The 72,089-nt window shown below is 38.2% G+C and overlaps 3 protein-coding genes and 2 non-coding genes across 5 annotated transcripts; 2 read left to right on the top strand and 3 right to left on the bottom strand.

The window, feature by feature from the left end:
- Positions 1-22,386: 22,386 nt before the first annotated feature.
- LOC104244061 (uncharacterized) lies at positions 22,387-22,940 on the bottom strand. Its single transcript, XM_070168939.1, has 2 exons — positions 22,784-22,940; positions 22,387-22,580 (listed from the first exon to the last, which is right to left on the bottom strand). The coding sequence occupies exons 1-2, from the start codon at positions 22,938-22,940 to the stop codon at positions 22,387-22,389; spliced, it is 351 nt and encodes a 116-aa protein (XP_070025040.1).
- A 21,286-nt stretch (positions 22,941-44,226) lies between these two features.
- LOC138888864 (small nucleolar RNA U19) lies at positions 44,227-44,366 on the top strand. Its single transcript, XR_011406435.1, has one exon. It is a non-coding gene; the product is annotated as a small nucleolar RNA U19 (small nucleolar RNA).
- A 692-nt stretch (positions 44,367-45,058) lies between these two features.
- On the top strand, positions 45,059-45,136 carry LOC138888888 (small nucleolar RNA SNORD36). Its single transcript, XR_011406455.1, has one exon. It is a non-coding gene; the product is annotated as a small nucleolar RNA SNORD36 (small nucleolar RNA).
- A 10,799-nt stretch (positions 45,137-55,935) lies between these two features.
- LOC104244060 (uncharacterized) lies at positions 55,936-57,536 on the bottom strand. Its single transcript, XM_009799362.2, has 2 exons — positions 56,531-57,536; positions 55,936-56,317 (listed from the first exon to the last, which is right to left on the bottom strand). Exons 1-2 carry the CDS (start codon positions 57,296-57,298, stop codon positions 56,201-56,203), a joined length of 885 nt encoding a protein of 294 aa, XP_009797664.1. The 5' UTR covers positions 57,299-57,536; the 3' UTR covers positions 55,936-56,200.
- Positions 57,537-60,601: 3,065 nt separating this feature from the next.
- On the bottom strand, positions 60,602-68,396 carry LOC104244059 (5'-adenylylsulfate reductase-like 5). Its single transcript, XM_009799361.2, has 4 exons — positions 68,029-68,396; positions 62,505-62,686; positions 62,048-62,172; positions 60,602-61,661 (listed from the first exon to the last, which is right to left on the bottom strand). Exons 1-4 carry the CDS (start codon positions 68,185-68,187, stop codon positions 61,249-61,251), a joined length of 879 nt encoding a protein of 292 aa, XP_009797663.1. The 5' UTR covers positions 68,188-68,396; the 3' UTR covers positions 60,602-61,248.
- Between the last annotated feature and the right edge of the window lie 3,693 nt (positions 68,397-72,089).

Here is a 72,089-nt window from a genome sequence, read left to right as displayed (position 1 = left end):
GAAAGAACATAGTGGAAAGACAATCAGTACTTGAGAAACAGAATCGCATGACAAGAATGAACAAAGTGAAGTTTTCCTAACTTAGTAGCCTCTGCGGGATAAATACAGACGTCTCCGTACCGATCCCTCAGACTCTACTGAGCTTGTCCGTGAGTTGTGAGACCTAAGTAACCTAGGACTCTGATACCAACTTGTCACGACCCGGATTTCCCACCATCGGGTGTCGTGATGGCGCCCACTATCGGAGCTAGGCAAGCCAAATGTTTAAAACACCTTTACTGCTTTCTTTCAACAATATAATAAGCTAGACAAAATCTAAGCGGAAGACTTTAAATTTAAAACAACTGAAAACCAAAAGTGCGGAAGTTTGAACCAAAATGCTACCCAGAGTTTGGTGTCACTAGCTCACGGACTACTACAGAATGCTACAAACAATGTCTGAAAGGAAAATACATCATGTTTGTCTGATACAAGATAAACAAACGAAAAATAGGGAAAGGGACTTCGGCCTGCGAACGCCAGCTAGGCTACCTCAAGAGTCCCTAGACTAAAGATAGCTCCCAAAAGTCCTACTACTGCGGTCCGAAAGCTGCTCCCTGATCTGTGCACAAAAATGCACAGAGTGCAGCATCATCACAACCGACCCCATGTGCTGGTAAGTGCCTGGCGTAACACCGGCGAAGTAGTGACGAGGCGTGCCACACGATCCCATAATATCATATATAAGTGGACGACGTGCCACACGATCCCATAATATCATATATAAGTGGACGGCGTGCCACACGATCCCATAATATCATATATAAGTGGACGGCGTGCCACACGATCCCATAATATCATATATAAGTGGACGGCATGCCACACGATCCCATAATATCATATATAAGTGGACGGCGTGCCACACGATCCCATAATATCATATATAAGTGGACGGCGTGCCACACGATCCCATAATATCATATATAAGTGGACGGCGTGCCACACGATCCCATAATATCATATATAAGTGGACGGCGTGCCACACGATCCCATAATATCATATATAAGTGGACGGCGTGCCACACGATCCCATAATATCATATATAAGTGGACGGCGTGCCACACGATCCCATAATATCATATATAAGTGGACGGCGTGCCACACGATCCCATAATATCATATATAAGTGGACGGCGTGCCACACGATCCCATAATATCATATATAAGTGGACGGCGTGCCACACGATCCCATAATATCATATATAAGTGGACGGCGTGCCACACGATCCCATAATATCATATATAAGTGGACGGCGTGCCACACGATCCCATAATATCATATATAAGTGGACGGCGTGCCACACGATCCCATAATATCATATATAAGTGGACGGCGTGCCACACGATCCCATAATATCATATATAAGTGGATCAAGTAAACAAGGGGATTGTGTCACATTATTCGAATTAAAAGCAATTAAGACTCACGGTCATTCTAGACTTCGGTGCATAGATAACCGTCACCATGCCTATGCACCGTACTCCACATTAGCAAGTAGCAATAACATCCTAATCCTATTCCTCAAGCCAAAGTTAGAACAAACACTTACCTCGAATGATCCAAACTCAACTCACGCTTCTAGTATAGCTTTACCTCTTGATTCCACCACCAATCCGCTCGAATCTAGTCATAAGTTACTCAATCACATTAATAATTACTAAATGGATCAATCCTAATGCATGAAAATATTTTTTACATGGTTTTTCCCCAAAAGGTCAAAAACACCCCCGAACCCACGTGGTCGAAACTCGAGGTTCGGACCAAAACCCGGTTACCCATTCTCCTACGAATCCAAATATATGCTTTGTTTTGAAATCGGACCCCAAATTGAGGTCCAACTCCTCAATTTGTAGAAAACCTAGGTTCTACCCAAAACACCCAATTTCCCCCATGAAAATCTTTGTTTTGAAGTTGAAATCATGTTAAAAGATGTCAAGGAATAAAGAAATTAAGTTAGAAATCACTTACCAATCGTTTTGGAGAAGAAAAGTTGTTTGGAAAATCGCCTCTTAGGTTTTGGGTTTTTGAAAAGTGGAAAAATGACTGAAAATCCTGAATTTATATATTTTTGCTGGGGGCTGGCGCGGACCGTGCAGAAATGCACCGCGGCCGCATGGCTGCCAGTGCGGACCGCGCGGAAATGTAACGCGGCCGCGCCGAGGGAGGGAAGAAGTGGGCTCTCTGAAACCCACCCAGCGCGGACCGCACTGATTTGGTGCGCGGCCGCGCTGGTCGACATGGCTACCGACCCTCTGAACCCCCACCACACCGACCGCACAGAAAAGCACCGCGGCCGCGTGACTTCCAGTGCGGACCGCGCGGAAAGGGTCGCGGCCGCGTTGGGCCTGCAACACCTAAACCTGCATTTTATTTAAGTCTATGACCTCCCGGGCCCTACTCAAAACTCACCCGAGCCCTCGGGGTTCCAAACCAAACATTCATATGATCTCGAAAACACCTTACGGATATACTCGTGCAATCAAATCGCCAAAATAACATCATATACATAAGATCAAGCCTCAAAATACATGATTTTCTTTCAACTTTCATAAAAACTCAAATTCCCCATTTTAAGTCTGAAACACGTCATATGACGTCCGTTTTTAGCCAAACCTTACAGATAGTGCTTAAAACATATTTAAGACTCGTACCGGGCGTCGGAACCAAAATATGAGCCCGATACCACCGTTTTCTGATCAATTTCCTTCTTCATTTTCCTTAATTAATTTCAGAAAAAAATTTCACACAAAAATTCATTTCTCGGGCTTGGGACCTCGGAATTTAATTCCGGGAACACGCCCAAGTCCCATATTTTTCTACGGATCCTCCGGGACCGTCGAATCACAGGTCCGTGTCCGTTTACCCAAAATGTTGACCGAAGTCAATATTATGCATACTAATATCAAAATTCATCAAATATTTCACAAAATTCGCATATTCTAACATAAAAACTTTTCCGGCTACGCGCCCGAACTGTGCACGCAAATCAAAGCAACTAAAAGCGAGGTTTTCAAGGCCTCGGAAGCGCAGAACAAGGAAGAACTATGGTGACGACCCTTTGGGTCGTCACACGGAGCTGCCGCTGCCACTGCCACTAACTGTCGCGCTCTCCTTCTCCACCTAAAAATTCTAGGTTTAAATTACATCCCATCTCTTTGTTATTTTTAGTTTTTGTTTCAATTATTTGAACATCGTATTTTATTGTTTCAATTAGTGTTTCAATTCTTTGAACATTATATCTTATTGAGGATTAGGGTTTAGGTCTTGTTTTAATTAGTTTTGTCAATTAATTTTATTAACTAATTAGTTTAATTAGTCTTGAGTAGTTGTAATGACCCGACCGGTCGTTTTGAGCTTTTGCACTTCGCTCGCCAGTTCTTGGGCATGACTAGCCCCGTGTGATATATTATGACTTATGTAAATCGTTGGTATTGATTTTCAAGGTAACCGAAATGAATTTGAAAGAACAATTCTCAGTCTGAAGCTTAAAATTTGAAAGGCTTGACTAAGTTTTGACTTATTAGCATATGATCTCGGATTGAAATTTTTATGATTTGGTTAGCTCCGTTAGGTGATTTGGGACTTAGGAGCACGGTCGGAATTATATATGGTGAAATCGGAGGGTCCATTTCCTCATCAATAAGGTGTTTCGGGAAGTCATCTCGAGATCTCGAGGCTGCGAGGTTGCGGTCGAGTTCTCTCCCTCGATGTCCATTTACGCTCGACCCAACGACGATGCCAAGGATGGGGAGTTACCAAGGCGAGTAGATAGCACTAGCAGAGCCTGGTGTCACATCTAGTCGTCCCATCTCCATATATTTACAACTAATGCATTTTGTACTACGCTGGATTCCCCTCCTATATAAAGGGGATCCTTGACATTTTGTAAGGCTGGTTGCTGTTGCTCCAACTATTCTACACAAAATGTACAAGAACTCTTTCTTTTCTCTCTAACATATTTTCTCGACATTATTGCTATTGCTTATTACTTTCATACTTGTTCTTCATTTATTGCTTGTTATTGTCCATAAAGAGCCTCCTTCAATTATATTCTAACTATTATCCCTCTCCAAATTATCCCTGATAGCTCGAGCCCGAGTCCAGGCATCGATCTCGAGGCCCCTCATCGGTCAGTCCGAGGCCAGAATAGCTAACCCTTCGGTTCGATTACAATTCCATTTTAGCTCACATTTCATCTTTTATCTTCACATATCTAGCATCAACTGCTTTAACAACTAGCATAAAAATAGATCACGTATTTTTAGAGTCCCATTAACAAATTTAATTGTTATTACCATTTTTACGATAAACAGTTTAGCGCCCACCGAAGGGCTAAAAATAATAGTGATTATTTTCTTGCTGGTTTCGTAACATAACACAAGTTATCTTTCACACTTTTTCTTGTCCAAGATCTTCTATTTCAGGTTAAAATGTCTGGCTCTGAATAGAGTTGAGAACGACAACCTTGAAAACCACAGAGAAAATGGTGTGGTTGTTCCAATATTGGCGTTCCACCGCGGAACCCCGACAACACGCCTGGACCGATTCCAGTGGACGCGGGTTCACAAGACGCACAGCAGGTCGACGAAACCTCACACACCGACAGGAGCATACAACATGGCAACCAACAGGAAGCCCAAAAACTCCAGCTCGAGAAGAACGGGAAGTTAGCCTTCATGTTATTTTTGAAATGTTGCAGGCACAACAGTTGGCTATCACTCAGCTACAAAGCCACCCGAAGATTCCTAGCATGATAGCACTGGAAGCTACTCCCCCGGCCAAAGAGGTACCGGAGAGGTCGAGCAACAACGGATTGGTAACCGATCCTGCCATCGTAAAAATGCTTGAGGACCTCACCAAAAGGATTGAGTCGGGCGAGAAAATGATAGCAGCCAATGACAAGAAGGTCGAAACCTATAACTTCAGGGTCGACCAAATCATGGGCGCACCCCCGGTCCTGAAAGATGTAGATTCGAAGAAGTTCGTGCAACGGCCGTTCCCAAAAGGAAGCAGCTCTGAAACCCATTCCAAAGAAGTTTAGAATGCTAGAACTCCTAAAATACAACGGGACCTCAGACCCCAAAGAACATGTCACTGCCTATACATGCGCAGTGAAAGGCAACGACATAAAAGACAACGAGAACGAGTCCGTCTTACTGAAGAAGTTCGGAGAAATGCTCTCGAAGGGGGCCATGATGTGGTATCACAACCTAGCTCCCAACTCCATAGACTCATTCGCCATGCTAGAAGACTACTTCATAAAGGCACACGACGGTGCCATCAAAGTAGCAACAAGGAAGTTCGACGTATTCAAGATTATGTAGAGGGAGAATAAAATTCTACGAGAATTCGTATCTCACTTCCAGATAGAACGACTGGAACTACCTCCGGTATTCGATGATTGGGCGGTGAAGGCCTTCACTCAAGGCCTGAATGAACAAAGTTCAGTGGCCTCAAGACAGCTGAAAGAGAATCTGATCGAGTACCCCACCGTAACCTGGTTGGACGTCCACAACCGGTACCAGCCAAAGATCAGAGTCGAGGATGACCAGCTGGGAGCCCCTCCCCCCCCGGCTCAGTATATCCAAGAAGACTCCTGGTGAAGGAGTCGAAACCGAACAAAGAGAGGTATCAGTTGTACCCCAAAGATAGGAGGAATGCCCCGAGACGCAACCCGCCTTGAAACGATCGATTGGTGAACCGAGGACAGAATTCTCGGGGACTCATCAATAGAGGCAGATTCGACGAGGACACGGGGCCAATAGGGGCACCTCGCCTATCAGAATACAACTTCAACATTGATGTATTGGACATGTGTTCGCCATCAGCAAAATCAAGGACGCCAAATGGCCCAGGCCTATGCAGTCGGATCCTTCACAAAGGAACTATAACTTGACATGTGAGTTTCACTACTCGTACGGACACAGAACCGAGGATTACCGGCAACTCCGGGAGGAAATGGCCCGGCTACTCGATAACGGACATCTTCGGGAATTCCTCAGCGACTGAGCTAAGAACCAGTCGCGAGAAAGAGAAACAACCAAAAAGAACAAAGCAAACGAGTCCCAAACGTTATCCACACGATCTTTTAAGACACACCATCGGCTGTGTTCAAATAAAGGACCACATGGCATCCACCAAACAAACGCCGAAACCCAAGAGCGTCATCGCCACTAAAGTATAATCGTCCTCCCCTTTTTCTATTTTTTACTTTACGATAACTTTTGCGCAGGTCATCGACCAAAGCAATCGAGATACTAATCCAGCTCGAAGACCTCGAGGTTTCGAAGCGTCCATTGCACTCTTTTCCTTCGACCGAGTTTTTATCCCAAAATGGGTTTTTACCAGCAAGGTTTTTAACGAGGCAATGTCCACGCGCTACCTAAGGAGGATCCAGCAAGCGTACGAGGTTTCTTTTGCAATCGACCCCGAACACTAGAGGACGCCCCTCGAGATGTCATCCACTCGGAGAAATCAAGGAACTACGAACAAGGTTCCTATAGGAAATGATGTACCGGGCCAAACGTTCAAATGAACCATGTCCGCATAAGTCGGACTCACGACAGCAAAACGACATGTACTTATGCAAGCAATCAATGAATATTTCCAAAGCATCTCGTACTCCAAAGGATACTCAGCATTTTTCATGGTAAAGATCCTTCCACCGAGAATGCCCCAAAATACTCGGAGACTAGCGTCAATAACTCGGCACCTGCATGGCCTCAGGGTCAGAACTCCACACCCATAAGCCCTCAACGAGGCAGCATGGAAATCACGAAACATCTCCAAATGGGAAAAATGTCCCGAACACTCGAAGAGTGGCATCGCAAACTCAGAAAGCGCATGACCCCAGGGTCAGTCCAAAATTATAAGCCCTAATAAGGTAATTTTGAGCTCACGAGCAACATCCCCCAGGCCCAAGCAAACTCGATGACTCGGAGACTGTCGCCAATCGCCATTCACTTAAAAACTCGAGGCCATAAGACCCTGAGTGGGCAGACTCGGTCTAGTAAGACCTATTTAAGGCAGCAACGAAAACTGTAAGACCTCAAGAAAGGAATGAATCATACTTGTACCAAGTATCGACAAAACTGTAAGACCTCAAGCAAGGCATGAATCATACTTGTACCAAGTATCAACAAAACTGTAAGACCTCAAGCAAGGCATGAATCTTACTTGTACCAAGTATCAACAAAACTGTAAGACCTCAAAAGGCATGAAAATTTTGTAAGGCCTTACTACAGGCATAAACTCAATCCCAAAGTTTAGGCTATATGTCGCATTTGTAAGACTCTTGAAAGGGCATACCCTTGATATAGACGCCTAAACTACTACACTCGGGATCAAAAATGGCTCCGGCCAAACACAAATAACCACGGTCATACGGTTGTACCTACCAAATTAACGCGACTCGAGAACGCCCGACCGTCGCTACAAAATCATAGGCCATTACTTCGAATCTACTTCAAAAAGAACCGGTTAAACAGGCTACCCTCGACAGGCAAAAGAGTTTCGACCATGTCAGCTCCAAATCACAAGGCTTTGAACTACTCAGCCTACGAGCTAAACCTTCCGAGGTGCTCGAACATCACCGCAAATGACTGGAAATCGAGGTTCTTCCCGAACCGATGACGGGTCAGGAAAAATCATTTCAAAAAGTCCTTAACGAGAGGAAAATAAAGCCTACATATGCCTAAGGGCAAAGCGTAAGAGCCATTATCACCAGCCTATTGAGCCTCAGGGCCACACACTAAAAGGTTGCAACGACCAAAACCGTAAAAGCCGCTGTCGCCAGCTTAAAATTTGAAAGCTTGAGGGTCAAAATGAGCACGAGTCATAATCTGATTCAGAGACCGGACCCAAAATAGCTAACTATACATGCCTAAGGGAAAGGCGTAAGAGCTGTTGTCGCCAGCCCATGCAAATACAGAACTTGAAGCTCAATTGTGCTCGAGTCAAAACCCGACTCCGAGACTGAACCCAAAATAGTTAAAATACAAATTCCCAAGGGCAAGGCGTAAGAGCCATTGTCGCCGCCCATGCAGACGCAAAAGCTTGAGGGTCAAACGAGCTTGAGGTGAAGCCTGACTCAGAGACTAAACCAAAAATAGTTGAGCAAAAGTGTAAGAGCTCTAATGCCAGCTTACACTAAAGGTCACATTGATCGAGCGTGTAAGAGCCTCCGTGCTTGCCTAATGAGCCCCAGGGCCATATCACGAATCTAAGGATTCTCACCAACTCTGAAACCAGTCCGCCTGGTCAGAAGAAAAGTAGAAAGGGGTACAAAAGAAATAAAACCTCAAGTTTTTCTTTTATTTACAAATGTGAAAAAATGCATTCTCCATCTACAAGCGCGCTCTGAAGATATCGCATACAAAATGGCAAATTCTATGCCCCACCCTTGAGGGCTATGAACTACCAGCCTTATCTTCACTCTCCTCGGTGTCAAACAGGAATGACCGAGCATCATGCTCGTTCGCCCTCGCTCGCTCCAGCTCTTTCGGGAGAACAAAACCTATCGCACCGATCTCCTCGAGAACCCTTCTTCGAGATCTGCAACGAGCATATTCTTTGATCCTTTCTTCACGATCGAGGATCCTCTTCAACTCGGCTTTAGCATTGGCATCATCCATCAAATAAATCGCCATCTCCTAATCGGCCTTAGTTTGGCTCAGTGCTGATTCGGTCTGAGCATCAATGATCTCAACCCTGACCTTCAAAAATTCAGATTCGAGCTTCATAATCATATCTGCTTGGACTAAAGCGTTATCATGAGCTAAGCGGAGTTGGACCTCGAAGGTAGGAACTTTATCCAAGTCACCTTCCTCCTCCAAAGCTTGAGTCTGCGCCTGAGCTCTTAGCTCGCCACAGTCATTCCCGATTCGGTCGGCTTCACCCCCTAAGGTATTCTAGAGCCTCCGTCTTTTTCTTCAGCTGGGATATATGAAGAGTTAAATTGAGAATTTAAAAAGCAAAATGCATAACCGTCTGGGACGGGAAATTACCTGCTCCATCAAATAGCTCTCGTAATTCAAGCTCTGGCACGACTCGTATTGCTAGTGTGTCAACTCAACTTTTTTCTCCTCACAAAGGAGCCCAGGGGACCTACCCTCATCCATAGCTTTTTGGAGTTTAGCCCCATGATGGAGCAGCTCATACCTAAGCCTGTCAAAGGCCTGCAAAAGAAAAACTCGATAAGGAAGGGAAGATGCAAGATTCGGAAGGCCTGCGCCAAAGCTCACTGCAAAGTGAAATCGGCGGACTTCCTCGAAGGTTGAGCACACCTCTATCAATCTATTGCCCTCAGCCCTGGAAGAATCAACTTCGGCCGAAGCACGATCACTCGGAGGAACCACCTCTTCAGAACCAGAAACTTCGGGCGCAGCAAGCTCGGATGATTTTTTCTCCGCAAAGACTCAGCCCCGTTTTGCCCTGATATGAGCGCCATCGCACTGCAAATGCATATCTCATTTATTATTGTCGTCGTTCAGCTCGGATGCTAGCAACCCCTCCCCCTCTCCGGAGGAGCATAGCCTCACCCTTGGAGACCCTCCGATACCTACGACGGCAAGGTTAATGCGTGAAAAAGGGGGAAATGTCCTCCCAATTGTACGAGGGACAAGTAAAAAGTAGTATAAACACATACCATGGTATTTTGCTTCCCATCTACCCCGGGCCACAGCTAGCCACCTACGCTCGTCACAGGTCGAATGGGTCGCCAGCTTCTGGACCCAACCAAGCAAATCAGGAACTTCGCCCGGTGCCCATGAAATTGCCATATAAAAGGAGGAAAACATGATTACTAAACTAGAATCCACCACGAGAAAATTTGAGAAAGCACGAGATGAAATCATTCATGTCGCCTATTTTCACAAAAGGCAACCCATGCTCCTAAAAAGCTCTAGGCCCTGACCTTTCAGGATCGATGGCAGTAGTCCCCCCAACGGAGACTGCGCCAAACCCGGTCATGCGATCTGAGGCCATATTAACACCCTCCTCAAGGGTCTCCGGTCTATGGGACCGACCTGTGTCGGCCATTCCAAACTCAACAGCCTCCGATCAAGGCACCTGCGAGGCTCCTACACTCGACCTCGTCTTCCGGGCCAACTGGTATGCATCGTCATCCTCATCCTTGGCACCGGGATTTTCCCCTGAAGTTGAAGTAGAGGTCCTAGTAGTGGCTTGATGCTCGAGTGGCCTGGATTTCTTTGCCGTAGGAAGGTCAACAGCCGCCTTGCCTTCTCTCTTCTCACCCTTGCCGGGCTCCGAAGCCTCCGTCCCGCCACCAGGGGGAGGCCTTATCTCCATATTCTCACCAAGGCCTGCACAAGCATGATAACCATCATTTGTCAGCACAAGGGACGTAGGGAGAAATGCAAATCTAAGACATAGACAGCAAAGAAGCTCTATCATGATTCTTGGCCACCCTTCGCTCCTTGTCCAGGTCGGTCCAAGACCGAACATGATACGGGAATGCAGCATCCAACCATCTGATCCACCCTGGCAAGTCTGAAACTGCCTCGGGGAACCAAGTAGTGGCTGCGTGAAACGACAAAGAGATCATCGTTCTGGGGTAAAGGGAAGAAAATTACAAAACATGGTTAAGAGAGAGGCGCTTACGTTGTGTGTTCCACCTCTCTAGGAAAGGCATCCTCCAGGCTGGAATGATGTCCGAGGTCCTTACCAGGACGAACTTGCTCATCCATCATCGATCCTTCCCCTCGTCGATGCCTGAGAAAAATTATTTTTTGGATCGATTATAGAGCCTGATCAAACCTCGATAAAATCAAGGGCTGAACAGCCTAATCAAATGGTTGAGGATAAGAACCTCGCCCACAACCCCTTCAGTGAAATGACGGAGCATCAATACTATCCTCCAAATAGAGGGATAGATCTGACCGAGCGTCACTTGATATTTGTCACAAAAATCAAGGATAACCGGATATATTTCTAGGGTAGAATATTTAGGGGGATTAGCGGGACCCAAGGTTAATGGGTAGGTATACACATGAAGGAAGCTGGCTTTGTAGTCTATTATATTTTCATTAGGGCCGGGAATTTCCACCTTCACTGCCTCGCCCCATCGGCAGTCTTTGATATTGGTCACGACACTAATGTATCAGGACACATGTTCACATTGGTCCGGCGTGGATGAAGTGGCATCGACGGTAAAATATTTTGACATGTCAAGCTTGGAGGGAGTCAATTGTTCCAAGGTGGGTACCGCTTTGTCTTTCTCCTTGGATGATTGAGATGAAGATGCAGTTTCATTCCGCCGAGGAACCGTTCTAGAAGTCCTAGCCATAGCAATGGTAAAGTTTCCTCTCAGAAAGCAAGATGGAAGAGTGTAAAAGAAGATGGGCATGGACTCGTGAATTTGAAGATGCTACGAAGATGATGATTATCAAACAGTCGATGTATTAATAGGAACCGCTTAGGCAGCAAAAAGGATGAGCCAATGGGAGTTCGTGGTTTCCTCGATAATCGCATTTGATTACGACCCTTGCATGGATTTCTGGGACATGGCATTTAATGCTCTTATAGGTTGATGACACGGCAATGATGCTCTCGGAACGATGGCTCAAAATCGTTTCCTATTACTTCATTCCAAGAAACGCGAAGACTATCTGTATACGGTGAAATCGGAGGGTCCAATTCCTCATCATTAAGGTGTTTCGGGAAGTCATCTCGAGATCTTAAGGCTGCGAGGTTGCAGTCGAGTTCTCTCTCTCTATGTCCATAACGCTCGACCCAATGACGATGCCAAGGATAGGGAGTTCCCAAGGCGAGCAGATAGCACTAACAGAGCCTGGTGTCATGTCTAGTCGTCCTATCTCCATACCTTTACAAGTAATGCATTTTGTACTATGTTAGGATTCCCCTCCTATATAAAGGGGATCCTTGCCATTTTGTAAGGCTGACTGTTGTTCCTCTAACTATTCTACATGAAATATACAAGAACTCTTTCTTTTCTCTCTAACATATTCTCTCGACATTATTGTTATTGCTTATTACTTTCATACTTGTTCTTCATTTATTTCTTGTTATGGGCCACAAAGAGCCTCCTTCAATTATATTCTAGCTGTTAGCCCTCTCCCAATTATCCCCGATAGCTCGAGCCTGAGTCCAGGCATCGATCTTGAGGCCCCTCATCGGTTAGTCTGAGGCCAGAATAGCTAACCCCTCGGTTCAATTATAATTCCATTTTAGCTCACATTTCATCTTTTATCTTCACATAACTAGCATCAACTGCCTTAACAACTAGCATAAAAATAGATCACGTATTTTTAAAGTTCCATCAATAAATTTAATTGTTATTACCATTTTCACGGTAAACATGAATGTATTTTGGAGGTTCTGAGTAGATTTAGGCTTGAATTGGCGAAATTAGAATTTTGGAATTTTTTGGTTGATAGGTAAGATTTTGATATAAGATTCGGAATGGAATTTCAAAAATTGTAGTAGGTCCATTGTGTCATTTTTGACGTGTGTGCAAAATTTAAGGTTATTCGGACGAGGTTTGATAGACTTTTTGATCAATAGCGAAATTTGGAAGTTTTAAAATTCTTAGGCTTGAATCCGCGGGTGATTTGAGGTTTTGATATTGTTTTGAGCGTTCCGAAGGTTGGAATAAGTTTGAATGATGATATAGATTATGTTGGCATGTTTGGTTGAGGTCCCAAGGGCCTAGGGTGTGTTTCGGGTGGTTAACAGATCAATTTTTGGACTTGGCAGATTTTCTGGTATTTTGTTGTAGAGAAATCCTTCTTTGCGTTCGCAAGAGGGCTCGAGCGTTCGCGAAGGGTTAATGAGAGGGGAAGTCAAGTTGTTCTTCGCATTCGCGATGTAGGTCCCGCGTTCGCGAAGGTGTATGAGTTTGAGGCTACGCATTCGCGACCTAGGCCTCACATTCACGTAAAGTCTACGGTCATGTGGAGTTCAGGCAATTAAGCCTACGTATTCGTGACTGGTATTCTGCGTTCGTGTAGGGTCGAGATGTGTGTGCATAGCGTTCACGGGTGGGCCCTCGCATTTGTGAATGAGAGAATTTTGGTCAGTGAAGCTTTGTGCTTCGCGAACGCGAGGGTGCTGCCGCGTTCGTAATAAAGAAAATGTCTAGGCAGTTAGATTTTATTTGAAAATCGAGGGTTTAAGTCCAATATCACAAAAACCATTAGAGAGCTCGGGAGAAGGTGAAATTTGAGCAGATTTTTAGTGGAGCAATTAGGATAAGTATTCTTCACTCATATTTGGTTTAATTTCATGATTTAGTCTTGAATTTCATCATTTAATTTGAGAAATTAGAGTAGAAACTGGGGGGAAATGGAAGAAAAGTTTGAGAATTCTTTTGAGGATTGAATGTGCATTTGATATCGAATTTTCATGATTTTGGTATGTATAGACTCGTGAGAGGATAAGGATTCTATTGATATGGTTTTTATCGGATTCCGATACGTGGGCCTGGGGTCATGTTTGGCCAATTTCGGAATTTTTTATGGTATAGCATATTTTGATGGTATAAATCAGTATTTGGTTAGATTTAGAGCATTTGGAGACCAAGCCGAGAGGCAAAGGCATCGCAGGCTAGAGTTTGGACCGGATTGAGATAAGTAATGATTGTAAATGTTTGTCCTGAGGGTATGAAACCCCGGATTTCACATCGTTGTGCTACCTTGAGGTGACGCACACGCTAGATGATGAGCGTGGGGTGGTGAACTGTTGGGGATTGTGACTTAGTCCGTCCCGTATGACTATTAAGTCGCGTATTTGATTGAAACTATTTGATATAATTTTGTTTTGGAAATTATTGCCATGTTTTGGGCTGAATGCCATATTTGGGCTTCGTGCTAACTATTTTGGACCCTTAGGAGATTTTTATTACTATTCCTCACTGTTTTGACTTCATATTTGTACTCAGTCATGCTGTATTCTACGGTTTTCATAACTCGGCTATATTTACTCTGTTTTTGATATTTTAAATGATATTTTGGCATCATGTTTTACTGTTGCCCGAGTGGCTTGATAGATTTCTGACTGAGTGAGGCTGAGGCCTGTGTTATGAGGATACTGTGGGATTGGGTTGCGCGTCGCAACAATGTTTTACTGATTCATGATTATGAGGCCGAGGGTCTGATTTGTTACGCTATGAGGTTACTTGATATGAGGCCGAGAGCCTGTTTGATTATGCCACGAGATAGCTTATTATTGCGCTTAGGCTGTAAGGAGCCCCTCCCGGAGTCTGTACACCCCCAGTGAGCGGGGGTACCCAGTGTGAGTGATATGATGTAGCCCGAGGGGCTAATTTGGATCCATGTTTTGCCCGAGGGGCGGTTCTTGATTTATGTTATGCCCGAGGGGCTTATTACAAGTGATTGTGAGGTAGCCCAAGGGGCTGTTCACGTTTCTACCATTTTTACTCACTGTTTTATCACTCGTTTGAAATTATTGAAAGTCGTTTTAAAAGATTTTACCGAAACTGAGCATGATTTTACAAAGTAAATGATTTATGTACTGTGTTGGAAATGTCCTGCATTTGTTGTAGCGTTTTGACGTGGTTTACGTGTTTTCTTACGGCTCAGCTTTCATTTATTTTTATTACTTACTGAGTTGGCGTACTCACATTACTCCCTGCACCTTGTGTGCAGATTCAGGTATTTCTGAACCCGGTTGATTGCTCAGTGGCAGAGTCATTGGAGTTAGCAAGGTAGCTGCCCGACGTCCGCAGCCCTGCTTTTCTCCCTCTTGTATCCCTTAGATTGTTTTTAGTATATTTTCGGACCTTAGTAGATGCTCGTGACTTGTGACACCCCGATGTCGGGCTTGTGTATTTATTCCGCACTGTTCATTTAGACTTACATTATGAGATATCTTATTAATTAAAGGCTTAGAAATGATTGTTATTGATTAAATAGTTAATTCGAGAGTTGTGTCGGTTGGCCTAGTTTCACGATAGGCGCCATCACGACCGGGTCGATTTTAGGGTCATGACAATAGTTTAGTTAGATTTGAATTATACTTTGTATAGTCTTGAATAGTTTAGTTAGAATCTAGGGTTTAGGATTTATAGTTGAACTTTTAGTTTATGAATTGGACCTTTTCGATATGAATTGAATTTTTTGTTTATGAATTGAACTTTTTGGATATGAATTGAACTTTTAGTTTATGAATTGAACTTTTATTTTATGAATTAAAACTTTAGGATATGAATTGAACTTTTAGGATATGAGTTGAACTTTTAGGATATGAATTGGACTTTTAGTTTTTAAATTGAACTTTTAGTTTATAAATTAAAATTTTAGGATATGAATTGAACTTTTAGGATATGAATTGGACTTTTAGTTTATAAATTGAACTTTTAGTTTATAAATTGAAATTTTAGGATATGAATTGAACTTTTAGGATTTGTAGTTGAACTTTTAGTTTATGAATTGGAACTTTTGGATATGAATTGGAACTTTTTGGATATGAATTGAATTTTTAGTTTATGAATTGAAATATTAGTTTATAATTGAACTTTTAGTTTATAAATTGAAATTTTAGGTTATGAATTGAACTTTTAGGATATGAATTGAACTTTTTGGATATGAATTGAACTTTTAGTTTATGAATTGAACTTTTAGTTTATAAATTGAAATTTTAGGATATGACTTGAACTTTTAGGATAAGAATTGGAACTTTTAGGATATGAATTAACTAAAAAAAGATTATGATATGAATTTACTAAGTTAATTTATTCTTGTTTTATTGGTATATATGGAACATCGTACTTGGATGTACAATAGGAATTATCCTAATCAGCGGGGATTGCGGGTGGATTTTGTAGAAGGGGTCGATGACATTATTATACATGCAATGTCACTTCCACCATACCAAAGTGAAGGAGTAATTAGGTGCCCTTGTGTTAGGTGCGACTGTATGAAGTTTGAAAAATCGACGGAAGTTAAGCTTCATCTTTATAGGAAGGGGTTTATAGAGAATTGCTTTGTATGGACTAATTATCGAGAGATCGATGGTAGCCGTGGGATATTTCATAACATGGTTGTTGGTGAAAGTAGTCGGTCGTTGGAGAATACAAATCGTGATTCCAGAATTCATGATATGGTTACGGATGCTTTTGGGATGTACCTCAGGGGTGAGCCCAATGAAAATGTTGAACAAACTCCTAATGATGACGCAAAATGTTTTTATGAATAGTTAGAGGAAGCTAGTCATCCACTACATGAAGGAAGTTCGCACTTTGAGCTATTTATTGCAGTTAGATTACTAAGTATAAAATCTGATTGGAATATTTCTCAAGCAGCCATGGACTCTTTCATTGACCTTATGAGTGAACTACTTGACCCTAATATCAACTTACCTGGTGATTTCTATAAGGCAAAGAGATTTGTTTCTAAGATAGGACTTTCGTAAATGAGAATTGATTGTTGTGAAGATGGTTGCATGTTATATTATAAAGATGATACAACTTTAGACAGTTGTAAATTTTGTGAAAAGCCTCGTTTCAAGAGGCTTTCCAGTGGGAATATGGTCGCTATCAAGGTGATGCATTATTTACCTCTAATACCTCAGTTAAAGAGGTTATATGTGTCGATGAGTTCTGCTCGTCATATGACATGGCACTTTGAAAATAGAAGACCACCTGGTGTTATGTGTCATCTTTCAGATGGAGAAGCTTGGAAACAATTTGATAGGACATATCCAGATTTTGTTAGTGAACCAAGATACATTCGGTTAGGTCTGTGGACGGATGGCTTCATGCCTTTTTTTGTATCTGCGACACCATATTCATGTTGGCTTGTCTTTCTTATACCTTATAATCTACCACCCGAGTTGTGCATGGCTAGTCCATATATATTCTTAAATTGTATTATCCCCGGTCCACGTAATCCGAAAATTTCGATTGGTGTATATTTGCAACCTTTGATTGTTGAGATAAAACAATTATGGTATGGTGGTGTTGAAACATATGACATATCAACCAAGCAGAATTTCAATTTGTGTGCTAATTTAATGTGGAGTATTAACGATTTTCCTGCATATGGAATGTTGTCTGGGTGGATGACTGCTGGGAAGCTAGCTTGTCCTTACTGCATGGAAAATAGTAAAGCGTTCACTTTGAAACATGGCCGAAAGCAATCACGGTTTGATTGTCATCGTCAATTCTTGCCTCGTGATCATGAGTTTAGAAGGATGAAAAGTGCATTCAAAAATAATAAAATGGAATATGATTCTCCACCTCCGATACTTTCAGGTGAGGAAATTTGGGAGAGGGTCTAGAACATCAGTAAAGTTACTGAAGCTCCACCTTATAGATTCCCCGAATACGGTGTTACTCATAATTGGACGAAATAGAGTATATTTTGGGAGCTACCTTATTAGAAGGATAATCTTTTCCATCACAACCTTGATGTCACGCATATTGAGAAGAATTATTTTGATAATTTGTTCAACATGGTGATGGATGTAAAGGTAAGACAAAGGATAACCCGAAAGCTGGAATGGACTTACAAGAATATTGCAGGCGGCCTGAATTATACTTGCAGACAACAAACAATGGTAATATATTCAAGCCCAAATCAATTTACGCACTCACTTTGGAGGAAAGACGGCAAATTTGTGATTGGGTTACGAAATTGAAGATGCCTGAGGGTTATGCGTCGAATCTTGGAAAAAAGTTGATATGGAGGTAGGGAAATTGAGCCATTTGAAAAGTCATGACTGTCATGTTTTCATGGAGACCTTAGTGCCTATTGCATTTTGTGGTTTGCCTAAAAGAATCTGGAAACCCATCACAGAGATTAGTTTTTCAAAGACTTGTGTTCTACCACATTAAGGGAAGAAAACCTACTCCAGATGGATCAGAACATTCATGTAACTTCTAGTAAGATGGAAAAGATATTTCCATGTGGTTTTTTTTATGTGATGGAACACCTTCCAATCCACCTTGTACAAGAGGCATGACTTGGAGGGTCTGTTCAATGCAGATGGATGTATCCCTTTGAGAGGTAATATTATAAGTTTGATGTAATTTTCTGTTTTATTTGAATGTTCTTGGCTAACATGACATTATGTAGGACAATTGACAAATGCAAACAATTTGTTAAGCAGAGGAATAAGAATGAAGGATATATATGCGAAGCTTATCTTGCAAAGGAAACTGCTCATTTTTGTTCATATTATTTTGAGAGTAACGTGCCATATTCTAGGAAGGCCCACTAGGAACATGTCGAATGTGTGAATGATCCATTATATCCGCCAATGTCCATATTCAATCATCCAGGCCGATGTTCTAAGGATGTTAGAAAGAGAAGTTTGAGTGATAGGAAGTACAAGTCAGCTACACTTCATGTGTTGCTAAATTGTCCTGAAGTTGTACCATTTCTCAAGTATTGATTTATTAGTTATCAAAATATAAAATTTACTGTGATTACATCTCGATGCAACTACTAAAAATATTTGATGTGTCACAGTCACTTCGTGGGTCAATTTGTCCATGATGTTGTATATACGAGATTTGATACGTGGTTCAAACAATTTGTAAGTTTATCCTGATAATGTTCTAACACTATGTAGGTAAATAATGTTTGTAAGTTATGCTAACTTATGAATTTTTTTAACACTATGTAGGTAAATGATCCAAATAATGATGTAAATCAATTTTTGATAGATATATCTTGGGGACCTGGGTTTCAGGTCATAACAATGTCTAAGTACGTAGTGAATGGTCATAAGTTCCATACAGAGGGTTGCTCTAAAAATAAAAATAGCAACAACTGCAGGGTGTGGGTTCAAGGTGGTGATGGCAACCAAGTTGGAGATGTTGATTATTATGGTGTGCTCAAAGAAATAATAGAACTAGAATATACAGGTTGGCCATATAAGAAATTGATACTCTTTAGATGCAAGTGGTTTGACTCAAATCCAATAAGAGGTACAAGAGTACACAACCAATACAACATAATTGAGGTTAATCATACGAGGGAGTATGATCGCTATGATCCTTTCATAATTACACATAATGCTAGGCAAGTGTATTATGCTCCTTATCCATTGCGGCGGAATAAGTCCGATTGGTGGGTTGTAATAAAAACTAAGCTTGTAGGTAGGGTGGAAGTCGAGAATATATTAGATGTTGCATATCAAAACAATATCTCCAGTGTTCACCATATAGTGAACGATCAGCTAGAAAATGATTTGGAACATCCTGAACACATATTGGAAGAAGTTGATATAAATGAAGTAACAATTATAGAAAATGAGGACGAAGAATCAACTGATGAAGCTCAAACAAGTGAGGACGAAGAATTCTCGGACGAGGAACAATACGTCGATGAGCTTTAAAAAGTTGGTTTTTTGAATAACCCTCGTTTTGTAGCTAGTTTCTTATATGTTTCAATCATAATATGTATTATATTATACAGATGGCAGGCAAGGGTCAAGGTTACAATGACCCTACTGGTTCTCGGGGTCGAGAAAAGGCTAGGAAGGGAAAGAGGAGGGTAGAAAATAATACTCCATATTTTCCACCCTCTTCAGAGATGCCTATGCCTATGCCTATGTCTTATCCTCCACCCCACGTCTATACTGAGCTACCACAACATCACGAGTCCTACACCTTCATGCATACACCAGGTCTTTCATCACAGGGCCTTAGGACTATACGTCCGACATACAGTCTAGTTGCCTCACAACCACGTGGATCGCAGCCATCTGCATCGTATGGATCGCATCCATCCATGTCACAACAACATGGATCACAGCCACTCGGGTCACAGCCATCAGTATCACAGTCACTTGGGGTCCATCCAGCTATGTCGCAGTTACAGGGATCACAGCCATCTTCATCAGCGACTCTATCTATTTCAGGCCTTCACCTGCGAGGTAGTAGCTCTGACCCCCTACACCATCCACACATGCCTCTGATATACATGCTTCAGATGATGATGTTGATGATGACGAGGAGGTTCATTATGATCAATACGGTAGGATCATCATAGTCCCTAAGGGTGATGGGTAAGAGTTATTTGTTATTTTTGTGTTTATTGTTTTGTAAAGTTTTTACTAAGATATTAATATGTTTTTATTGTTAAATTGTAGGTTCATCCCAAGTAATAAGACTACGAGGATAATCACCAAAGCCATCAGAAAGCATTATGATGGCCCTTATGCGACTTGGACTGATTTCCCATTCTCGCTGAAGGAGCAAATTTTCAATTAATTTAAGGTATAAATGTTCTTTAAGCAGTTTAATAATTTATATTTATGATATTTCCATATAATATTTAACTTTTGAAATACAGAGTAAGTGTGTATGGGAACACCGCTATAGTGCGAAAGTGGCTGCAAATTATCATCACAAAGCTCGCAAGCGATTGTCGCATACTTTCTCCGAAGCTAGAAAGAAGAACAAGAAGCCTGACTGGTTACTTCAAAATTTATGGGATAATTTGCAAAGGCAATGGCTTATCGCAAAGTTCTTAGAGAAGGCGAAAAAGGAAAGAAAGCTCGTGCATCTGAGAAGGTAGTCTCCTTGCACACTGGAGATGCGATCAGCCTAGGGACAATAAAAAGAAGATTGGTACGTAATTGCTTAAATTATTTTAATTTTCAAAGTATATCTATTCTATTTATTAACTAAATTAATTTATTTTCAGGAAAAGAAGTTGGGGCGTCTAATGAACCATGATGAGCTATTCATGGGGACATATATTGTAAAGAAGAAGAAAGAGACAGATCACGAAATGTGGGTCGAGTACCAGGCCTCGACTGTATATGTAAGCTTTCACTTTTCTTTAAGTATTTTAATTTACTATTATATAAATTTTGAAATACTAATTCAATGTAAATTTTCATATAGGGTCACTACCAAACTAACGTGGAGGAATTCATCCGCACTCAGCCACCTAATGAGTCGGGGTGAGCCAACCCAACCTTCGGACGAGGATGCTGAAAGAATATGGATAGAGTCTGTTGGCGGTCCAAAATGGAAGAAGGTATACGGGCTTCCTAATAAGAAATTTCATTGCTATAAGTGTGGAATGCAAGGAATAGATACTTTCTTGCAAGGCAAGAAACTTAATAGGGAGAACCTCTCCGCTATGTGGGAGATTGTGACAAAGCTCACATCCGAGCTAGAAGTGGCCAAGGAAAGAGAAAGGGTTGGAGATGCTCAATTCCTTGGCATGCAAGCTCAGATCAAAACTCTCCAATCTACTGGAGCTTTTACGTTGCCCCGGTCTCGTGAGTCATCTCTAGAGGCTCGACTTGCACGTGATCGTTCCTCTCATCCTCCCCGTGATCGTTCCTCTCATCCTCCCCGTGGTCGCTCTTCCCGTCCTCCACAAGACCCTTCTCGACACCGTCTTTTAGATGAAAGTTCATCAGACGGTGATGATGATGTTGTGAAAAATACTCTTTGACTTTTATATACTTTGAATTAGACAAATAGAACCGGTTTTGAACTAGTTGTAATAACTTTTAACTTGGTTTAAATTTTTTAGTTCTATTAAACTTTAATTTGTTAGTTTTAATGTATTTATTGAATTGTGTTGTTGTTGTTGTTATTGTTGTTGTTGTTGTTGTTGGTGTGCTGTTGTTGTGGTGTTGGTGGTGTTGTTATTTAGGAATTTTGGTATGCTGGCAGGTGGCGTAACTGCCAAAATAGGCATTTTATGACAAAACTAAAACCCAGAAAACCGATCAAAGTTGGTCAGTTTCTAATTAAAAAAATAATTTTCTACTGATTAGCGACCAAGGTTGGCCGCTTAAGTTTAAAAAAAAAAAATTAAAAATTACCGACCAAAGTTGGTCGGTTAATGAACAAGGATTACCCATATTTCAACTTTACCGACCAACTTTTGTCGGTATGGTTAAATTTTAATTTTTTTAAAAAAAATATATTTTATTTTACCGACCAACTTTGGTCGCTAATTTTTAAATTTTAATAATTAATAAAATAACGTAATTTAAATGCACCAAATAACTTTGGTCGCTAAAATTAAATTATTAAAATATGTTACCGACCAAAGTTGGTCGGTATGTGCTTTAAATTGTACAGTTGGTCCTTTTACCTTTGCGACCAACCTTGATCGGTAATTAGCGACCAACCTTGGTCGGTATACTAAAACGACCACCAAAGTAGCGACCAAGCGTGTTTGGATGCGTTTTGGTCGGTAATTTCCCAAAACTGACCAACGTTGGTCGGTTTTTGTGGTCGCTAATTACCGAATTTCTAGTAGTGATCCCTGACTCTTTTCTCAATCATCTTTACACACTCATCTTACAATACCACATCCTCTACCTTAGTTGTCCTATCTGTATTATTACAACTCACATAAGGACTCTGCTATATCCCCTTTACTTCTACCACAGTAATAATGCACAAGTCATCATAATACTTAGTGAGCTTAAGTGCCTTATACACATTAAAAGTGATTTCCTCATCGCCAACTCTCATCTTAAATTTCCATTCCCTTACATCAATAATTGTTCCACCAGTAGCTAAGAATGGTCCCCCAATAATAATGGGCATTTCCTCATCTACCTCATAATCAAGAACAACAAAATCAGCAAGAAGAATAAACTTTCTCACCTCGAACTAACACATCCTCAATAATTCCTTTTGGCATAACAAGTGACATATTTGCTAACTGTAAAGTGATTGTATTGGGTCTAAGCACACCCCAATCGAAGTTTCTTGAACAAAGATGATGGCATAAAATTTATACTAGCCCCTAAATTACACAAGGCTCTACCAACTTCTTGTTTTCCAAGAGATAGAGGAATTGTGAAACTCCTAGGATCCTTCAACTTAGGAGGAAGTTTACTCTGAACTCTAGCACTGCACTTTTCATTAAGTGCAATTGTTTCAAACTCTGTATTTCTTATCTTGTCTACCATAATATTTCTGAGATAACTTGCATACTTAGGCACTTCCAGCAAAATTTCCACCAGAGAGAAATTCGCACGCACTTGGCTCAAAATATCTAAGAATTTCTTGTACTTAGCATCATCTTTTTTCTTCTGCAGTCTTTGTAGAAACGGAGGTGGTGGCCTTGTCACAATTATTAGCTCTTATCCTTTGATTTCTTTCCCATTCTCCTCAACTGGCTTGGGAACCAATTCTACTTCAGGACTAGCCGTATACTTCTTTTTCTTTGGAACTTCTTCTAATACTCTTCCATTTCTCAAGGTAACCGCATTGACTTGAGCTTTAGGATTAGGCTTAGTATCACTAGGAAGAGCTCCAACTGGTCAAGTATTTTAGGCACTGTTAAGTTGTCCTATTTGTCGCTCCAAATTTCTCATCGTTGTTGCTTGGGCCTGCTGGTAAACCATTAATTTCTTCATCATCTCCTCAAGGTGACTCGTCGAGTTTGCATATTGTTTAGCCTGAGGTGGTCTATATTGTTGTTGAGGTGCTTGTGGCTTGTACTAATTTTGAGCACCTTGATTTCCACACCAAGAGAAGTTTGGGTGGTTCCTCCAATTAGGATTGTAAGTGTTCCCATACTGGTTTGTCTGGCCCCTATTTGTATTACCCACAAAATATACAGACTCTGGATTTGCTGGCATAGATTGCTCATATGACACTCTCCACATACTTCACAAAACAATTAAACTTGTTGCACTTGATGTGCTTGTTTCTTGTTAATAACCAAGGTCATTTGATTGACTTGGTTGGTCAATGCGGAAATCTGCGCTGATAATGCATAGACGACATCTAACTCGAGAACCCCTGCACATTTTTGCACTGTGTGTCTGCCCATCTCTCCTTGCCAATCAGGATTGGTTTTGGAGAATTTGTTCAATAATGTATATATCTCATCGAATCTTTACTCCAACACTTGACCTCCAACTGCAGCATCTACCACAATGTTTGTCTCAGGATGTAGCCCTTCTATAAAAGTATGAGCTAACACTTCATTTGTCTGATTGTGATGAGGACAGTCTCTGAGCAGCCCCTTGAACCTCTCCTAAGCTGAGTATAAAGAATCCCCCACTTTCTATTTGAAGGCGGCTATCTCACGTCTGATCTTTGCAGTTTTGCCTGAAGGGAAGAACCTTGCCAAATATTTCCTTGCCAGATCATTCCATGATGTAATAGAATTAGTTGGTTCTGCCTTTATCCATTGCTTTGCTTCCCCCAACAAAGAGAATGGGAACAGTGTGAGCCTCACATAGTCTGGAGTGACTCCGTTAGTGATATAAGTATCACTAATCTCCAAGAAGTTTTGATGTGCTATTGTGGATCCTCCTGTGGAGTACCCATAAACTGCCCATTTGCATGTAGTAGCTGGATCATGCTCTGTTTCAGCTTAAAATGCCCAGTGATTTTGGACTTCACAATGTTGGAGGTGACATTAGCAATGCTAGGCATCGCCACCTCCTGAACAGCCATATGTTGCTCCTCTGCCATGTTCACAGGAAATTGAACAAGTGCCTGAAGATTATTTGTGTCCCTTGCTTCCCTTAACCTCCTGTGAAATGTTCTCTCAGGTTCGGGGTCAAAGCCTTGAAGTCTATCTTGGCTTCTGACCCTTCGCATTCAATCAAAGTTCGTGAAATTAGAGCAACAATCGAGTAAGGTTAGACTTGACGAAATAAACAATTATAGCTAAAACTAGAAAGTAGTCAATATTCAAGTCTCTGACAACGGCGCCAAAAACTTGTTGCTCCCAAACGCACACGCAAGTATACGTGGTCGTACAAGAAATAAAATGATAAGTCGAGTGTCGAACCCATAGAGACTTGTATTAACTTCTTACTAAATTCACCAAGATTGTTATTCAGTCAAGCCAATCCGAGTTCAAAAGTATGATTATACTAAACAATAATTCTAATTGGTAACTAAATTATCAAATAGCAAAATGGTTATTGTGTATTCAGTAGAGATGAATATTCCAGGGTTGTGATCGATTTACCAATCCTATTGTGTTCTAGTTAACTCTCCCTTTCATACAATTCACTCATGGTTTCTAATTAATCATATAATTGTTCTCGTAGCCTTCTCCCGAAGTACTACTCTCCTATTCAAAATAGATTAACCTCTATATTCCTATGAAATCAATCTATTAAGAATGCATTAAGATTACGATATTTAATTAAGCACGGTGACTAGGTATATTTCTATCCTAATCATAAATCCCCCCTCCCTAGTTAAGATCGTGTGCTCTTCAGTTCTTCTCTAATCTAAATATGGCTTTCCCTAGCATAGCATAGATAGTAAATAGAACTTAACTATTGGCCAGACAATTAAGCAATTAATCACAGAATTGAATAAACAACCATATATGGGTAAATTGTAATTAAGGTTAAACCAACGTTGAACAACAATATTCATGGCTAAATCACAACCCCAGAACTATGGGTTTTAGCCACTTCTGATATTATCAAACAAATTTATAAGTGTTGGATAATTGAAAATACTAAGAAAATATGAAGAAAATTGAGATATCCTCGCTCCCAAATGTTCTCATGTGTATTCTCTCTTCAAAGTGGTGTCTCCCTCTCAAAATAGGCTTAGTCTTGCTTTTATACATATTGGATAGGTCTAGGGCCGAAATAACCTTGTCCCGAAAAAAGTTGGAGAAATTCCTGTCACCAGTGTCCAGGGAAGCATGTGGCGCTGGCCCTGGTGCTGGCAAATTGTACATTCTATAAACGGTGCCACAGGTGGCGTGGGGCGCTACCTGTGGCGCTGGAATTCAACATTTTCCATTTTTTCTCCATTTTGGTTCTAATCTCGCACCTTTCGCCCCCTATTGCCTCTGGATGGTTTCTACATATTAAAGCACCATGAATGAATATAAATCAATATATTTTACATCCGAAATCCATGAAACACGAGTAAACATGAGGTGATATACATATAAATATATATACTTTAAGCTAAATATCAATATATGGTTGAAATATTCCATTTTCATTTTTTCCTTGCGTATCTTTATCGTAGTATTGCTACTGTTTGTCTAACTTTGTGGTAACTACAAAAATAATATATAATTTATTTTCAATTTGAGCTCATTGAGAACAGGTTTTTTGGTACTTTCCACAATTTTGGTGATGAACTTTGAGTTGTGCGGTATTGATCTTTTTCAAAAACAACTTAGAAAATCCAGTGCTGCCCTATCTTTTTATCTCTATTTCTGAAAGAAGCTTCAGGCGAGGTGTTAGATCCACCGAACCCTCAACCCTGCCATTGCAAACAAAAATTTAAAAGGTTCTGTTGAATCTATGCTCTTTTTCCTTTTTCTTTATTATATAAGGATAAGGTAATTTGTAAGGTTGGATCCTTATTGAATTTGCTATCTTTGTTATGTGAAGAATAATTTATGTGGCATTGAATTTTGGCTATAATCACTCATTAGCATTCCATTCTTTGTTAGTATTTTGATGCATGCTGAAAGGGTCTTTTATTGTATATTTGTATACGGTAAAAATCAGTGGTCCAATTTTAATCATTAAGGCGCCTCGTAGAGACTGCCCCCAGAAGGCTCGAAGCTCAGCTAGGGGTTTCGACCTCTAATGGTTCTCAATGATCGACCTCGAGGCAGTGTAAACAATGATCGGCATCTAGGCAGTGTAAACCAGCGGCTACGGTGAATCGATGTGAGGTTCCCAAGGCACGTGACTAGAGCTGACAAAGTCTATTAGGCTAGTTCAAACCCGTATCATGGCATTAAATGGTTGTACCAGTCCCATATCTTTGTAATAAATGCACTTGTACTATGTTGGGATTCCCCCTCATATATAAAGGGGATCCTTGTCATTTTGTAAGAGGATATTACAAACTACATCCAATACAAGAACATTCTCTGCTCTCTAACTCAAACATACTCTATGTTTGATCTTATTACTTACATTTATTGTCTTGCTCATATTTGCTACATTTCATTAATTGTTCTTCATTTATTGCTCATTATTAGTCATAAAGAGCCACCATCAAATTTATCATAACTGTTAATCCTCCATCGACTGCCCTTAGCCGGGTATCCGACTCGACCTTGAGGCCCCGATTTCCATCCATTCGGTTTGATTATTACACTATCTACAAGCTATTATCCTATTTTCTAATCTTTCACTTAGCATTTATTGCCTAACAACTAGCATAAAAATAGATCACATATTTTTAGAACCACAAAATCAAATCTAATTGTTATTACATTTTCAAGGTAAACAGTGTGGCGCCTACCGTGGGGCTAAAAATAATAGTTATTATTTTCTTGTTGGTTTACTACATAATGCAAGTTAACTTTAACGCTTTTTCTTGTCCAAGAATCTTCATTTTAGGTCGAAATGTCTAACTCAGTGAGTGCATATGAAAACAACGGTCTTGAGGACCATAGAGAGAATGGTGTGGTTGTTCCAGGTATTGGCGCACCACACTAAACCCTGAGGACGCGCCAAAGCCAATCCCCATGGATGTGGTCTCGCGCGATGCCCAACACGTCGATATAAGCTCCCACACTAATAGGAGAATACGACAAGGAGACCAATAAGAAGCCTAGAAAACCCCAGCATGGGAAGAACAAGAGGTTAGCCTTCACGTTATTTTTGAAATGTTACAGGCACAACAGCAGGCAATTGCTCAACTGCAAAGCCACCAAAAAACTCCAAGCACAGCAGCACCGGAAACAGCTCCTCGATCCGAACAGGTACTGGAAAGATCGAGTAACAATGGGGTTAGCAGTCAACCATGCTATTATGAAGATGCTCGAGGACCTCACAAAGAGGATCCAATCGGGCGAAAAAATGATAGAAGCCAACGATAAAAAGGTGGAGACCTACAACTCGAGGGTCGATCAGATCCCGGGTGTACCCTCGATTCTAAAGGGTGTTGATTCGAAGAAATTCGTGAAAAAGCCATTCCTGTCAGATGCTGCTCCAAAGCCCATCCCGAAGAAGTTCAGAATGCCCGACCTTCCAAAATATAACAGAACCTCGGACCCCAACGAGCACGTCACTGCTTACACTTGTGCAGTGAAGGGCAACGACCTAAAGGACAATGAGATCGAATTCCGTCCTACTAAAAAAGTTTGGGGAGACACTCTCAAAAGGGGCGATGATGTGGTATCACAACCTAGCCCAGAACTCGATAGACTCATGTGCCATGCTGGCAGATTCCTTCATAAAGGCACATGCTAGTGCCATCAAGGTATCTACAAGGAAATCTGACGTCTTCAAAATCAAGCAAAGGGAGAACGAGATGCTGCAAGAGTTCATATCTCACTTTCAAAGGGAACGAATGGAACTACCGCGGGTCTCCGACGACTGGGCAGTGCAGGCCTTCACTCAAGGTTTGAACGAGCGAAGCTCGGTAGCTTCGAAGCAGCTGAAGCAGAATTAGTCGAATATCCCACCGTGACTTGGCCGGACATCTACAACCGATACCAATCAAAGATCAGGGTCGAATACGACCAACTAGGAGTCCCCTCGGGCTCAGTATATCCTAGCAGGCTTCCGGCAAAGAAGCCAAACCAAACAAAGAAAGATACCAACCATACACTGAAGATAGAAGAAATGCCCCGAGGCGCAACATACCCAGCAATGACCGAAGGATGGATCGAGGACAGAATCCTCGGGGACTCATTAGTAGAGCTGGATTCGATAGGCACACAGGGCCAACGAAGGCACCCCACTTGTCGGAATACAACTTCAATGTCGACATTTCAGATATCGTATTCGCCATCAGTAAAATTAGAGATACCAGGTGGCCAAGGCCTGTGCAATCAGATCCTTCGCAAAGGAACCATAACTTAGTGTGTGAATTTCATGGCACACACGGTCACAAGACCGAGGATTGCCGACAACTCCAAAAAGAAGTAGCCCGACTACTCAGCAAAGGTCACCTCCGAGAATTCCTTAGTGACCGAGACAAAAATTAGTTCCGGGAAAGAGAGGCGACCAAGAAGAATGAAACAGATAAGCCACAACATGTTATCCACATGATCTTAGGAGGCATCTGTGATCCACAAGAACCCATGGTCAGGAGAAAAAAATATCTATCACCAGGGAAAAGCGAACTCGAGTATACATACTTGAGGACGCTCTCACCTTTAGCGACGAGGACATCAAGACCTTGTCTCAGCCTCACAACGATGCATTGGTAATCTCTTTACTTGTGAATACATTTCAAATTAAACGTGTATTTGTGGATCCAGGTAGCTCGGCCAATATTATCAGGTCGAGGGTGGTGGAGCAGCTCGGACTGCTTGACCAAATTGTGCCCGCCTCTCGAGTCCTCAACGGGTTCAACATGGCGAACGAAACAACGAAAGGGGAAATCACCCTCCCAGTCAACGTGGCCGGCACTATCCAAAATGCCAAATTCCATGTCATCGAAGGAGACGTGAGGTACAACGCCTTGCTCAGAAGGCCATGGATACACTGCATGAGAGCAGTACCATCAACCCTTCACCAAATGATGAAGTTTTCGATGAAGGATGAAATAAAAATCGTGTACGGGGAACAACATGCAACGAGGGAGATGTTCGCGGTACACGACATAGCACCGGTATCGATGCCTTCGATGTCGAAGGAACCACAAGACAAACAAACAGTGAAATAGCAATCACGAGACACATTCTCGGCTATACCCGAATAAAACAAACAAAGGATCGTGTCGTGTCCTCAGAGCAAATATTGAAGTCCTACCGAGGCTCAAAGCTCCATCGCCACTAAGGTATAACCATCTCCCTTTTTATTTACATTTTACACTAACCTTTATGCAGATGCCCGATCAGAACAATCGAAGCACCATACAGCTTGAAGGCCTTAAGTTCCAAAAGCATACGTTGCACTCTTTTTCTTCAACTGGGTTTTTATCCCAAGAAGGGTTTTACCAGCAAGGTTTTTTAATGAGGCAACATCCATATGCTACCTAAGGAAGACTTAACAAGTATTCAAGGCTCCTCTTCAATCAACCTCGAATACAGGGGGGCATCCCCCCGGAGGGTCACCTCCACGGAGAAGACAAGATGTGCTAAATGGGGTCTTGATAGGAAAATGATGTACCGGGCCAAACGGTCGAACGAACCGTGTCCATATAGAATAACCGAGCCCTTGGCAGCAAAAACGTGTATACTTGTACTAAGTAATCAAATAATACTTTCCCCTCCATCAAAGCATTTCACGTTTCAAAAGAGTTCAGTATTTTTTACAAAAATGGCTCCAGAGCCAAAAACGTGCCAAACACTCGGGGACTGGCGTCAAAAACTCGAAACCGTATGAGCCCCGGGTCAAAAGCTTCAAACTCATAAGCCCTCAATGAGGCAACGTCAAGTCTACAAAAATGGCTCCAGAGCCAAGAAAACTTTCAATGTCTCGGGGACTGCCGAGGCCATAAGACCCCATACGGGTTACCTCGACCTCGTAAGACCTTTATAAGGCAACACCAAAAACTGTAAGACCTCAAGCAAGGCATGAACCATACTTGCGCCAAGTAACCAAAATTGTAAGACCTCAAGCAAGGCATGAACCATACTTGCGCCAAGTAACCAAAACTGTAAGACCTCAGGCAAGGAATGAACCATACTTGTACCAAATAACCAAAACTGTAAGACCTCAAGCAATGCATGTAAAAATTATAAGACCATACAAAAAGGCATTACCCCGATCTAAAAGTTAAGGCTATATATTCGAACTTGTAAGACCCCTAAAAGGCATACCCTCAATATAGATGCCAAAACTACTTCATTTGGGAACTAAAAGGCTATGGACAAAATAAATGACTACGGTTATAAGGCTTCGGCCAAACTAACGTGACTCGGGAACGCCTGACCGTCGCTATAAAATCACAAGCCTTCAATTACTTCGAAAGTACTCCGAAAAGAACCGGTTAAACAGGCTACCCTCGACATAGACAAAAGAGCTTCGACCATGTCAGCTCCAAACTATAGGCTTCGAAACACTCAACTACCGAGCAAAACCTCCCGAGCTGCTCGTTCATTGCCACATAACGACTCACAATCGAGGTTTTTATCGAACCGTCAAACAGTAAGGCAAACAAAATTTCAAAAAGTCCTTAACGAGGGAAAAATAAAGCCTATATTAGAGGCCGTACTGACCCAATGCGTAAGAGCCACTGTCACCAGCCCATATAAAGGATCGTACCAACCCAATGCGTAAAAGCCACTGCCGCCAGCCCATATAAAAGGTCGTACCGACCTAACGCGTAAAAGCCTAAGGGCCTGCTTTAAATTCAAAAACTTAAGGGTCAATGAGCTCAAGTCGAAACCCGACTCGGAGACTGAACCCAAAATAGTTAATTGAATATGCCTAAGAGCAAAAGCATAAGAGCTCAAACACCGGCTTATGCTAATAGGTCGTACCAACCAAACACGTATGAGCCTACGGGCCAGCCCCATGAGCCCCAGGGTCGTACTATAAACCTAAGGGTTCTTTATTAACTCAAAGACCAGTTCATATGGCTAATGACTTACAAACATCGAAGCAAAGGTAAGTGCACGAAAAATGAAACCGCAAGGCTTCCTTTTATACGTATGTGTGAAAAAAATACAAAGCTCCATTTACAATGTTCTTTAAAAGGCACTATACACAAAATCATAAAAGAAAGGCCTAATCTACATCCCCCTCCGGGACTATGGCCCGTCGGACCCTTTCTCGCTATCTTCGGCATTGGGCAGAAGGAACTTAGCATCATATTCGTCCGCTTTTGCCTGCTTTATCTCTTCCGAGAGATCGAAGCCCCTGGAATGGATCTCCTCGAGGGTTTCCCCCCGAGATTTATACCTAACATGCTCTTTGCTCCTACTCTCCCGGTCGAGAGCCCCTCTCAGCTCAGCTCGAGCGTCGGCAGCGTCTTGCAAATAGACGGCCACTTTCTTATCACCCTTAGTTTAGATCGCTTCGGCATCATCCTGGGCATCCACAACTTCGGCCTTCATCTTCAGAAGCTCAGACTCGAGCCTTGTAATTGCGTTCGTTCGGACCGAGCTGTTCTCACGAGCATTGCGAAGTTGTACTTCAAGGGCGAAAGCCTTGGTCAAAGCATCCTTCTTAGCCGCAACCTGGGCGTCAACCCGAGCCTTTAGATCATTGCACTCGCACTTGGCTTGACCAACTTCGCTCCAAAGGCGTTCCAGGTCCTCTGTCTTTTTCTGCAACTGAAGTAAACAAAACATTAGCCTCAGAAGATAGAAGAAGAAACACGCACTCCCTTGGAACAAAAATTGCATGCTCCTCGAGGTAGCTTTCGTAGTTCAAGCTTCGACTCGCCTCATACCGCAAGTGTACCAACTCGTCTTCCCTTTCATCACAAAAAAGCGTGAAGGATTTCTCCCCATTCACGGCTTTTTACAGCCTGGCCTCACGATGAAGCAGCTCAGACTTGAGCTTGTTAAAAGCCTATGAAAGAGAAACTCGATAAGAGAGTAAAAATTGCAAAAAACTATAAAACCAATACGATCGGCCGAAACTCACCACAGAGTATAGCCACTAAGCTTCCTCAAATGTCAAGCGTGCATCTACTAATCTGGCTCCATCGACCCCAGTAGAACTGCTCCCGATTGGGATACGGTCGCTCGATATATGCGGCCCTTGGCTTCGAACATCCCTCGAAGTACCTTCGACGGGAGAAGAAGTCGGCGGTAGAGAACCCTCATTCCTCAAGGTACCTTCGAAGAGAAAAGAAGATCACCGCGGAGGAGGGACCATCTTTCTAAAGCCATAGATCTCGGGCGCTACAGGCTCGGCTGATACATCCTCTCTGAGCCTCCAGGCTGGGCTCGTCTTGCTATAAGCACCATTGCCCTGCGAAGGTCCTTTTTGCTTATTATTATTATTCCTCAGTCCCGAAGCTAACGATTCGTCTCCCTCTCCGAGAGGGCACGATCTCACCTCAAAGAACTCCCAAATACCTACGATGATGGAGCTAGTACACATAAAAAGAGAGTGCCTTTCAAAAAAGGAGCAAATCGCATAGCACGTACTGTGGTGTTTTGCCTCCTATCTACCGTTACACAAGGCTCTCCACTTATGTTCATCGTAAGTCGAGTGGGTCGCCAACTTCCAAGCCCAATCCATCAGGTCAGGGACCTCGTATGGCATCCATGGAATTGTTGCAGAAAGGGAAAGAAAGGCGCATTTATGGATCCCGCCTCCGCCATAAGCAAAACAACGAAGGCACAAGTGTACTACTTACATGTAAAATTCCATTCCTCAGGAAATGGAAGAAACTCCACGGGGATAATGTCAATAGTCCGTACTCGGACGAATCGGCTCATCCATCCTCGATCCCCATCTTCTTCATCATCGACAACGAAGGGCCTAGTGGATCGGCATCGTAGGGTTAGCAGGCCTCGGTGGTGAAAAGGCCGGTACAACCTGATGAGATGACTAAAGGTGAACTCAAGCCCTGCTTCCTCCGCAAAGAATCTCATCATCAATATTATCCTCCAAAATAACGGATGAACTTGTGCCAAGGTAACCCGATACTTTTGACAAAAGTCGAGCACAACCTTATCAAGGGGGCCCAGCGTAAAGGGGTACGTGTATACATTCAAAAAACCCTCAACATGATCCATGATGCTCTCTTTTGAGGAAGGTACCCGTAGTACTACCTTTTTCCCCCATCCACAATCTTTCCTCACTGACTCAAGGTGCCCCTCACCTATTAAAGAAACAAACTTCGAGGCATACTCCCAATGACCCTGAACATTGGGAGGTTTTTCTGACAGAAAGTCCCCCTCGAAGCAAAATGTCCCGAGGTTGGCTCGCCTGGCACCAGCGGTGCACCACCAACCAGGCAGTGTAAACAATGATTGGCCTCGAGGCAGTGTAAACCAGCGACTACGGTGGATCGATGTGAGGTTCCCAAGGACGTGACTAAAGCTGACAAAGTCTATTAGGCTAGTTCAAATCCGTATCATGACATTAAATGGTTGTACCAGCCCCATATCTTTGTAATATATGCACTTGTACTATGTTGGGATTCCCCCTCATATATAAAGGGGATCCTTGTCATTTTGTAAGAGGATATTACACACTACATCCAATACAAGAACATTCTCTTCTCTCTAACTCAAACATACTCTCTGTTTGATCATATTGCTTACATTTATTGTCTTGCTCATATTTGTTACAATTCATTAATTGTTTTTCATTTATTGCTCATTATTAGTCATAAAGAGCCGCCATCAAATTTATCATAATTGTTAATACTCCATCGACTGCCCTTAGCCGGGCATCCGGCTCGACCTTGAGGCCCCGTATACACAAGATCGAAGCCCCGATTTCTAGTTATTCGGTTTGATTATTACACTATCTACAAGCTATTATCCTATTTTCTAATCTTTCACTTAGCATCTATTGCCTAACAACTATTATAAAAGTAGATTACATATTTTTAGAACCACAAAATCAAATCTAATTGTTATTACCATTTTCAAGGTAAACAATATTATAAATCTACAACTATACTTTGTATTAAATTTAGCAAGAAGTGAAGACATAACCTATTATTTTTTATGCAAGAGAAAAATAAATGAACATCCATTATTGTGTTTTTACATGGGAAGATTATTGATATCCAATAGAGGGGATGTTATCCACAACTTATTATAGAGAAGCTCCAGTCAAAGTAGGAATTAGAATTATCAAAATAAAAAACGTGAGTCTGATAGTAGATTGTCATAATAGGATTACTCCATTCATCTGTTTTTGTTATTCACGAAAAATTCAGTATAATAGAGTCTATTAAAATTTGTAGCGCAAACAGAGTTTAGAGGTTAAAAGTATGTGTTTAAAGATTCTCTAAAATCACAGGCAGTTAGTAGCGCTCAAACTTTCATGATCCATTTTGGAACTCAATTTTCTTATGTTTGATTGGCTGAAATATTTTGGAAAATATTTTTTTATGAGCTCATTTTTCCCCAGTTGGAGGAAAATATTTTCCTTATCAAGATTTCAAAACTCCTTCTCAACCTTCCTCATCCTCACCAACTCACCCCACCCCCTCTCTCCAAAAAAAGGTTTTTTTAAAAAAAAATTCAGTTTTTCCGTTACCACCCACCCCACCCCCTCCCGCAAAAAAAATTATTTTTTTTACCTTTTTTTTTGCAATTTCAAATTTCTGTTTTTTCGTTTTTCTGCACCACCCATCCCCACCCCCCACCTGCCTGCTCCCCCCCCCCCTCCCCCGGAAAAAAATATTTGTTAACTATATTTTTCAGTTTTAGTTTTTTTATTTATCGGTTTAAAGGTTCAAAATTTTACAAGTTCCAAAGTTATGAGTTCGGAGGTTTATGTGTTTGGAAGTTTACGGGTTTAGAAATTATAAAGTTTATGTGTTCGAAATTCTGCGGTTTGAAAGTTTATGAAATTTGTGGGTTCGGAAGGTTGTTGGTTTGAAAGTTTATGGCTTCATGTTATTATATCTAAATTGTTTATTAATACTCTTGAGAAGTTATTTTCCTTAATTTGCGTACCAAACACTGAAAAATGAATAAGATTACTACTTGTTTTCCAAAAAAAATATTTTCTTAGTAAACATTTTCCACGGAAAACATTTTCCGTTATACCAAACACACCCTTAGTCTTTTATTTATTTTGGTTGAGTTTCAATATTCTAAAGAGCGAAAAGATGCGGCAATTTTGCTCTTTATTCATGAATATGAGGACGTCTTATTTGATCTTTTAGCTTTTGACTTCCAGGTGTTTCAGTTTTGTAGTTGCTCCTCTCTCATGTTCCGACTGTCCTATGGTATATATTTTGAAACAATGAAAATAAAATGCAAGAAGGAACATTTCACTTCTGCCAGAATCTTTCTTGAGCTGCATAATTAGTATTTATATTGTTGTTTCCTGAAGTAGGCAGTACAATTGCTTATTTAAGCTCTTCTAGTGTATATGAAAGCATAATCAAATACCAATGCACAAGATAGTGAATTTACTCATTTAGGATTAGAAGCGAAAATTTTGTTATCATTTACCTATTTTGGCTCTTGGTACACTCTTTGACATGCAAAATAAGTGGAAAAATGATATAAAACACATTATGCTACTACCATATATATGAAATACATTATTTCAGTTTATCGCGGATGGAGAATGAAGGCAACATTATTACTATTGGTGTGTATTGTCTGAAAAATATCGGTAATGGTTTTGAGAGAGAACTAAAGGAGAAAAGAGTGTTAACGGCTTATCCCTTGGCCATATTCAACTTTGTAATGCTTCTGGTTTGCAACATGATTTGGTTTGTGAATAGTTAAAATTAAACTTGATAGCTCATATCCCTTAGAATAAGTAGTGAACCTTTATTACGTATTTAGTAAGTGCAGTTTATAAGTACAAATTAGTAGAGTTCAATAGCTACTGTTTGAGCTTCTCTTTTTGTACAACAGAAGATTCTTTTAGTTCTATATTGTGAACCTTGAATGTTAGATGATGTGGTATCAATATTTTTACGTATACTTTAAACTTATCCAGTACTCGATCAGTCTGAACGACTGAACCTCACTGAAACTTGACGTTTTGTATGCGCAAATCGTTCCTCATTCAGTTCATTCTTCCTTAGAGTATTCCTAAAGTCTAGCTGCATATTGTTGGGCTGGTGCTTAGCACATGCAACCTCAAATGTCAGACAATATTTTTGTAAAAATATAAATACTTTTGACCTCCTACAAGTTTGGCCAAGTGCCAACACATATAAAAAAGGCTCCTCTTTCTACTATTCCCCCTATCATTTGACCGTTCAAATTACTCATTTTTGTTCGATATTGAACTGGTCCAAATTGACTTTGTGCTTTTTATTGTACAAAGTACAAAGTCACTTTACTAAAAATATATTTTTATTTTTATTTGTTCATCTTAACAAATCAAGAGAAAGATAAAAAAACATTCCTGTTTTACGCACTACTAGAAAAATGCAAATTTCTCAGGGAAATTTCCCACAAATATATTATCAGTAGCAGTTCCCACAAAAATATAAAAAAATTCAATCGAAAATGAAAAAGATTTCTTTTACCTTTTTTTAAAAAAAAAACGTTCCCACAAACTATAGGTGGGAATTAGTTGGCGCAAAAAAGCGCGTAATTTGTTTCCCACCAAATTAATGGGAATGTCATTAAAAATAATATTATTAAAATCTACCCAGTGAAACAGTGGGAACCTAAGATAAAAATTATTTTAATATTCCCACTGATACAGTGGGAAGCTCAAATTTCGAAAACCAGCGGGCTTAAAAAATATTTCACCAAAAAATCGGGAGCTTAAAAATTATTTCACCAAAAAAATTAAATTTATATAAGACAATTCCCACAAATTTACCCAGTGAATAAGTAAGAAAGTATTTTCTATTACAAGTAATACACATATGAAGAAGCTAAAGGATGGAACAAAGACAACTTGGATCGAGCCACGAGCCGAAACAACCTATGTAAGATTTTAAGTTACTTTTTAATACTTTTCACTAATTAAATTTGTTCATATAATAGTTGTAACTTTTTTGCAGAATACTTTCAAACAATCCCTGGAGGAGTTCATTCAAAGCCAACCAACTGATGGTCAAGGAAAGCCAATCCAACCATCTCAGGAGAATTATATGGACTTGTGGATTAAGGCGGCTGGTGGCGTACATAAGGGAAGAGTATACGGCCTTGGATCAGAGTTTAGTTCTAGTCGTCGGTCTTTTGGATCTGGTGGCTCTTCTTCCTTAATGTCCTCGATCAATCGGGATGAGTTTGAGCTATTGAATAAAAAAATAGCAGAGATCGCTGAGTTGTATGCACAGGAAAGGGTTGTGCGAGAGGAGGAGGCAAAGTGAAGAGAGGAAGAAGATAGGCGGAGGGATGCTGCATTTACACGTGTCACTGGTGACGTTTAAAGCCTCAAGGCCCAGCTAAATTACCTCTTAGCATCTGGTGCATTTTCTTTACCACGTTCTCCATCACGCTCTAATAAGACTAAGGAGTAGTTTCTTTTATTAATCTGATTTTGGGTGGGACTATGATGTTGGATATTATGTATCAATTGGATAAGATTGAATGCTAAATTTCTTATTTGAATGTTTAGTTGCATTATTGGTTTCTAGTATTTTTCAGTTTTGGTTGGTTGTTATTTAATGAAATAGATCGGAAGATGGTGATTTTTGTGTGTGAATGTTTAATTGTATTTAGGTTGTTGGTGGTTGTATTTTTTGTTTAGCAGGTGGTACAGTATAAAAAGCAGCATTGTGCACAAAAATAATTTCCAGATTTCCCACGGAATTGTCACTGATTCCGTGGGAAGTTTGTCACTTTAGTTACAGAACTTGCATATTTCCCACTGATATCGGTGGGAAAGTTCATGCTTTTTTTTTCAGAATTTGCATATTTCCTATGGTTATCAATGGGAAAGTTCATACCTTATTTCTAGTTCCCCGTGCATTTTTCCATCACTTCCCTGGCTTATGTATTAAAATTAATAAAAATTACTAATAATATTTGTGAGCACGTGATTTTTGCCCTATACGAATTACTCCCAAAAATTTCAAAACAAAATAATTTTTCCATTATTTGCGATTTTTGTGGATTTTAGTGGCATTTTCTGTTACTATGTGAATATTGTCTGTGCCTGTTTATTTTATTTAGTAATGAAAAATACAAAAATATGTTGTAATTGCATTTAGGATTTAATTTGACATTTTTGAATTAATTAATAATTAGGTGTTTTATAAAAATGAAAAAAAATCACAAAAATAGTTTATTCTTGTTTTTTTTATTTTAGTCTTGAATTTTAGTAGTTTTTCCTTTGATTTGGTACTTAATTAATTGGGTTAATTATTATCTAGAGATAATTAAGTTAATTTGGTGGAATAATTTGGTTTAGGGATCAATGTAGGAATTAAATTAATTTTGAGAAGAAAATAGTTTGGAAATAAATAGAAAGGGAAAAGAATTCTTGGGCCAATTTAATTTAATCCCCAGGCCCAAATCAAATACACCTAATACCCAACCAAAATCAGCCCAAAAACCATGCCATACCCGGTCCATTCAATTCAGACCTCAAAGACGACTCAAACGACGTCGTTTTAGTGTCAACCAATCTCAACCGTCCATTCCACACATCCAACGGCCAAGACTTAACCCATTACCTGTTTAACCCTACCCTGAACCGTTTCCCCCTAAATCCGCTCCAGCCTCTAATCCTAATAAATGACACCGTTCAGATTAATCAAATAATCCAAGCCGTTGATCTCGTTTGATCGAACGGCCTGGATTTAACATCTCCCCCTAGCATATAAAATAGACCTCGCCCCCTCATAACCCCCTATCTCATCGCTCATCTTCCTCACCCAAACCCTAGAGACCAGCCGCCACCATTCCCCACCGCCCTACGGTGGCGGCGCCGACCCCAAATCGCCCCGAAAATACACCCCAGAACCCCATTTATCTCCTCTTTCATAATCCATAGTTAGTTTCCTTCGAACACTCTTAGAACGTTTCGAATCTTGACTTTAAGCTATGAACCCTAGCAGCCGCCACCATTCACCCTAGCCTTCCGGTGGCAGCGCCGCCTCCAACCCCTCCCAAATTAACACCTTGAAGCCACCTCACTCCCCTCTTCCCTAATCCACAATCCATTACCCTCGAATCAAACCAGAACTTGTCGAATATTAAATCTAAGTTTTAAACCTAAAACTGCAAAGTCATGTTTTATTGATGCTTTAAGCTAATTTTGATTTTAGTTGTGTGTTCTTGATACGAACACACAGTTAAAATCAAATTTTGGTTTAAAAATGAAGATTCGAAGTTTTTTTTCAATTACTATTGACCGATGAGTTTCTGTCTTTTTTTCTATATTTATATTTTATTAGTATTATTCTGATATTCGTCTTCCTCGTCTCTTTTTCTTTTTTTGGTCAATTTCAATTGAAATTCGATTAGTTCTTTGGTATAAATTATTTATGTTCACTGTTGTTTCTTTAAGATTGGTTTTGTGGATTTGTTTCGTATAATTAGGATATCAACTTGTTTTAAGATTGTGAAATTGTATCTCATTTAATCACTTAGTCAGAATAATTAGGATTAGTTCAATCGTTTGGTTTAACTTCTTGTTTAATTATGTTGATAAGAACTGATTAATATAAGTATAATTCAAGTGTTTACCTACTTAAGAAGCTTCTAATAGTGGTAGGGTTGGGATTGCAATAGCTGTTTAAATTAAGAAAGCACTAAGCTAGTGGGTAGTTAAAAATAAAAAGGTGAATTGATAATGGAGGATACACTAAAATGAATGCCTATAAAAAGGCTGAACTTGAGAGGTGTTAAGGGACACAGACAAGAGAGATTCTGAAATACTGGAAATGAAGAAGAACACTTTTTGAAAAATACTAAAAGAAATATTGAAGAGATTTTGAGAGAGTTAAAAATTCCCAGAAAATACAGTATACTACAAAGGAACTACTGTTCCATTGATCTTCCTTTGAATCTGGAGGTTTTTGGCATTTCGAAACAGTTTCTAATTTCTCTTTGGTATCGAAGAAATGGTTTAAAAGTGATTTTTGAAAGTTCTGGGTGGAGTTCTGATGCCTGGTTACTATTCCATTGGATTTCACAAATCGATTCATTGTTCAACTGGTTGAATCTGGGCTTTACTGCTCCTGCTGCCTATTTTTTTCCTTGCTGAATCAATTCTGCTGCTGCCTACTGATCCCTCACTTCTTCTTGCTTTCCCTTTATTCCTAGGTATCTCTTTCGAAACATGAATGGAAATAAAGTTTGTTTAGGCTATTGTGTGAAGATATGTAATTCCAGTTGAAGAAATGGACCATTGTTACTTCTCTGTTGCGTTACCAGTTTCTTTTCAAGTTTGTTGCGTTTTGTTTTATGTTTTTTCCTAGCCAAGTTTTCCCATGTATAGTTAATCATGTAATCAATACTGCATATTTATCTTAAGATTACATATGGGTCTTGTTTTGAATGTAGTCAATTCCAAAATCTCTTAAGATCTTGCGTAATATGTATTAACTGAGGACTTTGATTCTTTAGCTTGATTGTAAGGTTGGTTGGTTTTTAAGTGTCTTTTCATAGGTATGGGTTATGTACTTGCAAGTTTAAATCATTCATGTTTGGATTGATGAATCTGAGCTAAGTCTGTTTATCCCGTCAATCATGTGTTCAGATTCACCTATATATATATATATAGCTTGAAGTATAGTTTATTGATTTCAGAAGTTTGTAACTTAGTATTGCCTCTATTCATGCATAGCCCCTTTGGATTTTAAATGTAATTTGAATTTGAAATCAGAGTTGAGAATCTTTGAATTTGGCTTAACTCTTTGCACTTGGTTTTCTTTAGAAAGTCTCGAGCCATATAGTTTTGTTAAGAGTGCTGGTCTGAAGTTGGAATTTTGCATGAATTTAGGTCTTTGAACCTTGTTGTTAAATGATGCATAATTTGTATAAGGCCCGTGACTTCACTAGGAGTATATTTCAACATAGAATGTATGTGGTGTCCAAGTGTGCTTTGCATGTGATTAAGGAAGTCAATATTTGGTTCATGTTCAAAGATTTTATGAAAGATGTAGTGTTCCCTCATTTGTTAAGGTTGACGCATCAAATTGGGTTGTCAGCATCAGTCCTTTTGCGCCAAACTCCCCCTCCCCCTTTATGCATTTTCGGTTCTCGATTTATGCCGCATTGTGAGCCCAATGGTGCTCATGTTTGTTAAGTAATAGGCCATTAGCAATTGGGCTTCAGGCCAGGCCAACCCTTGGAATAAAATAGAACGGATTCTGTGTGTTGTTTTCTTTGATTAGCAAATTAAGTTTAAACTTTAGACGAAAGTAATTATAATTTCTTTAAGCCTTTCCTTAATTAATTAATTGGGCTCTTGAAAGTGCGCCATATTAGGCAAGATGTAGTTATGGCCCTCAAAAGCGTAGTTTGAATTTCCTTTAGAAAATTAGAATCGAGGTGCGCAGTGCCAAATAAAATCTCAAAATGTATGACCCTCATATAATTAATATAATTAATACTAACTTTTTTAAAACCGGGGTGTGCCATCAATTGAATTTTTTATGGCCTCCGCAAATTTCTTTTGTTATTTTGAACGATCGTAGTTTGCTTTAGGACCGATTTAGATTAGTATTGTGATTATGTATACGCTCGCGTAACATAATTGCAAATTTAACTCTAAAAAAAAGGGACTCGAGGGATGCGTTCGCGCAGCTTCAACTAAAATTTTCTTAAATAAACAAAGCGTTATTAATTGTGGACACGTTCGCGTGACATGATTTTTTATGCGCCAAAGGGAAAGAGTATACGTACGCGTAACTCAATTCTTTATTTACGAATAAATCAAGTGATTTAAAAAGCGTTTTAATAGTTGAAAAATGCACACATGTTTGAAAATGTTTAAAATCAGATAATTAGGCCAATAATAATAGTTGAGCAACCGTGCTAGAACCACGGAACTCGGGAATGCCTAATACCTTCTCCCGGGTTAACAGAATTCCTTACCCGGATTTTTGATTCACGGACTGTTAAACAGAATCAATTTTTCCTCGATTCGGGATTTGAACCGGTGACTTGGGACATCATAAATTATCCCAAGTGGCGACTCTGAATTTTAATTAGATAATCTCATTTCGAATAATGTCACTTTAATTGGAAAAACTCCCTTACACCCTTATGGGGGGTGTAGATAAAAAAGGAGGTGTGACAATATTTCTCACTGATTGTTGGTGGGAAACTTCATTATTTTTCCTATTAAATTTTCTCTGGGAAAACCGTGGGAAATTTCCCACTTCTTCTCTGGGAAGATATTTCCGACCAAACGTTTTCCTGATGACTCGTTTTAGTGGGAATGCGGTGTGAAAACTCGATTTTTCCACCAGTTTCCCATTGATTTCGCCGTGGGAAATCCATGTGTTTCTAGTAGTGATGTCTACTCATTTCACAAATTTTTTTCCAAATTTTTTTGAAATACTATTATTATTATGAGTATTATGATAAAATATGTACTTTATTTATTATTTCTGAAGTGAAATGTAAAATTAATTGTGAACAACTAAAAATAATCGAAAGGAGTAATAAGAAGAAATATACACCCACTTATTAGGTTCCACTAATTTCTTCGTTAGACATATGGTTCCGTCGCTAGGATTGTACAAGAAAATTCGGAAAAAACTAAATCTAACCAAAAGATCGAATGAAACCAACCAATAACTCGACGTATCATCTGGCTTGATTTTCTTTTAAATTTACAAAAGAGAAAAAAAGATTATGAGTCCGTTTGAATTAGCTTAAAAAAAGTTGCTTTTCAGCACAAATAGCTTTTAAGTCAAAAAACAATAAGTTAGAGTTGTCAAGCTTCTTGCTTTTGGCTTGTGTTAAGCAGTTTTTAACTTATTTTAAGCAATTTTAAATTTCACCAAATATTGAAAAAGGCTAAAAAGAGCTTAAAAGCTGATTTGACCAGCTTAAAAGTCAATCCAGACACCCTCTATATAATTGGGTTTGGTATTAGTTTGAAAAAAAAAGTTGTGGGCCACATTGCGATTGAATCATGTTATTTGATTATCTTATTCATTATACCCAAGTGCGATGTGTTTATTTCAACTAATAGTGTCATATGGATGAATTTTATTTTGTGGCACACACAACTAATACTAATTGTATGAAATCTCTTTTTTGTCTCAGAATTTTGTGAACTCAGAATTTTGTGGAGCCAAAGGTATAAGATATAGATCCAGAAATTTATAAGATTAAAAGAGGCCACATACAACTAATCTCAGTTGTGTAATGCACACCATAAAACTTTTCTATCACAAGTATAAGTGATTAGTTGAAAAGGTTTTAAGTGAGAGGGCCAACTTTACAAAAATGTGCAATTGGATGTCAATTGCTTATTCGTCCAAACAAATAGTAACAAGTGAAACTAAACAAAGTTTAAGAATCTAATTGAAATAAAGAGAGAACTGTAGGTACCAAAAACGAAATTTTACTAGAACCCTCGATGAAAAAGCCCTAAAACCCTCTCCTTATATCTTGCACTATGGACCCAGAACTCAGAAGCTGAATCTCACCAATTCTGCTCAAACCCTAACCAACCTCCTCCTCTTTTCTGGTGTTCTTCTTGTGTGTGTATGCGTAATTTGCAATTTGTTTTGTGAACTCAATATTGAAATAGCAATGCCTCTTTGAGTAGCCATATGAACAGACGTTTTGTTTTATTTCATATCTGGCTTAGTTAGGAGGCAGAAATCAAACTCCGTGAACCCAAAAGATTAGATCTTTTGGAACTCGCTTATATCAAAGCCTTTTGAGTGGACTCTTTGTTATTTTTCATCAATTGTCCTTAAAGCAGCTTTGGACATTTTGTTTACCCCTTCAACTCTATTATTAATTTTTTCGAGATTTATGCTAATTATTATCTACATACGCACGTAAATCTTACTTTATGAAATGGCACTTTTTAGTTTTAGATAGTAATTAAATGAATTGCTTACTAGATTTGTATATACTAATGGAGTAATCTTTATTCCTTCGAAAGTGTCACTTTGGAGAATCTAATTGTTTGTGGGATTGCCAATTAGATTGTTCAATTTTTGCATCAAATGGTATTTTTGACTGAATTGCTAATTAAATTGCCTCAAGAATTCCTGGATGGTTTGGTGGAAAAATCCATTTGGTTCAGACAGGGGCAGATGGTAAGAAAGAACAAATGATGAGATGAAAGTCTCAGAGTTGTTCTTTCTTGAATTAGTTTGAGGGATAGGAACGATTTCTTTCCTCTCTGCTGTTCCTTTCCTATAGGTAATTTCAAACATTTATATTTTTTGATAAATAAAAATGTATCAACTCTTTAATTTTAATTGCTGGTTTAGCGGCATTTAGAGAGAAGATCAATGATGAAATGCTTCCTGAGACCAGCAATATAAATTATTGTAGTCGATCATCTGACCAAGTGGGCCTTTTTGCCACCGACCTCTCTTTTGTCAAGATCTGATACATTCTAATTCTTGCAATTTTGGTTTTGTTCTTTTATAAAAAATGGTACTACATAATAGGAGGCAGATGATGATTTATATTATTTGGGCTGATTACACCATGATGCTCCAAATTCGAGCTTTTTAAAACTGATGCCACCCCATTAACTTTTATTTTTTCTTTTGCTTTGTCGAATCATCTATTTTTATACTTTAAAAAGAGAGGAAGAAGCATCCTCGTTAAGCCAAATGACATTATCATAATAAGTCACTTGGCACTTTAGGACAAATTAGTTATTTTAGATAAAATTAATTTCTCTTTTTAAATTTTGAATTTGAAAACAATCAAGTAGGTATTCTATATTTAAAAAAAGTAGTTTCTGTATTTTTTAAAAAGAAAACGTCATTCCTGTGTTACGTATTCTATACTTTAAAAAAAATTAGTATCTACATTTTTTAAAGAAACGAACAATTAATTAGGTATTCTATATAAAAAAAAAGAGAGTAGTTTCTACCTTTTCTAAAAGAAATTGCCTTTACATTTTGAAATCTTAAAGAACGGCAATTGGGAATGATATTTTCACCTATTTGCCCTAAAAATTTCTTCCTTTAAATTCGGCACTCCAATGCCACGATGTCTCACCACGATTTTAACTTCTTACCCATGAACTCTTCTACCCTGGATTCCAGTAACATGATTTCAAATTTTTGTCAAATCAATTCTAAAATTAGTTACTTTTACAGTACTTATATCTCTTCTTCAAATGGATCTACAACTTCTCACACCAAATTCAGTTTGAAAAAAATGAATATGCATATGGAAGCAGAAAGGGGCTAAATATTGCTCGCGTAATAATGGTATAAACTTTTATCACTATATACAGATTTGTACGATAAAATCATATACTATTGTTCTTAAAGTTACAAACAATTAAAATTGATCATGATTTTTGATAACAGATAAATTTGATTGTTATGAAGTCTTTTTAATCCATTGCAATTGTCCTCTGTCTTTTTTCTTTGGCGTAAATTAAATATACTCTTTTAACTTGATTTGGCTTTGTAATTGCCTGTTTATTATGCCCAAAAGTTCAGATATGTTTCTAAGTCTATATAACATACATATGTTAATTGTGCTTGAGATTGTTACTGAAGTTACTTTGTATGTATGCTACTTGAGCTTTGATTTGTAATGCAAAATTTTATTTTTAAATTTTATTGAAGTTGGTTGCAGAAGTGATATATGTTGTGGTATTTAAATTTTTTAACTAAACTAGCAATTTCACAGAATGTGATGTCTTGAAGTTGTGGTCATTGCTTAACTTTACTAATTAATGATTTATATATAATTGAGTTCAAAAAAACAAAATTTTATTTTTAAATTTTATTGAAGTTGGTTGTAGGAGTGATATATGTTGTGCTATTTGAATTTTTTTAACTAAACTAGTAATTTCACAGGATGTGATGTCTTGAAGTTTTCGTCATTGCTTAACTTTATTAATTAGAACTTTTATACAATAATTAGAGAGTAATAGTGTTCTTATTTTTGACATTTAGTTTACATTTTATTTCTTCCTTGATCATATTCTAGGAAGGAATTGCTATTAGCCATCGGTTGTTATAACAATCTACCAAATGCATAGATAACTATTTTCATGCTTTTGATATTCTTTTCTGTAAATGCCTTCTATCAAAAGAGTTGTGGCACATTTTATCATCTTAGTCTGAGCCACAATGTTCAAATTCACAACAAGAACAAAATTTGCAATATGGTTTGTCGGCTTCACATATGCATACAGATCATCATCTACTGGATTTGAATGAGCTACCATATTATTATAACTTATTGTTACAATTTAAAGATGTCAAACTTGTGCGTCGTTGTACTGGCGCTCCACATAAATAATGAGGTTATAAAGTTAAATATTCATACCTCCTACACTTCAAGGACTGGCTAGAGTATAATTTGTAATATCGTTAAATTAAAATTATTATTTGTTGTGCTATTTTTGCTTCTGTTCAATTTTTTAAGTAGTAGATGTTTGTTAAAATGAAAAACTATGGTTATGCATGGTTTTTATTTTTGTGGTGGTGCTTCAGAAAATTCTTTATGTTAAATAGTACTATTCAAAAATAATAGGTTTGTTGTTATAGCACTATTAAAAATTATAGTGATACTCATGTATCTATAAGTCATATGGTCTTTTAACTGCTGAAACTTAAGGCTGAAAGAGGAATTTTTCATGCCTTATCTTTCTATTAGTTAAATGATAGTATTGTAAGCTCTTAAGTTATATGTTTAAATTAATTAATAGATTATAAACAATCTAACTAATCAAAGGCACATGTTATTCATAGTAAAACAAGTGTATACCCTTATTTGTTCTTCGAAGTAACTTGGAAATACAAACAAATCACAATTTAAATAAGACCCTTCATTCTTTTAAACTTACCTTGGGAATGGTTATTGGCTTTAAATTTTCTTGAATTTCTTTATCCATATATTTGGTATTCTTTCTTATAGATATTAGTCTTGGAGCACACGTTCAGATTTGTGATTTTTCTCCATTTGCACTTTGAGCTTAAACCCCCAACAGAACTTAGAGCTTTTTTGCGCTTTTCGGCTTTGATAATATTGTTGGCTTCTCTGGTGATTGGTTCTTTATGTGCTACTAGAATGTTGTTCATATATTATATCCATATTATATTCAATAATTTAGGAATGTTTTAATATATACTCTGTTATTTCATGAACTTGCATAATATACAAGCGGACCACTAATATAATTATTTTGGTTTTATTGCATTAGATGAATATTGTACACTTTGCGTCATTGAGTCTTTGAAAAAGTTATATGTCACCATTTGTTGTAGACTGATGAGAATGTAGCAAGGGAGATCATTATTCATCAATCTCTTTTTGCTTCAATGAGACTATTTTCTGATCTTATATATTGTTAATTTTGATGGCACTGTTGTATTTAAGTTGGTTTGTTTTGATAATGGCAAGAAAGCTAACGATTTGTTTGCCTAACTATTTTTCTTTTGCTTTGTGCGATACATGTGATATTAACTGTCATTTATCTTGCCATTGTTATTGAATATGTAGTTGGCAAAAACCTTTTAGGTGCATTTCCAATGCAGAAAGCTTCAACGAATATGAAGTATATTTCTTTTTTATTTTGTCAATAATCACTTTTCTCATATACTACTATTATGAAGGATAATGAAATGGTATTTGAGGCCTTTTGTCACAATTCTATGATTATAAAAGGTCACAATTTTTATGTTTTTCAAATCATTGGTTCCCTATGTGCAATGCTTCTATCATTTGGTTTGATTTTGTTGTCATTTCAGGCTACATACTAAGTTATGTAGGAACTACAACCTTTCCCCTTTGAGGCACTTTTATCTCCACTGTACTATACCGATAGTAAAAATTAGTAAGTTACAGAATACCTTTCTTGATGAAAGAGTAGCTCCACACTTGAGGATATATTATATTGGATACTCAAAGTTTAATGATATTCTGCTGATTTGTATATATTTATATTTCTACACTAGGAAAGAATAAGGTAGTCATAGTTTTCCTCCTGCAATTATTGTCGACCTTGTTGTATTCAAGGCCAAAATCAATTGCTCATACTCCGACTTATAGTGCTCCAGATGTTCAATCTAGAAAAGAGTATTATAGCAAGATAACTATGTAATTACTTATGTCATTTTCTTTATTCGGTGAAGGGTGTGGATGTTGCATTTCCATAACAGCAATATCTCTTTTATGGTTCTATATTCTTTTCCACTTATGAGTAGTTAAGAAGCTACTATTATTGGTAGCTTTATAAGCTGTTGAAATTACTGATCATAATTCTAGAGTTGTATAAATAATTACATCTTATTATACCATCCCCCTTAATCAGGTTTAAGCAGGTGGCAGGGATGAAGGTTTAAGAAGAGCCAGAGAAAGCCTACCAATATCACTCCTTTGTGTAATTATAGGGCAGTCTGGATTTAAAAGAACCATAGATATTTCAGGATAAAACTCTATCCTTGATGGAAACATTCAAATGCTTACGTACAAAATATGTACTTTTGTAGTAATAGAAACCCAGAAGGTGCTGGTTGCTGACTATAAAATCTTGACCTACCTATAAATTATATTTATGTGCATGTAGTGGGTATGGGAACTGTTACTACTTTGTTCATTTTCTTGCGCATCAAATAAGTTTTTTTTTTTTAAATTTGCAGCTGAAAAATACCTAGGGTCAAGAAAAAACATATAAATACCCGAGGGTTGGTAGTTGATTGAGCCTATCCTATATGAGTTGGATGCTTGAATGAGAGAAGGTTAGTAATTTGATGCAAGGTAAAATTGAGTAAAATTTTTTGTCTTACATTGTTGATTAAAATTTCTAGACCTTAACTTCTATTTTTTGGGTTTTGAAAATTTGCAATGACCCTAATGATGGTAAAAGAAAGTGTGAAGCATTCTGGCCCATATTCACGATTGCACATCAGAGGGGCAAATATGTTTGACCTTTAATGTGGAAGGAATGAAGTATCTAAAAGAGCGTATGAGGTCTATTTGGAACAACATTATGCAGATCGCAACCTGATTGAAAGGTTGAAGAAGGTGTTTGAATCCAACATCCTCCACAACTTACAAAATCTGTTTGTTTCTTATATTCAATTCTTTCCTATTTCCTGTATTTTGACATGCAGCTTGGATATGAGCATCTCTGCTGCTTGCACTGCATAAAACCTCGGGATCACAATTTTGCAACTACTTGTGCATATCGTGTCCCACGCACCTTTGAAAAGTTGTTGTAATAAAGTATGTACTTTGTGGATGGTTGTGCAAATGGGAAATAATTATTTTCCTATATGAGTCTGATTTTTTCAATCTTGAAAGATATGACTTTGTCGTCTTTCTGAATTTTCAAAGTATTAGAAGCCTTTGTTTGTGACACTTTAGCTGGTATACATGGCTTGCTTTTTCGAGGCTATAAAGAATATTATTAGACTTCATGAAATAATTGTATGTTTCTTTATTGTGTGTCCTTATGACTTTATTGTAGTAATATCAATTACAGTTACATGTTCTAAAAATAATAACATTTTCATGCTCCTTTGTATCTACCGTATTTTCATGTTATATTTTCTTATTCTCCGTGCAACGCGCGGGTACGAATACTAGTATTGCTGAATAGTAAAACAGTCGCAGTTGCCAGGTTAAACATTCTACTAAAATTTATTCTTAAACGATAGTTCTTATAACTGTAGTTGCGAACCAAACACTTTTAACATTTATATTTGTAAATTATGGGTTATTTGCTATGTCATTTACTACCTTTGTAATATTGGTATGGTGTTAACCTTGGGATAGATGCCTGTTAGATTGGAGACCAGAAGATTGTTTACCGTTGTTGAAATCAGGGATTATATGGGTCAAAAATTACCTTTGGCATGGTCAAAGCATATTAACATTAAGGAGGCACTTTGTGGACTGCCACGTGTTGTTAGTACGACTTCGATAAAGACGTGCCTGAGGTCGCAGTCGAAGTGATTCCTTAAGAGATAAAGGGTGTGGCCAAGAGTCAGTGAAGACCAAGGTCCAGAAGTCACCGCAGATCAGGGCCGAGGTCGAATATTTTAGATAGAGTTATAATGGCTTGTTTTAGCTTGTACATGATACCCTATAATGGAAAAGTGGCGACGACACTAAAAGCAAGGTCTTAATTTTCGGGCAAATGCTCTGATTGCCAATGCTAATTTTATTAAGTGAGGATACCTGGTTTCAGTATCTAACAATGTTTTGCCCATAATAAATTAGAAATTGTGTACTTTTATCTTCCCATACAAATACAACATTTAGTGCAACTTCGGATACCGCCACAGTTGTTTGCCTTCTAGGAGCTTGGCCACCAATGGTGGGTTTGTCAAATTGCTCTTCACATTCTTTAATGCTTTTTGTCATTCTAGTGTCCACTCGAAATTCTTTTATATTTTTAGTACTGAGAAAAATTTGTGCCACCGTTTCCAATGACCGGGATATGAATCTACTGAGGACTGATATCTTGCATATTAATCTTTGCACTTTCTCTGAAAATCATAAATGACATTCAAAAATCATAGAACTGGAGCAATGTAGTCATAAAACTTGATAGGCCAAGGCATATGATAGGGTAGCCTAGTGATGTCTTTATTAGATAATGGGCAAACTAGGCTTTTTAGCATTGGGCAGAGTTGATCCATAAGCACATGTCATGTAACTAGTACTATGCTATTGTTAATGTGCAGAGGCATGGTTTTTCCGCTCGGACTCTCCGAAAATATGGCAGGATATGTGTTGGATCCTCCAAAAGTAGTGCATTTTTTAAGGATCCGACACAGGCGCGACTACATTTTGGAGAGTCCGTTTTTCTAAGTCTAAAAATGAATTAAGAAAAAGAAACTCCATCTCACCTTCATTATTTATTATCAGTGTTGCGAACCTGTATATAATGTTGGACAATAACTATAGAGAACCTCATAATATTCTCCGGTGGAAGGAGGAGAACCATCAAATTAGTGATGAATATCTTGGCCGCCGATGAGGCTATATCTGGACAGTTAGTAAACAAGACAAAGAGTTACTTCTTATTGGATCCTGGTGCTTTAGACAGTAAGGGTGTCAGTATTGCTGGATGGATTGGAAGGAAACAATAAATCTTCCTAATTAAGTATTTAAGTTGTCCATTTTTTTGTTGAAAGACAAAGGATCGCATACTACTCAGAGATGATTAGCAAATAAGTAGAAGGATAAGAGGTTGGCCCTCAAGATTGTTATCTCGAGGAGGTAATACTAGCTTGATTAGACATATCCTTCTTGCCTTTCTTGTGCATTTGATATCAACCTTGCGACCTTCTAAGGGTGTTCTAGTTCAAATTGAGAATTTTCTTGCCAAGTTTTTCTGGATTTATGGCACCAATAGACACCACTAGGCTTCATGATCTAATTTCTGTTATCCATACGAAGAGGGAGTGCTAATTTCAAGAGTTTACATGATACTTGTAAAACATTCTCTTCCTAGTTCCTACATATGGTGAATCTTAAAGAACTGGTAATTCTTTGTGGATACTCAGTTATCAAAGTAGTTATATTTCTGGTGGAATCTGAGAGTTATGAACACAATGGCTTCTTTTATAACCAAGGTGTTGTCCCAAGTTGTAATGTGGGAATTGTAGAGGTCTAAGATGCAGTAAATACGGATCTGAGCTCCCTTCTATTATCCAAAGATCTACAACTATGATTTCCTTCAATCTCTTGGTATATAGTTAAACAGATACTTGGCCAGCTATAGGTGAAAACAGCATGGAAAAGCTACAACACATTATTGATCATCTTATTAATCACAGAATGCGCAAAATGGTTAAATGGACCAAACCTCCTCCTTTGTACTTAATAGTGGCAAAATGGTTAAAAGAAAATAGTTATCCACCCATATTATCCATTAAAGAATGGGATGGATAATGAACTTTTTAAAAACGGATCAAATATGGATAAGAACCATATTATCCACTTAGAAAACGGATAACCAAGTGGATAACTAATGAGTTTAACATTTACATTTGTAAAGCCTCAAATTGGGGGTTCCTCAAGTTTGAGAGACTTGTAATTCTCCCAAAAGTGATCGTATTTAAAAAAACATGGATAATATGATTATCTATATTATCCGTCGGTTAACCCATTTTTTATCCATATTAAATATGGGTCGGGTTGGATAATTTACCCATTTTTTGTATTACGCGTTTTCGATCCATCCATATCCTACCCGACCTGTCCGTTTGCCACCCTCATTTGTACTACAAGCAAAACAGTAGAAAGATCTTGTGGGGGTCGGGATTGCAATGGAACCTTTATCATTGTATACTCATTCTGCTTAGGCTTAGGGACTAGCAGTTGGGCAGGACAAGTCATGTTCTTGGGGTTACATTTAGGGGTGGCAAATGGACGGGTTGAGCTAAATTTAGGCGGGTCAAGATGAGTTAGGTCAATAAATAGGTCATTGTCCAACCCAGCCCTAAGTATACTTGGGCTAAGATGGGTTGGGTCACGATGAGCTAAACAATGGGTCATAACCCGACCCGTTCAACTTGACCCGTGTTTTAGAAACATGCTCATCTTGCATAAAAAAATCCTTTACCTTAAAATGTGTAAGTTGAAAAAAATTTTGCGGGTGGGGGTGGGGGATAGTTGGGGCGGGTGGATGGTGCAGAAAAATGAAAAAATAAAAAATAAAAAAAAGTAAAAAGAAAATGTTTTGAGGGGGTTTGGGGGGGGGGGGGGTAGGGGTGTGATGGTGCAGAAAAATAAAAAAAATAGAGAATTGAAAATACAAAAAAAAAATTGAGAGGGGGAGGGGCAGGGTGGGTGGGTGGTGCAGAAGAACAAAAGAACAGAATTTTTTTTTAATAAAAAAAAAGTAAAATTGGGGTAACTAAGTAAATTTCTACATAAGTTGGGTTGAAATACCTTTTGTTTTGAGTGCGTTTCATGGGTTGTATTTGGGCTGCTTAATCGTTTCATGGGTTGTATTTAGGCTTCTTAATGAGTGAGAATGAGCTATAAAAAATAATGGGTTAACTTGGGCTCAGCCCAAATTGACCTCTGAGCTAAAGTAGAAATGGCGTGGAGTAGCCACTATTTAAGACGATATTTATTTTTTATCCAGCAATTCTAATGTTGAGCAAAAATAGCCACTACTCTATTAAAATTAATATGAGAAGACATTTTTACCCTTTCTTCCTTTGCTTTTCTTCCCAAACCTATTACATACTTACGTTGTAACTGACGCAGCCTGAAGCGTCCCCATTATGTCAAAACAATTTGGGAGAAATAAGCGCTAAAATTATTATTTTAATTTTTTAGTAGCTACTATTCTTTCGTTGTATCATCAACAACATCAACTAATATAAATAATATGACACAGACAAAGGCTCTAAATTTGGAGAAAAGAGAACATGAATATTAATGTTCTTGCAGATTTGATGAAGAGATTTTTTTTTTCAATCAAAGCCACGGTGATTTCGTTCATACTATACGAGTAAACAAAGATTAACGGTTCAAACAATCAAGGCTCTTGATATCACATGTAAGCATAAACTTTAATTCATACCAGGAATCTTGAACAAGATAATCTTACATATAAGTTCAAAAGTTAAGGATATGTAGTCCTGAAGTCTTGAACTTAGAGTTACAAGTTCAAAAGTTAAGGAAAGGCGGTCCTTAATTTACAGTTACAAGTTCAAAAGTTAAGGACATGTAGTCCTTAACTTACAGTTATAAGTTCAAAAATTAAGGACAATATATCCTTAACTTAGACTTACAAGTTCAAAAGTTAAGGACAGACAGTCCTTAACTTACAATTACAAGTTCAAAAGTTAAGGACACTTGGTCCTGAAGTTTGAGTTCCAAGTTTAAAAGTTAATGACACTTTGTCCTTAACTTACAGTTACAAGATCAAAAGTTAAGGACAATAGGTCCTTAACTTTGACTTACAAGTTCAAAAGTTAAGGACATTTTTTCCTCAACTTTGACTTACAAGTACAAAAGTTAAGGTCACTTGGTCCTGAAGTTTGAGTTCGAAGTTCAAAAGTTAAGGACACTTGGTCCTGAAGTAAGTTACAAGTTCAAAAGTTAAGGACATGTAGTCCTGAAGTCCTGAACTTAGAGTTACAAGTTCAAAAGTTAAGGATATGTAGTCCTGAAGTCCTGAACTTAGAGTTCCAAGTTCAAAAGTTAAGGACATGTAGTCCTGAACTTAGAGTTCCAAGTTCAAAAGTTAAGGACATGTAGTCCTGAAGTTAAGTTCAAAAGTTAAGGACATGAACAGAAGGGTATTTTCGCCCGAACAGTTAAAGTTTATTAAAGCAGTGGCTAAAGACTAAAGACATTTTAAACAGTGGCTTAAAAGTAAATACATATGTTATTAGTGGCTAACCGTGCACTTCCCCGCTGCACTAAAATGTTTGTAGCCCAACCCATTAAACTCTGGGCGAGTTGGGCGGGTTGAATAAGTTTGGGCTCAAATTGTCACCCCTAGTTACATCATTGCATAACAAGAGGATTGATTACAATAGTGGCTGAAGCTGATTTGAAGGTGTTTGTGTCTGCTGTCAATGAGGAATCAAGTACACCATAGAGGCTACTTCAAACCGCGGACAAAATCAAGCAGATTGTGAGCGAAAAAGGAGCAATGATTAAGCATTGCGACAGGAAAGGGAACAAAGTCGCAGATAGACTAGCGTCCATAAGTCATATCCATCTGCGGCATATAGTATTTCAGACTTTTCTGGATTACCATGACAAATAAGAGGGCTGCTTCAACTGGATAGATGAGAAATGGGTTCTTGTAGAATCAGACAAATTAAAGCTTCTAAGATACAATCTGAGCCACCTTGAGATGTTTCTTTAGCTAGTAGTCTGAGTAGAAGTCTTTTTTGTTTTCAGCATTATTTGACATCTAGTCACAGAGCTTATGTCCCCCTTTCCCAAATGTATCATATCATCCAGAAGTTAATTGCATATACAACACTAGGGGTTGTTTGGTAGGGTGTATAAGAATAATGCGGAATAAGGTGTATTAGTAATGCATGGATTAATAATGCATGAGTTAGTAGTGCAAGCATTAGTTATGAAAATATTATTTCTTATCTACTGTTTGGTGTGGTGTATTAAAATTATAATGCATTGCATAATTTTTAAGAAAAATAGTTGCTTACAAAAATGCTCTCCATATTCTGTAGCTTTAAGGGACTTTAAGGATAATTTTAAATGCATGCATTAAAGCCTTGGTATTACTAATGCCATGGTTTTCTATGCATTACTTATGCATAGGATAATGTCAAGTATGATGTATAACTAATACAAGTATTAGTTATACACAAGTTGAAAAAATATATCAAACAGGGTATTAATAATGCATAAAGCTAATGCTTGCATTATTTTTTCTAATACCTCCTACCAAACGACCCCTTACACACATAACCAAACATCACACATTACCAAACTCCTGTCTTTTTTTTTAGAATAACTGACCTTACTAAGCTCATGGAATATAGGAAATCCAACATATATCTGTACAACATTTATAATGATCCTATATTTATAAAATACTAGGATCTACTTGAACATAACAATGACGCCGGAGGCTGACTAAGTCATTACTGGATATTTATTGATTCAGACAGCATCATAGTATCCTCCAACTGTGATTTGTGCTCTGCTTATAGGAACTCCTCTCGTTGCTGATATTGCTTCATTCAATTTGCTTGCGTGGCGAACTACTTGCTTCATCCTCTGCAACCGCACATAACATATTATTTAGATTAGATCAACAATCAAAATCAATAGTAACACCTTATCTTTATATTATTTTCCATTTCGCAAACTAAACTCGTTCCAAAATAGTTGATATTTAAAAAAAAAATTCTGTTATCAAAATGAAATCAAAATGAAATGTGATTTGACTTAAAAAATTCTGTCAACATTGACTGTCAAAATTTGTCTCACCTTATCATCAGAAAAGATCTGGAACCGAAGCATCTGATTCTGCTGATTTTGCTTATGTTTTTGGCGATTACCAATGAAGCTGATGCAAATGGTAGCAGCAGCAGCAACCCCAAATGAGCAAATAGCACCAATCCCAGTCAAGCTCCAGTTCAATAGGTTTAATCCACCTCTGTTATCTTCATGAATTATCTCAGCTTCCATCTCCATTTTCTTGATCACTATATCTTTGTCAATTTCAATAACTTCACTTTTCTCCTCAAATGGAAAAGGGTACTCTTGATCAATTTGTGGCACAAAGGTCTTGTTACTTGACTTGGGTGACTCTACTTTCATGTCTCGTGTAAGTCTACTTTCAGTATCCTTCATTTTCTTGAAGAAAACTTGTGACAGTACTTGATCTGTTTCCATCATAGCTGCTGGAGCTTTGATCTTTTCAGAAATGGTTGATGGTAATATGTTGATCTCAAAAGGAACTTGAGTAGTGATGACTTCTTTAGAAACCTCATCATCATCATCATCATTATCATCATGTGTTTTCTGGATTCTTGGCTTTAGTTGAATTGAGAGTGGGATAAGTTGTTTTGGCACTCTAGGGTGGACTGTTGAGTCGACAAATTGACAAGGATTTGGAGTTGAACAACTAAAGTAATCATGGAAAACTCTATTGGAATCAGAAATAAATTTTCTTGAGAAAATCTTGTTGCCACCATCATCATGGATTTGAAGAAACCCATCCTCAGGAAGAACCTCCCACTCTTCAAGATCCATTTCTGTTGTTCACGTGAAAAGAAAAGGGGTAGGAATAGTGGGGTTGAAATAAAAATTTGTATTTATACGAGTATTAGTTATGGAGATCTAATTCTTTGGTGATGAATTATTGGAGTCAAGAAAGAGTGGTGGCTTTCATGAAGTTTAATTAGTGTGGAATTGCTATGAGATGTTGAGGGTGGTGTCTTGTTGGTCATGTAGGTGGAAGCTTATCCTTCAAGCTACACTGTGACAAACTAAGGGATGGTCCACATAGAGAGAAGCCCCCTTTAGTTGGACTACTGGATATTTTTTCAATATTTAAATGAACTATTTTATTATAATTTGATTACTTTAATGTCACTTTGGATAAAATTGAACCATAGTATTCACCAACTTTGGACTAAAATAATGCCTCTCAAAGTCCTTTAGTTGAATTCCTTCTTGTCTAATGTTCGGAGAGGAAGATAAAGGTGGTTTTGAGCTCCAAAATGGCAAATTTTAGGAGTTCCATACTTTTAACATTTATCATTTTCCTTATTTATTTAAGGGAAAAATGAAAAAAAAAATGCAGTTTCTTGCTGGAGTTTTCTTGGAATATATAAGTCTAAACTTGACAAAGTAAAACAAGTTTCAAGTCTTTCTCTGCTCCAAACCCAGCCCCCTCTCTCCAATGAAAGTTGAAGATTCAACTCTATACAAGTGTCCATTATTAGGTACTTTGACTGCCTTAAATACCCTAGGAAATAAGGTGACCCTAAAGCCTCAACATTTATATACAAAGGGGCCCTGGCCTATCTTCATTTAAATTTATACTCCTTCCATTTCTTTATCTGAATTAGTAAAAGGATAAAGATTTTGTGGGTCATAATATTTGTAAGGTCATAATGGCTTCTTTATTAAGGGTAAATAGAAAATTTAAAGTCGAACTATTTTTAAATATAAAATTATAATTTTTTTGAAACGGACTAATAAAAAAAATATATCTTATAAATTTAAATAGATTGAGTAATATTATTCCTTTTTAAGTTTCAACAAAAAATGAAAGAAATTTATATTTTGGCCTAGCGATCCCAGCAAATAAAACAAGTAAAATTATGAGAGACCAAAATTAAGTTTAGCAGAGACAACAAATGTTAGGTGATTTATTTGCACCGACTTAAGTTTTAGTGGGTGAATTAATCGATAATTGTGCTAATAGAAAATACTCTCTCAGTCCCATTTTACGCGATCTTATTTGATGAGATGTAGAATTTAAGAAAGAAAGAAAGAAAAAAAAAAGCTTTGAAGTTTCTGATCTGAAACAAGTCATAAATATTTATATGGTTATAAATTATCTCATTAAAAATAAAATAAATATTTTATGATAAAATTATATTTCAATATATAAAAAATATTATTGTTTAGAATATATTTTAAAAAAAATATATTGCATAAATTGAGATAAATGAAGTAACAATACTCTTCGTAATAAAAAAAAATGAAATAGAATTACTTGATTACAAATTTCTTTAGAAAGCTTTAGGAGCAATAGTGGACATCCACAATTAATTATATTTATAACAATATGAAATTAATCCCATTGCACTCAAAAGAAACTGCTAGAATCCTTTGTGTCATCTTACAAACAGGTCCAAATCAAGATGGTTGCATATTCTTTCTTACAAGAGCTAGCAAAGGGACATTAAGTGAAAGGTGGCCAGCTAATAAACGTGGAGCTAAGGCTAAAGAGAACGTTCAGTGACGCATGGCTACTGTGCATTGGACCACCTTATAGCAATTTCTACCTAATTGATTGGAAGGTGAAAGGGATTTTCATGAAGATGAAAAAGTGATAACACAGAAAAGTCTCAACCCTTCAGTTGCCTAGTTGGTTTGGAAGGTGGTCAGATGACGTGAGATCGAATCCCCTTCAATATTTTTTGGGTTGAGCATATCGCACAAGGCTAGTCTAGTATGATTTACATTTTTTGTGTGATTTGTAGGCTATTGCATACGGGGAGTTTACTAGTGCGCACAAAGTGCTCACCACAAAGTACTCACTTAAAGGGCAAAGGCTGTGACAAAGATTGTAGCGATTGCGGATCTCCCTCTTGCCAAAAAAAACCACAGAAAAGTCTCGATGAACTAACTTTTATATTTCTTTTTCATTTCTCTTACATTTTTCTTTGAAACGGTAATATTTCGGCTAGCTTTTAGTTATATTAATTAAAATACCAGTAAGATCTCTATATTTTTAATAAATATTTTGAGTTTGAGTCTTGAAATTGAAAAAAAATCTTAACAGTGATTGTTCAAGAAATTATACTGGATAGACTTTTTCTAAATTATAGTTTATATATTGACCTCGTTAAGCAACATTTTGGGAAATAGCTTCGCGCCAGAATTTTAAGCATGTTGATCGCCACAATTTTGAAGCATAGGAAATTCTAGCGATCACCAGATTTTCCATCTACAATGATCACCATATGATGTTAAGGAAAATTTTGCCCAACATGCATTAAAATTCTTGCGCAGAGAGCTTTTCTTCTAAAACTTCTACTGCTGGTGTTCCGTCATATTTATGTTTTAATGTGTCCCTCACTATTGGGTTCTCCGCGGTGCGAATTCGAATTAATGGAGTCCAATGCTAATATCGAACACCAGATGGAGAAACAAAAAATATTGACTAAAATATGAAATGCCTATTTTTTTCTATAAAAATCACCTTAATCTTTTTCTTTACGATGTTGGGATTTAAATCTTAGACTTCCATGATCTATTTTAGCTTCAGTGATTGAATGTCTTTTTTCTCTAACTCAACCTTTTTATATTATTCAGTTGGCTTTATCTATTCAAAGTTCTAAGAAATTGAGCTAATATTACTTTGAAATAAAAGACATCTGTTCATAGTCTCCAAATTTTTTTTATGTTTCTATTATTCGGTTTAACACATCTCTATCACAATCAAACTATGAGGCATGAGGAGATTCAAAGCAAGATTGCGACATTTTCCAATATAATCGAGCCAATAAATAAGAGTAACCAAAGATTTTTTGGTAAACCGGTGAACCAAATGACCACGATAAAATATGAACCATTTATTTCTGAAGCTTTTTTTGACAGCATTTGAAAAGAGTATTGCACCATACAATTCGATTACGCCATGAATCAATTTGGAACAGAGGAGCAAGTTGATTAAAATATGCCCACATAGTGGAGTGGATGAGAAGTCAGAGCATTAAGCTCTTTGAAGAAATTAAATTTAAGTATTGATTTATTCAAGGTCAACGTCTGTTTTTTTTTCTTTCTCTTTTACCCAAAAAAAGAAACATATAGTTGAGCTTATCCACAAAAGTCACCTTCTGGATTAGCAAAGTAATCATTTCATAGTGTGTCATACAAAGTCGCAGACAACAAATATGTTTCATCTTCTGTCACACACACGATGACACGAAGTAGCAACGAAAAACTAATTCTATATCATGAGTCTTCACTACTAATACACAAGGGGTTGGGATCAAACCATTTTTTGCTGTCTATTTTACAAGAGAAATCTCCAATGCCACGATTGATATTCACCATTTTTCTTCTATTCCAACCCCACAAATCCCGTTTCATAGACTTACAACAACAACTGGTTCCATTGTGCATTTAAGTAGAACACGATTTGCAAATGCTGTAAGCAAGATTTACACTCTAACCTTCTTACTAGCCATTCTTCCGTAGCCCTGGATGCCTCGGTCCACAAGTTAAACAGCAGAAAATCTATAAAGGATGCATACTCTTACTGACAAACACCACAGGACACAAATTAAAGGGGAAGACCAGCATGATCTATAGATTCTCATTAAACGTCCAGGTCTCCTTTTGGCTTCTCTATCTCCCTTCGCTTTACTTCAAACCGGGGAGGTTTTCTTTTTAGTAACCTCAGAATTCCAACCCCTCCTCACAGCAACTATATACACAGTCAGAGATCTTTCTAAGCGCGGCTATCTAGAAGTTGATGATTCACCAAGGGAGACAGAAGCCAAAGATGAAGCCCACACGCGTGCACTCCTTGCACCATGGTGCAAGTTCCTGATCTTGCATTGTCTTAGCTTTGTCCAAAGCCCCTTCATATCTATCGCCTGAACAATCCGCCTCAAGATTTGGCCAGTTTCACCGAAGATGTCTAAATTTGGATTGGGTCTGTACCTCGTCCAAAAAGCTTTGATATGGTACATGAGTCTTTGGGCAACAATCCATATTACTCTTAAACAAAGGAATGCTACAGCAAATGACAAGTAAGGTTCTCGACTTAACATTTCATTGAGCGGCAAGGAGAGCTTGGACTCCGTTGCAAATCTTTTTTTCCTTAATACACCAGATTGATCAACATCAACAAACTGAATTGGTTCAAGTCCTGCATTCAAGACAACCAGAAGAGGAAATTAGACGTGGTAGGCAGGTCAAAGAAGCAGCTATAGAAGATTTTCACTTCAGTAGACATGGCGAAAAGAAGCTATTAACTGATCTCCTTGGACCCCAAAATTCCTCTTAATCTATATCTTGGAGAACATACATTGGTTCTCAGAATCATATCTACATGCCAAAATTAATTACTCCTTTATAAAGTTTTCTGGCAATTAGTTGAGAGAGGGAAAAGATTTTCACTTCTCCTAAATATGAGGAAATTTTATTCTACCTAGATTCAAGCGTGTATGACTTATACGGATAAGCCTTAACTATAACTAACCCCAATTTGGCCCAAAACCCCGATACTAATTTTTGCTTATTTAAGACAAGTACCTGTAGTTCTCCGGTAAAATTTTGAAAGTGAATCAAGATCTTTGGAATCATGAAACCACATCCTTGACGTTTGGTTAAAAATTAGTATCGCAGGCATGCTATGTATGCCATATCTTGAGAACAAGCTGCAACATGGATCATTAAAAAGCAGTTTAGTTAATAAAAGAAATTGCAAATATGTACCACTATCCATCCATGAATGATTTTGTTCTTGGAAAACTTAAGTGTTTCCCTGTGTTGGCCTGTTTTGAATATTTTCATGTTATTGAAAAAGAGGAAACTTCATTCCTCGTCTTTAAAAGAAATAAATGCTTCTCCAGACACACTACCCCCAGCAGATTTAGCAGTGAAACCACAAGATTCCCATCATATCAGAAGCAAAGATTTCACAATCATACTCCATTCCAGCAATTATGACAGCACGCTTTCTTTTTGACAAAGAAGAGTATTCTCTCACCTCGGCATGGCTGAAGATTGCTCAATGGCTAGGTGTTCAATTTGAGGATACATAGAACTTAAGGCTTCAAACATGAAATGAATTCTCCTTGAGAACGGGCACCAGGAAGCATAGAACAACGCTGAAGTATATGTACTCCATTGCCTGGAGGTCAGGGCTCTGTCAATGAAGTCTCCACTAACCTTAAAGTGACAAAGACATGAAAGGAGTACGTATTTAATCACTGTACTAGAGGAAAACTTAAAAGAGAACCATTGAAACATTAAGGCGAACATTCAAACTTGAGCAAGATAACCATAGGCTCATTTTCTACGTTGAAATCCAATAATAATAACTCCAATGAAGACAATGAATCAATTCAAAGAATGTGACAACTTTACAGAATCAGTTGCAAGCACACTAAGATGTTCTTTTTCCTTTCTGATCAGTACATTTAGATGCATCAATTATTCTACTCTGCGCAGCAAGGGGCTGCAAGAGAGAACGTGTTGCCCACATATTTCATGTGCAATGTGTGAAAAGTCCATGTGAAATTCAAGGTATTTCAACCTTAAAATACACGAGTATTAATCTGTCATTTTTACTGGATTAAAATGATCACCTCACTTGTGCAATACACATTAACTGCGCCAATTATCTTTGGAAATTTAAGGAATCAAACCAAGAATCCAGACTGAAACAAACCAGTGCGCTTCGAGGGTAGAAGTATAGCTTTAGAGATTTAAAATAAAAATGACTTATTACTTAGCTCGCTGGTGTAAAAGGTACGATGAACGTAGATTGAAAGACATTATTAGCTCTATACTAAACTGATACTCTTGTAATGGCAGATCCTTTTGTATTGACCAGCACAATCTTAGTGCTTGATTGAGCAAACAAAAAGTAAAACTCATGCCCATAAAACAATAAAGTTAAAGTTTTCCCCAGGGATCAAATAGTGTCTGGATAGAGAAACCCAGGTATGTGCAAATTTTTCTGAACAAGTTTAAATGGTTGAAGCTCAGAGTTTTATCATTGCATTGATAGCCTATAGAGTCAAACTTCATTCTTGCAATGAATATCAGAAATTTTTTCAGATGATGGTGCAAGACAAACAAGGGACTGATCCAACCTACCTGATTATTCAAGAAGAATTGACAAGAAGAAGACTACCACCAATGAGTTAAGGGACAGCTAGTTTGCTAAAAGTGTGACCACAGGAAGGGCAGAGGGGTTGGGAAAACTTCTCAAAGAACAGTTCAATTGAGATGTGAAACGAGACTCTGACATTCTTACCAGCTACTTCTTATATAATTGTCAAAATCAAAAATTAGTATCAACTTTATGGTATGTCATTTTAATTCAGTATGGCAAAGATACAGTATGATATTAGGGTAAACAACATCAATTAAACATCTGGCTTTTCAAATTTCAGCAGCAAGAGAATACGCTAGTTGTATGCAGAAATAATCCATTAACAGATCCCCCAGAGATTTATAGAGGTTGACGGTCAAAGGAGAAACCAAGATGTTGGAACTTGGTTTCATAAGAAGGCTATTCATGAATAATCATGGAGAGCATTTGCCAATCACTGGAGCAGCATAATCCTAGTTAACGGTCAATGCTGGATGCTTAAAATCTAGTATGAGATTCAAGCTTCCAGATGTTGACTAATAAACTATAAACTGGTGTTTTCTGTGTACCTTCTATTTCAAATTCCAATCATGTCCCCCCAACCCCAACCCCCCCCCCACACCACCCATGGAACCATTCTAAGTTCTAACATCAGTGACTTTGTGATGACCCAAAAGGTCATCACTTGTTTTAAAAGTCAATTCTGTGTTCCGAGGCCTTGAAAACCTCCTCTTGTCTCAGCTCGATTTGCGTGCGCAGTCCGGGCATATATCTAGAACGCTTTTATGTGAAAATTTGAGGAAAATGCTAATTTTGCCTTTAAAATTGAATTTAAGTTGACTTCGGTCAACATTTTGGGTAAACGGACCCGGACCCGTGATTTGACGGTCCCGGAGGGTCTGTAGAAAAATATGGGACTTGGGCGTATGCCCGGAATTGAATTCCGAGGTCCCAAACCCGAGAAATGAATTTTTGAAAGAAATTGTTTAATTGTAATTATAAAAGTTTTTGGAAATTTAAAGATGTTTGAATTTGATGGTATCGGGCCCGTATTTTGGTTCTGAAGCCCGATACAGGTCTAATATGGTATTAAGTTGTGTCTGTAAAATTTGGTAAGAAACGGAATTCATATGACGTGAATCAGACTCTCGGTTGTGAAATTTGAAACTTAAGAGTTCTTGAGATTTTTCTTTGATTTTGATGCTAAACTCGTAGTTCAAGGTGTTATTTTGGCGATTTGATCGCACGAGTAAGTCCGTATGATGTTTTTAGGGTTGTGTGCATGTTTGGTTTGGAGCCCCGAGGGCTCGAGTGAGTTTCGGATAGGCTTCAGGGTGTTTTTGACTTGGAAAAATCTGGTATAGCTGCTATAGCTGGTGTCTGTGGCACTATGCTTCGCGATCGCGTAGTCACTCTCGCGACCGCGTAGTCACTCTCGCGATGGGAAAGCTGGGCTGGGGAGGATTTTACCCTACGCGAACGCGAGACCAAGGTCACGAACGTGGAGCATTGGGGGGGACTGCTCTACGCGAACACGACCGGTCAACCGCGAACGCATAGCTTTAGGATGGGCTGGTCAGGGAACCTAGGGAAACCTACGCGAACGCGACCCCTTTATCGCGAACGCGAGGCAGGGCTGGGCTAAGCCTTCGCGAACGCGTAGCTTTTCCCGCGATTCGCGTAAGTCCTCAAATGGCAGCTCTTCGCGAACGCGACAGTGCTCACGCGAACACGATGAACACTGTCGCCCAACACTTAAAACAGAGGCAGAACGGGAAATAAGCCATATTTTCATATCTCCTTCCATAGAATCAGACCTTAGGCGATTTTTGAAGAGCAAATTCAACCCCAAATCATAGGTATGTGTTCTTGAACTCATTTCCTTCATTTTCCATCAACACCCATTAAATTTCTAGGCCAAAATCTTGTTCTTCAAGGGTAGAAATTAGGTATTTTAGGAGAATTGGAGATTTTACAAATTTAGGGATTTAGACCTCGATTTGGGGTCGGATTCCGAAACTAGTTGCATATTTGGGCTTAGGGTGAATGGATATTCGGGTTTTGGTCCGAACCTCGAGTTTTGACCAAGCGGACCCAAGGTCGATTTTTGGGTTTTTGGGGAAAATGTTGGGAAAGCTATTAATTAAGCATTGGGTATGAGATTTTTTAGCATTTATTGATGTTAATAAGTTAATATTGGCTAGATACAATTGAATTGGAAGTGGAATCAAAAGGGAAAGCGATAGTTGAGGCTTGATTTGTGGCCGTGGAATCGAGGTAAGTGTTTGGTCTAACCTTAGCTTGAGGGAATAGGTGTTGTGTCTTATTTGTTATGTGTTCGTGTAGTGTACGACGTATAGGTGTGGTGACGAGTATCTATACGTTGGTGTCAAGCATGCCTGTGAGTCTTAAATTGTAATCGTTGTGATTCTTGATAAGTACTATAAATGCCTAAATTGTTGATTACCCATGTTGAATAAGACGTATGATCATTTTTAGTAGTATTTGTCTATTGTTGAGCATTGGCTCTGGTTGAGGTTCATTTGTGAAGTTAATTGTTGGAACAAGATTGGTTATAGCTGATTCCCTTGCCGGGACGTATTTAATTCTTACTGTTGATTTCCTTGCCGGGATGTATTTATTCTTATTGTTAATTCCCTTGCCGGGATGTTGATTGTTACTATTGTTTGGGTGAGGAAAGAGTGATAAAGCACGAAAGGTGATGCCGTGTACGTTCACACTTATGCATATGGTGAGGAAAAAGTGATAAAACACGAAAGGTGATGCCGTGCACATTTATATTGATATTGATGCATATGGTGAGGAAGAGAGATAAAGCACGAAGGGTGATGCCGTGCACATTTCTAATATCCATTTGGTGAGGAAGAGTGATAAAGCACGAAGGGTGATGTCGTGCACATTTTCTTTATTGGTTGCATAGTGAGGATTGAGAGTAAAAGCACGAAGGGTGATGCTGTGCATTCTTTGCCTACTTGTTGTGATTTCTTGTTACTATTGATTCAAGCGCCTTAATTGTTTCATCCCGCTATTTCCGTGTTTCCTTATGTTGTTATCCCCCAAAGCATGTTGCCCCTTCCTGTTACTTCTGATTAGCTTCTATTACTGTTATTCTGTTAGATATTGTTTAACTGCAGGTTATGTTGTTTGTTGTGTCCTAGCATCGTCACTACTTCGCCGAGGTTAGGCTCGACACTTACTCAGTAAGTAGGATCGGTTGTACTGATACTACACTCTGCACTCTTTTGTGCAGATCCCGGTACTGGAGCATATGAACCTTAGCTAGGGGTTGCTGCCTTCAGTCCATCGGAGACCCGAGGTAGTCCTGCAGGCGTCCGCAGGCCTTGACGTCCCCTTCCTATCTTGTTTCTTTCTGTTCTTTCCTATTTCAGAGACAGACATGTATTTTCTTTGTTCAGACCCTATTTGTAGTATTCTTAGATAGTCCGTGAGATTGTGACACCAGTTCTGGGTGGATTATTATTATGAATTCGTATTGGTATTAGCTTAAATGTTAAATTATGTCCTTCCGTACTTTTAATTCCGCTGTATACTTGCATTGATTTGGTAAATTGTTAAATATAAAGGTAAAAAGGGTGAATAATCAATAATGTTGGCTTGCCTAGCGGGTTCAATATTAGACGCCATCACGATCACGACGGTGGGCAATACGGGTCGTGACAGACTTAGTGCAAGACACAGTTGCACTATCACCGCCAAACTGTTGAAAGTCTCCATCCAAAATCTAAAACAGATTTACAAAACGCCAACTTTTTAAACTTCCTGACAATACTTTTGAAATCAAAGATATTACTAGCAATTAAAAATACAACCCTCTTAGATTTTTTAACCATTTGTTGAGATCATATGCATCTTTAAGATTTTAGCAACACCTACTATCTAGAAAGAAGGACAAAACATAATAAGGATCTACCCTAAGCCTTTCTTGACAGGCTTAGTATCTACATATATCTTCCAAGATAAGTGCCTGAGGGCAGAGAGAAATGAATAAAACTTAGGTAAATATGCTCACCACAGAAACGTTTAAAAAAAACAAAATTTCATACAGAAATAACCATATTAAGAATCAAGTGACATGAAAAAAAATTCTAAAATAACTTTCAAGAGAAAAAAAACTGTTATCATAAATAAATTCAGAATTTCTTAAATCTATATTTCCCAGTTTGTTAAGTTAAAAAGTTTCAAGCTTTATGAGTTATTACCCAAAAATCAATGCAGAAAACAAGAGAAAACCCACATAATTGCGAAAATCAACAGAGAACCAAAAATTGCATAAAAGGGAAAAGGCAGAAAGAAACACCAAATACACACACAAGAAATTTGCAACAGAAAAATACCAAAAATCTAAACCAGCAAGAAATGATAAGCTGACCTGAAGAGGGGATTGGAAAGAAAAAGAGAGAGGACATTGAGAACGAAGAGCTAACAGGAATGGAGGAGGTACTGACGCATCGCATGGTGAAAAAGATATGAAACAACAAATGCAGAAGAACAATACTATTCCACAAACCCTTTTCCTCAATTCCTCCATTTTTCAACAGCTTCAAATACAAAAATTCCACAAAGGAAAAGGAAGATAACAACACAAATAGGCCTTTGATTTCTTCGTCAAACCTATCTGTTTCTCTCTCTTCAGAAAAAAAGGATGTTTCTCTCTTTATATCTATTGTATAAATCTATTTGAGGTATCTATAAGTCGTTCTTCGCCTATGGATTCTATATTTCCCATCCATCCATAATAAATAGTAGCAGAAGGGACCTTCATGACGCATTTCTCAATTCTGACTTGCTAGGCGGATCATGGATGTTAATTTTTATTATTAATTTAACTGAACTAATTAGATTATTACAGCTCGAACGGGCTGTATTTTTTTTATGGATAGGATGTTTTTTGGGTTTCCATTTTATTTAGGCAGAATAGGTCCGACCTCCCTTAACTTGGTAATTTTTATTTAGTTCATCGTTAAATTTGGCAATTTCATAGCCTCCACCCCTAGATGCATAATTTATTTATTTTTGGTTTCTCATCCGGTGTTCGGTACCCATATTGGAGCCCGACTATATCCGAATTCGCGCTGCGTAGAGCTCCATTTGAGGGAAACGCTCTCTACCAAGGATCTTTCCATACTCAGGGCTCGAACCCGAAACCTCTAGTTAAGGGAGGAACAGTCTCATCAATTGCACCACATCCTTTTATGGTGGATGCATAATTTATGGGAATATGACACAAGCACTGTCACATGAATTTTCTTGACCATGTGGCATTATATATATATATATATATATATATATATATATATATATATATATATATATATATCGTTTTAAGTCCACCAACTAGTTAAATGTGCCAAAATCTGTATAAAATAAATTTAAAACAATATTATTTTGACTATAATTTTTTATTTGGCTAAAGATAATGATATTTTAATCTAATTACTTTTACATATTTGGTAAAAAAAAGAAGGAATACATAGTTAGAACATATAATCATTGCATCTCAAAGAAGCACGTTGATTGAATTCCATATAATTGGCTTAATAAAAATTTCAGAGAAGGGTCATATTTACCCTTCTACTATTGAAAATAAGTTAAATTTATCCCTTGTTTCAGTTTGCTTATAAATCTACCCCTACCGTTATACTTTAAATTTATTTATACCCCTCATCCGTTAAATCTCTCATCCCAGCCTTAAAAAGCATGCCGTCATTGGACGAAAAGACGCGCCCCATTTTAAACAAATAACCTGCCCGACCCAGCTTCTAAATCCAAGCCCCTATAGACCAAAAAACTCCCTAAATTAAATTCCTCTCCCTCTAACAGAAAGTGGGCAAAAACTAAGGTTATTCAATACACTAATTGGGTCCATTGAAAAGCTTTCTCTCCCACATGCTTTGTATATATTGTTGTAGAAAAGAGCAGAAGAACTGAGTGTGCATTAGAAAATAATTAAAATTCTTTGGATTGAACACGGGTTCGAGCCGGAGGAAGCATCTACTAATGCTTGCATTAAGGTAGGTTATCTACATCACACCCCTTGGGTACGGCCCTTTCTCGAACCCTGCATGAACGCAAAATACCTTGTGCACTGAAATTCCCTCTTTGGATTGAACACGTTAATTCTATAAACAAGGCTTGGAAAAAATGAAAAAAACAATATAAGCAAAAAGAGTCTGCGACTGCCTTATCCGTGACTCGTGAGTACTGACCAGCTTCAAGTCTTGGCATTTTAATACTTGAGTTGTTAGTTGAAATGGATAATCGTTAGACTAAATAGTGCTAATAAAGAAAGAAGAAGAAAACAGTAAAGGAAAAAGGCGAGAAGCAGCAAAGAAAAGAATATTGGAATTTGGAATGAGGGAAAAAGGTAATTTATTCATTACAGAAAAGGAATATTGTTTTTGGTTGATGGGGTTGGGTTAAGTAGGTGGGTTAGGCGTGTTATTCATTTAAAAATGAGTGGGTCTTTTTGTCCCATGATGACATGCCACGTGGATTTTTAAGGTTGGGATTGTGGATTTAACGGATGAGGGTAAAAGTAAACATAAAGTATAACGATATGGATGAATTTATTAGCAAACTAAAACGAGGGGTAAATATAGCTTACTTCTAATTGTAGAGAGATAAATATGGCCCTTTTCAGTAAAATTTTTAGCTAAGAATAGTAAAACTTCAACCAAATATTTGCCAATTTGATTCGAAAAAAATACATAATTTAAATAAATAGTCATTGCATGAAAATAAAAATAAAAATACACAATACTTTTTTCTTTTTGTAGAAAATATACCATTTGAATTTTATTACTTTTTTTAAATCTTCTTTTTAATTGGCTAGAATATATAAAGTTTCAACTAGCCTTTATAAGTTTGGACTGGAAAAAAAAAGATACGAAATAGATAGTTGAAGATATATTCATTGTTTTTTTTTAAAAAGTACAATTGAAAAAAAATATGCAATTTATATTAAGAAGAAACAACAAGAAATACAGTTGGAACAAATAAATCATTATATTTGATTATATGGCAATTAATATTAGAAAAATACCTCACTTGGAAGCTCATTTCTTTTATTTTTCTTTCCTCCCACGCGCCTAAGAGTGAGTGTATTCACGCTCTTTGCCTCATCAGCATTTAGGAGGGTCGAGACGATCAAATTTTCAAGTTCGGGGGTATTAAAGAACACGTAAAATTTAAGGGGAACTAAATAGAAGTTGCCAAGTCGAGGGGCTCCCGAACATTTCTGCCTTTTAATTATAATCTGAACATTCCAAGCTCGTCACTGCTTTCAACCTGGGGTTAGGCTTGCTACTTATTGAGTACATAGTTGATCATACTCGTATTATACTCTGCACTTCATGCGCATATTCAGGTGTTGCTGATCTTGGTAGTTTCTCATGAGCCAGATCCAGATTAGCTGGGAGATTTCGAGATAACATTGTTATCCCATTCGCAGGCCTTGAAGTCCCCTCTTTTATCTTATGTGCTTACTTCTCAGTCTTTCAAACAGTATTGTATTTTATTCAAACTTTGTATTTAGTATTCTATAGAGCTCATGCATTCAGTGACACTAGATTTTGGATAGATTTATTTGTATGACATTTTAACTTCAGTTATTTATACTATTTCACTTTTGAGGCTATTTCTTATCATTATTGAAGTTTATTTTCATATATTTAGTATTAACTTGCCTAGCAAATGATGTTAGGCGCCATCATGGCTTCGGTGGGAGTTTGGATCGTGACAAGCTGGTATTAGAGCACTAGGTTGCATAGGTCTCACGAGTCATGAGCAGACCTAGTAGAATCTAACGGATCGGTACGGAGACATCTGTACTTACCTTCGAGAGGCTATAAGGATACATTAATCTTTCCTAGATAATAAAGGATGGTGATGCCATAATCCTTCAATAGCTCCAACCATCTCTGCTACCTCACATTTAAATCTTTTTGTTTAAACATATGCTGGAGACTCCGGATCCGTATACACTTCACAAGACATGCCATATAAGTAATGCCTCCAAATCTTGAGTGTGTAACAATAGATGCTAACTCCAAATCATGCATTAGATAATTCTTCTCATGGGGCTTCAACTGGCGCGATCCGTAGGTATCACGACCCAAACCGATGGGCCGACGAGTGCCCGAGTCCTACCTGTCGAACACCCTTAAGCATGTGACTAAGATATAAAGATGAATAACATCTGCTGAATTATGAGAATAACATGCGTGAGGAAAACCTGTACAAAAGACATATATACATATATGTGCGAAATACGTAGGGCAAGCCGACAAGACTGCTATAGATAACTATAATCCAAAATTTGAAGCCGACAAGGCCACATACTATCCAAATATACATAACTGTCTACAGACCTCTAACAAAATATACAATTGTACAAGGGCGGTACTGGGCCCCGTCATACCCATATATGTA

The sequence above is a fragment of the Nicotiana sylvestris genome, chromosome 3, assembly GCF_000393655.2.
Source record: "Nicotiana sylvestris chromosome 3, ASM39365v2, whole genome shotgun sequence".
Taxonomy (NCBI): Eukaryota; Viridiplantae; Streptophyta; class Magnoliopsida; order Solanales; family Solanaceae; genus Nicotiana; species Nicotiana sylvestris.
The sequence above is the reverse complement of the archived record's forward strand: the minus strand, read 5'-3'. Positions and strand labels throughout refer to the sequence as shown.

Bases quoted from the DNA above. Each gene is read 5' to 3' on its own strand.
- LOC104244061 (XM_070168939.1), bottom strand. From the start codon at position 22,940: ATGGTAGACAAGATAAGAAATACAGAGTTTGAAACAATTGCACTTAAT. The intron at 22,581-22,783 runs GTAATTTAGGGG...ATTATGAGGTAG, and splicing joins AGAAGTTGGTAGAGCCTTGT to ATGAGGAAATGCCCATTATT.
- LOC104244060 (XM_009799362.2), bottom strand. From the start codon at position 57,298: ATGGATCTTGAAGAGTGGGAGGTTCTTCCTGAGGATGGGTTTCTTCAA. The intron at 56,318-56,530 runs GTGAGACAAATT...GTGCGGTTGCAG, and splicing joins AGATCTTTTCTGATGATAAG to AGGATGAAGCAAGTAGTTCG.
- LOC104244059 (XM_009799361.2), bottom strand. From the start codon at position 68,187: ATGGAGGAATTGAGGAAAAGGGTTTGTGGAATAGTATTGTTCTTCTGC. The intron at 62,173-62,504 runs GTGAGAGAATAC...TCCATGTTGCAG, and splicing joins CAATCTTCAGCCATGCCGAG to CTTGTTCTCAAGATATGGCA. The intron at 61,662-62,047 runs GTACTTGTCTTA...TCTTGAATGCAG, and splicing joins ATTTTACCGGAGAACTACAG to GACTTGAACCAATTCAGTTT.